The following is a 70,665-nucleotide window of genomic DNA, read 5'->3' on the forward strand; positions in this document are numbered from 1 at the left end:
GAAATATCTTTGCATGGCTGGCTCACAGATGGATCGCCGCTCCCTTGGTTTCATTATAGAACGTAGGATACCAGAAGTGTTCAGACACATAGATCCTGACATTTCACCCTGCATTTCTGATTCACGAGAGAAGCGGTAAAAGGAAGGCAGTGGTTAGGAGGTAGCTGTCATCTACACTTGTATGCAGTCCTAACAAATGACCTGGTGGAAATCGCATCCCTTAAATTCACCTTGCCCCTGCCCTCCCTGGCCACCCTGCTTCACCCTGCCCCAGCCTGCTCCCTCTCAGAACAGGGTCTCTGGGTCTCACTATTTGTCCAGACTGGCTTTGAATTCAAGATCTTCCTGCTGTAGCCTCCTAAGTGCTGGGATTCATAGATAAGGTTGTTTCACTACACCTAGTTTAAGCGTTTTTTTTTTTTTTCTCTTCAAAGTTCTTTGTATATAAACTATTTCCATGCTGATTGTGGTGGCATGCATTTTTAAACCTAGAACTTGGCAGACAGAAAAGGCAGATTTCTGTGAGTTTGAGACTAGCTGGTCTACATAGTATGTTCCAGGCCTGCTAGGGGTACATGGAAAGACCCTTCCAATGTAGGAGGATGTTTTTAAGATAGAGGCATATGAATTGGAATTTATCTCAGAACAGCACTTCTGGCCTGGGACTCTGGTGTGCGAACACACACACACACACACACACATTAGCTCATGACCATTTCCCAGCTCCAGGAGTTCTCACGCTATCTTCTGACCTCCACTGGCAAAGCACGCACACAATGCACATACATACACATAGGCAAAACACCCACACACATAAAATTAAAACAAATATAAATTCATTTTAAAAACAGGTCAAAAAAAAAAAAGGAAAAAAAACGTTTTAAGCCGGGCAGGGGTGGCGCACACCTTTAATCCCAGCACTCCGGAGGCAGAGGCAGGCGAATTTCTGAGTTTGAGGCCAGCCTGGCCTACAGAGTGAGTTCCAGGTCAGCCAGGGCTACACAGAGAAACCCTGTCTCGAAAAACAAAAAAAAAAAAAAAAAGGAAAACAAGTATCTTAACCACCCCGGAGTAAAAAGCATTCTAAGCCCCAGCTAATTCATGCAGCTGAGACTTCATAAGCTCGAAGCCATTACTTATATCAGAAGTTGTCTGTAAGCTCGGGTCTAGCGGAAGGGATGCTTCCATTTCTTCAGACAAAATGAATTGCCCGAGGATGGTCCTTAGCCCACTACCAGCCTCTACCTCAACTTCATTGCTTCCTGCCAGCCTTCATCTGTGCTCCACAACTACACATCCAGTTTGCTTCCCAGGCCTTATTGCCCAAACCTACTTCAAGATATCTTTCACCTGCTTCAGAACTGGTGCTTTGCTCTCAAAGAGCATGTGCCAATGGACAGTCCAAGGGCTCAAGAGTCACCACAAAGAGGAGGGGGCAGAGGATAGCACGTTGGGTGTGGGTCCCCCTTCCACTATGTAGATCCTAACTCACAGGCTTTGCCCTAGGTGTCCTTACCAGATGAGCCATCTTACTGGCCCTGGTTTTGGTTTTTTGAAACAAGGTCTCATGTTGTCCATGCTGACTTTGAACACACTGCGTAGCCGATGGTGGCCTCGAACTTCTGACTCTTCTGCTACCTCCTCCCAAGGATTGAAATTATAGGCATCTGTCATTAGTTACGCTCGTTTTATTTGGTGGCACTAGGAATAGAACTCAAGAGCCTTGGACATGCTAGCCAGTGCCGTAATACTAAGCTATATTTGTATCCTCTAAATACATTTTGACTGTCTTTTTGGCTTGGTTTATGTGTGTGTGGTACTTACATGAGTGTACTGGTGTGTACCCATGCCCACAGCCCACCCACACACAGACGGTGGTGAACAGTCATGTGAGTACTGACTGCGACTTGAGCCTGGGGCTTCTGAAGAGCAACTGTGCTCTTCCCTGATGAGCCATCTCTTCAGCACCAACTACCTCAAGCTTTTTTATTTTTATTTTTATATTTTTGAGGCAGGGTGTCTTTTAAACCTGGAGCTTGCTATTTCAGTTAGACTAGCTGATTAGCAAGCCCTGGGACCAGTCCATTTTTGCCCCCCTCCCCTGCTCAGTAATGGGGTTACAGATCCATGTCCTCATGCCCAGCTTTGTGTGCCTGTGCCTGTGCATATATCCTCAGGCCAGAGGACGGTTTTCTGTATTGATTTTTGTCACTCTCTGCCTTATTTCTTGGAGACAGGGTTTCTCATTGAACCTGCAGCTAGGTTGGTGGCCAACTAGCCCCAATGATCTAATCTTCCAAATTTACACAGCTCCAATGATCCAATCTTCCTATCTCCAGGCCTACACAGAACTTCAGCTACAAGAAACAAACAGAGGGAGCTGGAGAGATGACTCAGTGGTTAAGAGCACGGACTGCTCTTCCAGAGGTCCTGAGTTCAATTCCCAGCAACCACATGGTGGCTCACAACCATCTGTAATAGGACCTGATGCCCTCTTCTGGTGTGTCTGAAGACAGCTACAGTGTACTCCAAAATAAATAAATGTTAAAAAAAGAAAAAAAGAAACAAACAAACAAATAGAGATGCAGAGCACACACACTTCACACCCAGGAATCTCATAAAAAAAAAAACCCACAAAACCAGAATCCGTAATACACATGCAAAGGATACGTAAGATTGAAAGAAAAAGCGCCCTGACTTAACGTTATGAGACAAAGGACTTTGAGCAATGCTGTTGAGTTCATTTTGGGTTGGCTATTTACTGCTTGATACAGGGCCTACCCTTAAGAGTGGCTTGTTTTCCCAGTGAAACTTCCTTGAAGAAAATTTTAAGTTTTCATTTGGGAGTGGCTATCTGTGTTAGGGATGGGGACACGTATACACTCTTTCTCAGCTCGAGGTACCCCATCTGGTACACACCCTATGCATGCTGCTGCTGTCTTGGAAAGTTTATATGTGTGCCAGCCCTGTTGTATTTAGAAGGCCTTGATTCTTTGGAGTCCTCCACCCAGCCCCTCTGTGTCCTAACACTTTTTTTTTTTTTTTTTTTTTTTTTTTGCTTTTTGAGACAGGGTTTCTCTGTGTAGCCCTGGGTGTCCTGGAGCTCACTTTGTAGTCCAGGCTGGCCTCGAACTCAGAAATCCGCCTGCCTCTGCCTCCCGAGTGCTGGGATTAAAGGCGTGCGCTACCACGCCCCGGCGTCCTAACACTTTTTTTCTCCTATTCTTTTGCTGAGTTCCCTGAGCCCTGAGGGGAGGCACTTAGGGAAGATATTCCTTTTAAGGCTGAGTGTTCAAAGGTCTTTCATGATGCACATTGCCTGGCTGTGGCTATGATTCCCATCTGCTTCAGGAGACTTCTCTGAGGATGGTTGAGCAAGGGAGGGAATCTATGTAACTCCCAAGTTTTAATAAAATCGTTCGTGTTAGGAAGCCACAAGAGGTGGTTTCAGATTAAAATTTGGACTGTACTGAAGTTAGAAACTAGCTATCTAGGAGGTAAATGGTCCTAGATAATTTGGGATGACGAACCAAATAGTTCAACGGGTTACAGCACAGCGTTGGAATTGGAAGGCCAGAGGTGAGTGTCTAGGCGGGGAAGAGGGGCGGGGCGGACGCAGAGGGGTGGAGCTGTCCCTTATAGCTCCTCAGTGACATCACACAGGCTCCGCCCCACGCTGCCCACTCCCGATACTTCTGCAGCTCGCCTGCGCCCCGGAAGCTGCCCCTGCTCGGGGGTCACGATGGGCAGCAAGATGGCTTCCGCCACCAGGGTCGTGCAGGTAAAACCCGGGCCGCTCCCGCGCTTGGAAGGGAGGGAGGGTTGGTGCAGACACAGCGGCAGCGCCGGGAGGAAAGGCGGTGCCAGAGAATGCATCGTGAGCGCGGCCCTGAGGAGGGCCAGCGGGTGTATGTGTCTGATAATGGAACCTACGGGCTCCAGGGTGGCCCGGAGTAAATCGGGTCTGGCGCCAAGGGTTCGAGGCCCGCGGCGGGTGGTGGCCTCTGGTCGTGTCCGCTCGTGCTCGTCGGAGGTCGGAGGATTCCCCAGCACCTCCTTAGCCCTCGTAGTCTGCGGACTACGCTGCCCTCCAGCACTTCGGCCAATCGCTGTTTAATATTGTCCGTGATGTTCTCCAGCCAGCCAATCCGGAAGAAGGCCGTAGCGGGGCGGGGAAGGAAGCAAATTCTGGATCTGACCTGGTGTCCCTTCAAGGACTTGGGAATGGCCGGATAACCGGCCCCTTTGCCTGCTTCCTCCCTTGGAGCTGGTTAGATGTGATCTCTTCAGGCTCTTGGCTTGAGATGCGGGAATGAGTAAAACCCATGCTATTTAAGTTTATTATACTTACTAGTATGTGTGTTTCAGGGTTGGTTTGCCAAGCCTTTCTCCACTGTGCTTAGATAGGCAGCTATGGTACCATTGCTAATCCACCCATCAATTACTAACTGCTGACAGCTTTTTTTTTTTTTTTTTTTTTTTTGGTTTTTTTTGGTTTTTTCGAGACAGGGTTTCTCTGTGTAGCCCTGGCTGTCCTGGCACTCACTTTGTAGACCAGGCTGGCCTCGAACTCAGAAATCCGCCTGCCTCTGCCTCCCGAGTGCTGGGACTAAAGGCGTGCGCCACCGCGCCCGGCTGCTGACAGCTTTTTTATCTACTTCTCCAGCTGTGGTCTCTAAGAGGGAGACGTAACAATTCATGAGTAAGTGGACACAGCCTTTTGTAATTGGAGAGTTTTTAAATTCTGAACGTGGAGTATTTTCAGATTAATCTTCACTTATGATATGTGCTTTTTTTTTTTTTTTTTTTTTTTTTTTTTGCACAAACAAATTTTCTCTTGAAGTTGTCAGAATGATGACCCTAGACCTTTGGAACCATTGCAATGAATAATCCTCAGTTAGTCATTGCGTCAGTAGGCACGGAGCATGGAGTACGACTTTGCAAGCACAGAGTAGCTGACAAAGTCTGTTATCTGTCCTATATAACCTCATACGTCAATAGTGCATATATAACTCAGTCTGGAGTGCGGAAAGGAGCAGACATGGTGGCACGCTCAATTAATCCCAGCACTCAGGAGGCAGAGGTAGGCAGATCTCTTGTGAGGTAGAGGCCAGCCTGGTCTACAGAGTGAGGTACAGCCAGAGCTCTGTAGTAAAACTAAGTCTAAAAAAAAAAAAAGGTGGTGTGTATGTAGGAATTGATATAGCAAAAGAATATAGTCAGTGGAGTGATAAGCATATGAAGGCATGCTTGGAAATTCTTACTTGTCGAGAAAATACAAATTAAAACCAAGAGGATACCACACATTCACCAGAATAACTAAACTGTACTTTTTATTGCTGCGGTTTGGACCCAGGGCCTCACACATCAGCCCACCTCTGAGCTACACTCAGCCCTTGTTATGAAAAGATGGACAATACCAAGTGGTGACAGCAGCAGAAAGCCTTGAAACTCAGAACTCCTTTATTGCTGATTTATTATCTGAGAGTGTCTGTCTGTCTGTCTCTACCTACAAAGCCACTTGTCTAAAAAATGTTCCAAGAGGACTGAAGAGATAGCTCAGTGGGTAATGTGCTTTCTGCATTGGCATGGGGTCCGATCCCAGCCCCCACACTGGTTGTAGCCGCAGCCTAGAGAGTGAGAGGTGAAGGCTAGCAGGGCTCTAGAACTCTCTAGCTAGATAGACCGATGAGTTGTGGGTTCGGGGCGACTGATAGAGGAGATCCTGTGTTGACTTTTGAGCTCCACATGCATGTACATACCACATATGCATACATTTCGCAAAGACACAAATGCACACACAAGCAGAGGCAGGTGAATCTGAGTTTGAAGCCAACCTGGTCTACATAATGAGTTCCAGGACAGCCAGGGCCACATATAGAGTCCCTTCTTTAAGACAAGGAAAGATAAGAAAAGAAAGGAGAAAAAAAAAAAAGGAAAGAAAAAGAAAACTCTTAGGGGACTTGATTCTGATGGCCTCTTACTCCCATTCTGATGGCTCAGAAGGGAGGGGACTTGATTCTGATGGCTCAGAAGGGAGGGGACTTGATTCTGATGGCTCAGAAGGGAGGGGACTTGATTCTGATGGCTCAGAAGGGAGGGGACTTGATTCTGATGACCTTAGTTTGTCACAGGGTACAAGGAGGGAACCAACTCCTGAAAGCTTATCCTCTGACTTCCACATGCACACACACAAATTACAAAGCAAAAATATTTTTAAAATGTTTTTCTAAAATATACATTTCTGTAGATAAAGGAAAAAGCTGAAACAAAGATTTCGATCATTTTAATGGATTTATAGGCTTAGGAATTACAGATGTTCTCAGCTAATTTGTATTTTTCTACTTTTTTTTTTTCCTGTTTTTACACAGATTGTGTAGTCAGAATGAGTGTCTTGTTGCTATTTTGTCTTTTAATTCTTATTGACCTTAACTGTAGTCAGAGTTTGCTTTCTCAGCAGTAACCGGGAACAGTTGGTATTTAGGTTGGGTTAAAATCTTGTTTAGTAGAAAGAGCCATCTATGCTTCTGAATAGAGGGATGGCTACTTAATGGCAGTTGTTTTCCTTTCCTTCATGGAGATGAGTGTGAGCTATAATTTAGAATAGTGTGTCACTTGTTGTTCTTGCCTTTACTCAAATAAAGATTTTGAAATATTTTTTTTAAAAATTAGAAAAAGTTAAAAATAAAAAATAGGCAGCAAATAGAACAGTTTTGTGTTTTTGATTTAGTTGTTTTTTGTTGTTGTTTTTGTTTGTTTGTTTGTTTGTTTTGGTGGCTCTGTGTAATTCTGGCTGCCCTTGAAGTTGCTATGTTGTTCAGGCTGGCTTTGAACTCACAGAGATCCGCCTGCCTCTGCCTTCCTGTGTACTGGGATTAAAGGTGTCTCTGAGTAGGTGTTCTTAACGGTCCAGTGCTTGTCATGAAACTGTCGAGTAGTAACAGAACATGGGGAGACTTGATACAAATCAGGAAATTTCCACATACTTCCTTACCACCCTGTAAGTCAAGCAGCACAAGGTCACATGGTCGTCACTGGTTCTGCTTGCTTAGTTTTTACTTTTATTTCTATGTCTGCCTGTCTGTCTGTCTGTCTGTCTGTCTGTCTGTCTGTGTGTGTGTATGATCTGGAACTGGAGTTACAGGTACTTGTGAATGCCTGCTGTGGGTGCTGGGAACCAAACTTGGGTTCTCTGCAAAAGCAGAAAGTGGTCTTTGAGTGTCTGTCCAGTCAGTTCACTGTGGATTTTGTTTTGTTTTTGTTTTTAACATTTTATTTATTATTGTGATGTGTGTGGAGGTCAGAGGACAACCATTGATAGTTGGTTCCACTGTGGTTTCCAACTTGTCAAGCTTGCTTGGCAAGTGCTTTTATTTTTAATTACGTATATGTGAGTGTGAGATCCGTGTGAGTGCAGGTACTCCAGGAGGCCAGAGGTGTCACATCCCCCTGGAGGCGCAGGCAGTTGTAAGCCTTCCTGATGTAGGTGCTGGGAATTGAACGTGGGTCCTCTGCTGGAGGAGTACAGTACATGCTCTGAGCAGAATGGTCATCTCCCGACCGCGGAGTGGTAGTTTACTTTACGGAAGATGTTTAGTTTTGAGGACTAGTGTGGTTTTGCTTTTGTAGCTAATGAGGTCACCTTTCCCCACGTCTTATTTTCCTTCAGGTAGTGAAGCCACACGCTCCATTAATAAAGTTCCCTAACAGAAGAGACAAACCTAAACTCAGTGGTAAGTTGTATTTCATTTAGACATTTTTTTTTAAAAAATGTGCTCATCATATTTAGAATGAATATTAGAGACAGTATTTCTCACCCTTATAATCAGGTAGGTTGTTGTGGTCTAGTTCAAAATATTACCCAAGTAGGACACACAAGTTTATTACCTTTCGGTGGGCGGGCTGGGGTACAGAGTCTTACTATGTAGCCCTGGCTGAGCTGGAAATGGTTGTAGACCAGGCTGGCCTTAAACTTTCAGAGTTCCCATGCCTCTAAGTACTGACATCAAACGTGTATACCACCACATCGAGCTAGTCATTAACTTTTTATTATCCCTGTTACATTTATTTGTTTTATCTTACTGTATTTTAGTAAATGAAAATTATGAGTATGACTGTTTTTCCTGCATGTATGTTATCTGTACAACATGCATGCCTGGTGCCCACAGAGGTCCTAGGAGGGCATCAGATCCCAGGAACTGGACTTACGGACGGTTTTGAGTCACTGTGTGGGACCTGGGAATCAAACACAGGTCTTGGCAGCCAGTGCCTGTAATCCCTGAGCCACCTCACAGTCCCTCAAGGGAAACTGGGGAGACAGGCTTGGATGATGCTGATGCAGGGAATCGGACTTGTGTCCTTCAGAAAATGAGCATGACCTTCAATGGCTGAGCTGTCTCTCTGGTAGTTATTTACTTCTTGGTTTTTGTTTGTTTGTTTTGTTTTGTTTTGTTTTTTCATCTCTATTAACAGCATTTTTAAAAAAGTTTTATTTATTCACTATGTATATATTGTTCTGCTTACATGTATACCTACACACCAGAGGAGGGCATCAGATCTCATCATAGATGGTTGTGAGCCACCATGAGGTTGCTGGGATTTGAACTCAGGAACCTTTGGAAGAGTAGTCGGTGCTCTTACCCACTGAGCCATCTCTCCAGCCCCATATTTTCTGCATTTACTTCTTTTTTTTTTTTAATATTTTTTTATTACGTATTTTCCTCAATTACATTTCCAATGCTATCCCAAAAGTCCCCCATACTCCCCCCCCCCCCCCAATTCCCTACCCACCCATTCCCATTCTTTTGGCCCTGGCTGCATTTACTTCTTATTTCAAACTTTTTTCACTTTATTTGTTCTGTGTGTGTATGTGTGTGTGTTATTATGTTAGATCTTGAGTGTGTACTTGTTACAGTGCATGTATGGCGGTCAGGACAGCTTGGAGGAGGAGCTCTCCTCCTACCACAGGAATGCCAGGGATGAAGCTCAGGTTGTCAGGCTTGGTGGCAAGTACCTTTATCTTCTGAGCCATCTCTTCAGTCCTAATTTACTTTCTTTACATGCTGCCGGGCGTGGACGGAGGCACCATCTATAGTCTTAGTTACCCAGGAAGCTGAGGCAGAAGGACCAGTTGAACCCAAGAATTCAATGCCAAGTTGGCCAACATCATGAGACTTCATCAGACAATAAATAAAAATGAATGAATGAGGGGGCTGGTGAGATGGCTCAGTGGGTAAGAGCACCCGACTGCTCTTCTGAAGGTCCAGAGTTCAAATCCCAGCAACCACATGGTGGCTCACAACCATCTGCAACGAGATCTGGCGCCCTCTTCTGGTGTGTCTGAAGACAGCTACAGTGTACTTACATATAATAAATAAATAAATCTTTAAAAAAAAATGAATGAATGAATAAATAAATAGCTGTAGCTGTGGCTCAGTGATTGTTTGCCTAGCTTGTACAAGGATCTGGGTCCAACCCCATCACTGTCTGATCCAAAACAAAAAAGAGCCGGGCGTGGTGGCGCACGCCTTTAATCCCAGCACTCGGGAGGCAGAGGCAGGCGGATTTCTGAGTTCGAGGCCAGCCTGGTCTACAAAGTGAGTTCCAGGACAGCCAAGGCTACACAGAGAAACCCTGTCTCGAAAAACCAAAAAAAAAAAAAAAAAAAAAAAAAAAGATAACTTTCTTTCAAAAAGAATGTTTCGTGTGTGTGTGTATGTGTGTGCGCACACGCGCGTGTGTGTACATGTGCATGTATATACATACATATGCATGTGTTTATGTGTATAAATATTATGTAGTAGTTCATGAACTATTTGAAGCCGTGTATAGTGGCACATACCTATAATATTAGCACTCAGAAGGCTGAGGAGGAGGATTGTTAAAGCAAATTGAGGAATGGCGTGATTTATTTATTTAAATAAAGTTTTGTTTATCTAATGTGGCATTTTGTCTGTGATTCACATACATGCCTGGTACAGAAGAGAGTGTCCGATCCTCTGGAACTGGGGTCACAGACAGCTTGGACTCCCCTGTGGGCGCTGGGAATTAAGCCTCTGTCCTCTAGAAAAGCCAAGTGCTCTTAACTTCTGAGCCATCTCACAGCCCCAGTGACCTGTTAATAAAAGATGACTTGATTATTCAGTAGTAGATAAATCAAAAACTAACATTTAAAGATACCTGTAATTCTCTAACTAGTATTTTTGTTTTTCATTTGAGCCTCAGAAGCTTTGGGATCTGCTGTGCTCCCCTCCCACTCCTCTGTCATTTCACAGCATTCTAAAGGAAGTACGTCCCCCGGTTTACTGATGCACCAGGGGCCACCAGACACTGCAGAAATTATAAAATCATTACCTCAGAAATACAGAAGGAAACCTATGTCTCAAGAGGAAATGGAATTTATCCAGGTACGCTGTTGTTCTCAGTCACAGGATTGTGCAGAGTGCTGGTGACTTTTGGGTTTGCAATTTCCTTCCTTTGTTTTGTCAAATGGGATCATAGCTGGGGGAGATGAAGAGATAGGCCAGGGCTGTCAGGCACAAATCACGGATGTCTTAGTTAGGTTTTACTGCCGTGAGCAGACACCATGACCTATCAAGTCTTATAAAGGACAACATTTAATTGGGGCTGGCTTACAGGTTCAGAGGTTCAGTCCATCATCTTCAAGGCAGGAACATGGCAGCATCCAGGCAGGCATGCTTCAGGAGGAGCTGAGAGTTCTACATCTGCATCTGAAGGTTGCCAGCAGAATACTGACTTCCAGGCAGCTAGGATGAGGGTCTTATAGCCAACACCCATAGTGACACACCCACTCCAACAGGGACACACCCTCTAATAGTGCCACTCCCTGGCCCAAGCATATACAAACTATGACAGAGGACATATGAAGAAATAAAACCATACAGAGGGTTTGAGATGTAGCTCATTAGTAGAACTCCTCCCTAACATGTGCCAAACCCTGGATTCACTCCCTAAAAAACATAAAACTGTATTAAAAAAAAAAAAAAAAAACCCTTTGGGTGAGGGATTAATAACTTTTCAAAGTATAAAGGGCTTCTGAGACCATGGATAAATTTGAGAGTAACTGATGTCATCAATTATCCTTTTCTTCTTTCTTTTTTCTTTTTTTCTTTTTCTTTTTCTTTTTTTTTCTTTTTTTTTGAGACAGGGTCTCTCTATACAGTTCTGATATCCTGGAATTTGCTAAGACCAGGCTGGCCTCAGGCAGACTCCCCCTGCCACATGCTAGGATTAAAAAGTACAACACTACACCTAGTTTTGCCATCAATATTGAGTCCTTTCTAAATCTGAATTTACAACAGTTACCATAAGTGCCTCCACAGTTTGCTAAATCTAGATTTCCCCCCTCTGAGGGTATTTCTATGTAGCCTTGGCTATCCTGGAACTTGCTCTGTAGACCAGGCTAGCCTCAAACTCACCTGCCTCTGCCTCCCTTGTGCTGGAAGTGGGATTAAAGGTGTGTGCCACCACCACCTGGCTGCTGCTGCTGCTGCTGCTGCTTCTTCTTCTGCTGCTGCTTCTTCTTCTGCTGCTGCTTCTTCTTCTTCTTCTTCTTCTTCTTCTTCTTCTTCTTCTTCTTCTTCTTCTTCTTCTTCTTCTTCTTCTTCTTCTTTTTTTTAAATCAGGGGCTGGGGCTGGTGAATTGGCACAGAGGTTCAGAGCACTGACTGTTCTTCCAGAGGTCCTGAGTTCAATTCCCAGCAACCACATGGTGGCTCACAACCATCTGTAATGGTATTCTATGCCTTCTTCTAGTGTATCTGAACATAACGACAGTGTACTCACATATATAAAATAAATAAATCGTAAAATCAATCAACCAATCAATCAGGGGCTGAAGAGATAGATGACTCAGTGCTTAAGAGCACTAGTTTTTCTTCCAGAGGACCTGGGTTTGATTCCCAGCCCCCACATGGGAGCTCACAACTGTCTGTAACTCCAGGGCATCTGATGCTTTCTCATCTGATATTGTATGTACATAAAAATTAAATTATTGAGCCAGGCATGGTGGCACACGCCTTTAATCCCAACACTCGGGAGGCAGAGGCAGGTGGATTTCTGAGTTCGAGGTCTGCAGAGTGAGTTTCAGGACAGCCAGGGCTACATAGAGAAACCCTGACTTGAAAAAACCAAAAAAAAAAAAAAAAAAAAAAAAAATTAAATTATAAAAAAATCATAAAAAAAACCATAAAAAAAAAAAAAAAAAAAAGCTGGTCGTGGTGGCGCACGCCTTTAATCCCAGCACTCGGGAGGCAGAGGCAGGCGGATTTCTGAGTTCGAGGCCAGCCTGGTCTACAAGGTGAGTGCCAGGACAGCCAGGGCTACACAGAGAAACCCTGTCTCGAAAAACCAAAAAAAAAAAAAAAAAAAAAATCATAATCAGTTTTAAAAAATCAAAAGCTGTCTGGGATTGGTGTATCACAAATGTAATCTTAACTCAGAAGGCTGAGGCAGGAGAATTGTCATGATTTCTCAGAGGCCAGTCTGGGCTATATATACTGAATTCTAGGTCAGCCTGGGTTACAGAGTGAGACCTTGTTTCAAACAGCCTGAGCTGGAAGGTTGATTTTTTATTGTGCCATTAATGCCAGTTTTGTACTGACATCATTGCTTTCTGCTTCTCTTTTCAGCGTGGGGGTCCAGAGTGACCATCGTGGCTGCTGCTTGTCACCAGACAGAAGGATAGCTTTACAATAAAGGACTTCCACAACGTCAAATGAAAAGTCATACATTAAACAACCTTAATGAATATTCTGTAAGCAGAATGAAGTATAGAAACCCCAAGTGGTCACTTGTATCTCCTACGTTATGTATCTTGGTCAGCTGCCCCACAAGCTGACCTCTACACTTATTAAAGTCTACATTTTTAAATGCTAGCCTATTAACTTGCTCTTGATTATGAAATGTTCCCAGCGATGAGCTATTAAAAGCACATAGTATCTAATAAATGTCCCTTTTCTGTTTGTTTAGATGTAAAGATAATTTATGAAGGATAACTACTGCTATGTGGAAGTTATTTTCCCCTGAATTTAGATGAGAATCAGTGAGATATTTCCATTGTTAGTTCTCTGATTTTTTTCATTTACAAGGTTATCTGCATATAACTGATGTAACCATGTGTTGGCACACGCCTTTAATCCCAGCACTCGGGAGGCAGAGGCAGGCGGATTTCTGAGTTCGAGGCCAGCCTGGTCTACAGAGCGAGTTCCAGGACAGCCAGGGCTACACAGAGAAACCCTGTCTCAAAAAAAAAAAAAAAAAAAAAATGCAATTTAAATGAAAGCTGGCAGTGGTATTAAGGCTATGAAGATTAGTTATAGTTTATAACCTTAAAAGGTTATTTGTACCTATATTCAGCATGTACTGTAGAGAGCAGGCAGCCTTATGTGAGCAAAGCCCACGGGACTGTGAAGCCTTACCCAGGTAAGCTCAGAGGGACAGAGTATTAGTGTTTAGCAGTGATTGATCCGGGCCCACAGACACGAGCCACTGCAGATTCTTCCACCCTCATGTTTGTCCAGCCTGAGATTGCTGTCCTACAGAGACCTATGAAGACTAGCTAATGCCTGCCTCCCTGTGTGCCTGCAGGGCTAAGGTTCTGGGGGCAGCAGGAGAACCTTACCTGATCCCAGTGTCACTGTATGTGTGTCATTTCTTCATTGTCTTATTGCTACTTGGGTTCCAGAACCCTGTGGGTCACGGCAATTATAAAGTAGAAAACAATAAGAAGATGAGTATAGCTTAGGCACAAGTATTTCACTAGAAATGGCTACTTAGTCTCTTCTGGAAGGTTCTCATTTATCTTACGGTTGGGTTGTGATCGTGTTTGCAAATCCTGATAATTAACTCCCAAGTCTAACTTACTGGGCAGCCAATGACACTACAATGGGTTCTCCTTACAGTCATCTTCAAAAGCTGACGAAGTCCATACTTGTAATGACATAGATTATACCTTTTAAAGAAGTCTTCCTTAATGATGAGAAGCCTATGAGCAGTACACACTAGAATTGTTTATTTTTGTCCAATTGCCCATGAGCTAATCTTGTTTTTTTTTTTTTTTTTTTTTTATCATCCAAGAGTTTATTTTTCTTATAAATTCTGTGCTATGAATAGGTTTACATTTGATTTTAGTAGTAAGCTATTCTGGTAACTAATGAAAAATACATAATTCATCATTTTGTTTTGTTTGTGCCAGGATCTTACTATATAGATTGGTTGGCCTAGAACAGAACTTGCTGCATAGAACAGGGTGACTTAAAACCCACAGAGATCAGCCGGGCTTGGTGGCACATGCCTTTAATCCCAGCACTTGGGAGGCAGAGACAGGCGGATTTCTGAGTTTGAGGCCAGCCTGGTCTACAAAGTGAGTTCCAGGACAGCCAGGGCTACACAGATAAACTCTGACTCGAAAAACCAAAAAAAAAAAAAAAAAAAAAAAAAAAAAAAAGAAGTTTAAGTCATTCATCTAGTGACTGAATATTGGTTGGCTAGCATTCAAAAGCGGGTCACTACTAGATTATACTAGCACCTGTTTTTCTTTTACAATTTATTTATTTTATGCATATCAGTATTCTATCTGTAAGTATACCTGTGTGCCAGAAGAGGGCATCAGATCCCGTTATTGATGGTTGTGAGCCACCATGTGGTTGCTGAGAATTGAACTGAGGACCTCTGGGAGAACCAGGCAATGCTTTTTTTTTTTTTTTTTTTTTTTTTTGGCTTTTCAAGACAGGGTTTCTCTGTATAGCCCTGGCTGTCCTGGAACTCACTTTGTAGACCAGGCTGGCCTCGAACTCAGAAATCCGCCTGCCTCTGCCTCCCGAGTGCTGGGACTAAAGGCGTGCGCAACCACGCCCGGCTTTTTTTTTTTTTTTTTTTTTGGGGGGGGGGATGTTTTGTTAAAAGGTATTTTTAGATCTACAATAATGTTTGACATATAGGAATCAATACCTATTTGTTAAAAAATTTTTAGTTATTTTGAGACGAGTTCTTTCTTTGTATCCCTGACTGGCCTGGAGTTTACTGAATAGATCAGGCTGGCCTCGAGCTCACAGAGATCTGCTGCCTGTGCCTCACTAAGTGCTGGGACTAAAGGCATGTTTGCATCTTAAATGAGGTTTTTGTTTTGTTTTGTTTTGTTTTTTAAAGATTTATATGTAAGTACACTGCAGCTGTCTTCAGATGCAGCAGAAGAGAGTGCCAGATCTCATTATGGTGGTTGTGAACTACCATGTGGTTGCTGGGATTTGAACTCGGGACCTTCTAAAGAGCTGTCAGTGCTCTTACCTGCTGAGCCATTTCACCAGCCTAGCACTGTGGGTTCTAACTACAGGGTATTGTAGCATGTAGGATTCTAATTATAACCTGGTTAGTTATGTAGTTGCAGAATTTTGTGATTTATGAATTGAGTATTAATCAACCCAGGATTATAGAAAAAACTCCCAATGACCAATAACAGATTGTGTGTGTGTGTGTGTGTGTTTGTGTGTGTGTGAGACTGTAGGCCAGGCTTTCCTAGAAATTGCAGAAATTGCCTGTGTTTCCAGTGCTGAAGTGCACTGCTATGCGGGGCAGGACAGGGATGTGTAGGGATGGAACAAGAACAGGAAACAGTAGAGGGAGAATCCGATTGGTTAATTAAGCTTACTTTACTTTTTCATATGGGTTAAAGTACTTCTTTATGTTACCTAAAACTGGCCAGCTTGGGAGAACTGGTGGCTAGTTCCTTGGAAAGTCAGATTAGTTTCTGTCTAATGCAAAACTTCATTATGCCCCCAATTTTGGTTTGATATGGTGAACCTTGCGAGGATCTCTTAAGTTTTATTAACAAAGGTATTAAGGGGCTTGGAGATGGCTCATGTTTTTGTTGTTGTTTTGTTTTGAACATTTTTTGTTTATAGGAGTCCTCTTTTGGCATGTATGCCTGCATGACAGGACACTAAATCTTACAAGCCACCACATGGTTGCTGGGAATTAAACTCAGGACCTTTGGAATCTGCAGTCAGTGCTCTTATATGCATTTCTCTAGCCCTTGGATCAACTCTTTTTTTTTTTTTTTTTTTTTTTGGTTTTTCGAGACAGGGTTTCTCTGTGTAACCCTGGCTGTCCTGGAACTCACTCTGTAGACCAGGCTGGCCTTGAACTCAGAAATCCGCCTGCCTATGCCTCCCAATCCACTGCCGGGCGAAGATCAATTCTTAAATCCACCAGGGAATTGAGGCCTCAACAAAACCACCCTCTACCCTACAAACTGGAAACAAAGATATGACTCAAAAGGAAACCATTGCTGAAGCCAGTAATTGACAGCTAGGCTTAAAGCATAATCACTAATTATATAGCAAACACTTACTATGTGTAAAGGCTCTGTATGTTTCTTTTTTCTTTTTTAAGATTTATTTTTTATTATAACTAGTTACACTGTAGCTGTCTTCAGATGCACCAGAAGAGGGCGTCAGATCTCATTCCGGGTGGTTGTGAGCCACCGTGTGGTTGCCGGGATTTGAACTCAGGACCTTCCGAAGAGCAGTCAGTGCTTTTACCTGCTGAGCCATCTCACCAGCCCCTGTATGTTTTTCTTAATTCATTAGTTTCTAATTTTTATAAGACCAAAGACTCATTCTATAGCATTCAGTAGGGCTTGGTTTTTATTTCCTGGGCCTGTTTCTTCATAAATCAGCCTTTAAAAACTTGAGGGTGGGACGGGGAGGGGTACCCGATTGGAGGGAGTGGGGCAGAGATCGGGATGTAAAGAGAATAAGTCAATAAATTAGGGGGGGAAACATGCACAAAAACAAAAACAAAACAAAACAAAACAAATGGAGGGGTTTGGTGTCCATAGAGACTCAGACGACACAGTAACGCAAAACAAGACAGCTGCAAGGACAAGCCCTTACACTTCTGCTACATTCCGAACTTAGAAATACCATGTCAGAACCCTGGCCTATCATCTTTGGAAGCAAAAAAAAAAAAAAAAAAAAAAAAAAAATCCACGTTAAAGACAAAATCCAGTAACATGAACACTGACTGCAGTCTAGGACAGCACAGCTTCCAGGTACTGTGTGCACGTGGCAGCGGGGAAGGGCAGGGTTCGCGGCCCAACTCAGCTTCCGTAGGAGTGGCCCCGCCCACAGCGGAAGTATGGGCGGGACCCGTAGGTCGTGTGCGTCCAGCGACCGGAAGTAGCTGTTGGACGCTTTAAATTCCTGCGGGGTGGAGGGCTTAGCTTGGGTTCCCAGGTCTGGTTTCTCACTCGCATGGCTGTGGACGTGAAGTCTCGAGCGAAGCGCTATGAGAAACTGGACTTCCTCGGAGAGGGACAGGTGAGGCCTTGGGCTGAGTTCTCGCGCAGGCAGGCACAGCCTGGCTACCGCCGGCTGGTCGGTCCCCTTGTCACCATCCCTGAGCTGCTGCTTCCCTGCTGGAGAAGAGGCCTCCAGACCACGTAGCGGGCCGTGGCCAGTCCCCTCCAGAATCAGGGTTTCTTTGTTCTTAAAGGGGGAGGTGGGGAAGGGCCAAAAACCAACCAGCAGGTAAAGAAAGACCTCTTACGACTTTGTTACTGTTCCCCTTTCTAGTTTGCGACGGTCTATAAGGCCAGGGACAAGAACACCAACCAAATCGTCGCCATTAAGAAAGTGAGTTGCCTTTTTATGTTGTTTCCTCTCTAGTCTTTGCGTCTTGCTTGCCACATAGCCCTTGCTGGCACGGACCTCGCGATTTAGAACTTGCTGCGAGCCTTAACCCTTTTGCTTTGTGTAGTTTGGGGGTTTGCAGGTTTGCAGGCGTACTCCACCACGCCAGGCAACTCTAAGAGAGAAAATGCCCGTACATTAACAGTTGATGGATGGCTATCTGTCTGTGAGACAGTCTTGCTATGGAGTCCAGATTGGTCTCCCAACTCGTGGAAATCCTTCTGCCTCTGCCTCCGAGTGCCGGGGATTACAGACATGGGTTACCTTTGGCTTCATATTACTGCCCACAGTCACACTGATTGAAGGAGTTACAAGAACTCTATAGACAGTAGTATTTATGCCGGGTGTGGTGGCGCACGCCTTTAATCCCAGCACTCGGGAGGTAGAGGCAGGTGGATTTCTGAGTTCGAGGCCAGCCTGGTCTACAGAGTGAGTTCCAGGACAGCCAGGGCTACACAGAAAAACCCTGTCTCGAAAACCACCCCCACCCCCCCCAAAAAAAAATAAAAACAAAAACCAGACAGTAGTATTTATTAGTGTCCTGTGTTTCAAGATGGAACTCGGGCTGAAACGGTTTTTGTTCAAGTTAAAACGTTTCATTCCCTAAAAGTTGGTTGTTGGCTATGGAGGCAAGGACAGTGTCTCTTCAGTCCCTTTGGATGGCATGGTCTTTCCATGCCGAAGGTTGTTAAAGGTGTGTTATCTATACACAAAGGTTTTCATTGGCATCAGCAATACTGATAATAGTGTAATTTCTAGAAAGATTTAAGTATTTTTAAAACTTAAATTCATTAACAACACCCTGATATAATTTCCTGTGTGCCAAACACTTTTGACTTTTTTTTTTTCTTCCCCCACTTAACCTCCAAATAGCCCGTGAAATAGGTAAAGTGTCTTTGCCTTCCCTTTGAGGTACCTGAGGCTAGTTAGATGGCTTGAAGATCGCACAGCTAGGAATGCGGAGGCATTAGAACAGAGCAGTTGGTTGTGCTTCGTTCTTCTGCTGACATCTATAGCCAGCTCATGGTGACTCTGCATAGAACTCAGGGCCTGTTATAGTTGAGCTCTGTATTCCTGTGCTACTTTGAATCTGTTGTTTCCTTTGTAATCTCATAACTCCATTGAAGTATGGAGAATCACACTTGCATCTGGCAGCCTCCCCTTTTCATTCATTTGGTATTTGGCTTGCTGTCTTTTCAGTGATTCTGTTATTATCATTGTTTTATTTTAAGACATTATTTTTGTATCAATATTTTCAGGTGGGGGCGCTTGTGTGCCACAGGACATGTGCAGGATCCAGGACAACTGCAGAGAGAGCCTGTTTTCTCTCTCTGCCTTGTAGGTTCCAGGGACTGAGACCTGGCTTGGTAGCAAGTGCCTTGGCTGGGCGTGGTGGCCTATTTCTGTAAGCCCAGCTACTCCAAAGGCTGAAGCAAGAGAATCAAATGGTAGCATTTTCCAGAACTGGGTAGGTAGAGATAGGCATATCCCAGAGGCTGCCTCCGTGTAGCATTTCCTACGTGGTAGATGCCCGTGAGAGACACTTTCTCACAGAAACAAGGTAGACAGTGTCTGAGGAAGAACATCTGAGTTGGCCTCTAGCCAGTACTGAGTTGCCTCTAGCCTGTACACATGCCTGCATATGCACACACACAAACATACATACTTACACCTACATTTGTGCACCCTTAAAGACATATATACATAAAGTTCAGGACCTTCTTGAGCTAAAGAGTAAATTTCAAGGCTAGCACAGGCAATTTAGTAAGACCCTGTCTCAAAATAGAAAGTAAAAGGCTGGAGAGATGGCTCAGCTGCTTGTTCTTCCAGAGGTTCGTTGTTCAATTCCCAGCAACCACATGGTGGCTCACAACCATCTGTAATGAGATCCAATGCCCTCTCCTAGTGTCTGAAGACAGCGACAGAAAAAAAAAAAATTTACATGCCCGGCACTGGTGGTGCATGCTTTTAATCCCAGCACTTGGGAGGCAGAGGCAGGCAGATTTCTGAGTTCGAGGCCAGCCTGGTCTACAGAGTGAGTTCCAGGACAGTTAGGGCTGCACAGAGAAACCCTGTCTCAAAAAAAAACAAAAACAAAAAAAAATAAAAATAAACAAAACAAGACAAACAAACAAATAAGGCCTAGGCTTAGTAGGTGGAACCTTTGCCTAGTACATGTGAAGCCTGCTGTTGTGGAAAACAAGCACCAGAACCATATCCAAACACCAGAAGAAACAACAAAACACTAGAACGTTTCCTTTTTCTTGAGACAGGAACTCTGTAGCCCAGGCACACTCCTATTAGTCTTCCTGTTCCAGCCTCTCAATGATGGTATTCCTGGTGTGAGCCGCTCCCATCCTCCCCTCTTCTCTCTGCTGCTGTCTTTGTTATTACCAGGTCTACTTATGGCTCACCATCCCAGCCACGCTCACCTTTCTATTCCTTGAACGTGTTAGATTTGTTCTAGTCCCAGGATTGTTGTATTTTCTCTTTCTTCCTGTTGCCCTGTTTTGTCTCGAGAACTTGGTGTAGTTGAATTCTATTTCACTCAGATGTCTCTCCACCTAGAGGTGCCTTTTAAATACACCAAAACAAGTGTTTCCCATTGCTTCCCTGTTCTTTGCAGCTCTTTACTCTATATCATCTTCATGCCACTGCCAGACTCTGACATCCTTCCGTCTGAGTGCATTGCCCACGAGAATCTACTAACATTATTCCTGGGGCTGTGATGGCCACATCTGTAGGCATGTGTTTGTTTATTATGTGTGTGGGTGTTTGCCAGCATGTCTGTCTGTACAGCTATGTATAGAAACCAAAAGAATGTTTTATTCCCTGGGACAGGTCTTACAGATGGTTGTGAGCTCTTATATGGTCACTGAGAATCAAACCTAGATCCTCTGGAAGAGCAGTCAGTGTGCTCTTCACCATTGAGTCAGGACAGATGGATACAGTTGAGCATGTTCTCAGAGACACTTAGGAGGGTCATCCGAGTCTAGAAGTTGAGAAAAAACATAGTACACTCTGGTATCTGAATCAAAGAAAACCTTGAGTTGACTAATAAAATCTTTTCATATGGTTGACATATTGGGTTTTGTAATTGTAGATACAAGTGGGTTTTCTTGCTTCTTTTAACATTCATTAGCATTAAGAATTTGCCGGGCAATGGTGGAGCACACCTTTAATCCCAGCACTTGGGAGGCAGAGGCAGGTGGATTTCTGAGTTCAAGACCAGCATGGGCTACACAGTGAGTTCCAGGACAGTCAGAGCTACACAGAGAAACCCTGTCTCGGAAAAAAAAAAAAAGTACTTATTAAGCAAAGGCTTTTAATATGCTATATTTTCTTTTGTTTGGCTTTTCAGTTTCTTTAACTGAACTTTATGTCCAGGACATTTGGAGTGGCTGGTTTGTGGGACATCACTTAGCTCTGTGAACATTTGAGGATTTGGTGCTGTGAAGCTTCAGTTTCCAGCACTCATAATTTCTACTGATACTCACTTGTTAACACCCTCTTTAATTTGATAAAGAAAAAGAGCAATTAAACTGCTTTTGGATTTACTATAACTTGGGCTTCTTGAAGTATGGCTTATGTAACTTAGCAGTTCAGAGCAGTAACTGCTTTTATAGAAACCCAAGTTTGGTTTCTAGAACTCATGTTACCGGTAGCTAACAAGTGTTGGTTCCAGGTGATCTGACATCCTCTGCCCTCCACAGGCACAAGGTGTAGATGTGATCCACACAAATATTTATGCAGGCATAACACCCCAACATATAAAATAAATACTGTTTTTTTATTTGTTTGTTTGTTTGGTTTTTTGGTTTTTTTTGTTTGTTTGTTTTGTTTTTCGGTTTTTCGAGACAGGGTTTCTCTGTGTAGCCCTGGCTGTCCTGGAACTCACTCTGTAGACCAGGCTGGCCTTGAACTCAGAGATCCGCCTGCCTCTGCCTCCCAAGTGCTGGGATTAAAGACGTGCGCCACCACACCCGGCAATAAATACTGTTTTAAAAAAATTATATAAAACCCTGTCTCAAAAAAACAAAAAACAATATGTGTGTGTATGTGTGTGTGTAGTCTGTCTTGGATCAGTGTGTTGGTGTGTGTGTGTGTGTGTGTGTGTGTGTGTTGGGGGGTGTGGTGCATACACATGAATGCTCAGGTCTGCCCACGCACTAGCTAGAGTAAGACATTCCATGGCTTTTTGCCTTTGAGACAAGGTCTCAATAAAACCAGACCCTTGCTATCCTGGATCTTTCTGTCCCAGTCCTCCAGTGATGGGACTTCAGGCCCATACGGCCATGACTGGCCTTTTCCATGGGTACTGGGGATTTGATTAAGGTTCTTATGTTTGCAGAACCAGTGTTACTACTGTGCCATTCTCCCAGGACCCCTATCTCCCTTAATATTTTATTTATATATATGCACGTGTGTCTGCATGAGTATATCTGTAGATTGAACCCAGGGCTTTAAGCATTTTAGGCAAGTGTTTTATCATTGAGCAATATCCCTATTCTATATCATTGTGTTTTGTTTTGAAATTTTTTAAGTATTTAAAGTATTTGTGTCTAGTGGGTGGGAATACATGGCCACTGTCTACTTGTGGATGTTAGGGACAGCTTACATGTATAAAGGGAATGGAATGAAGTCTTGGTGGTGTTTTTAAAAATGTTTTATCTGATGTAAGCATGGCAAAATAGTAGTCACTTAAATCTGTACGATAGAGGGCTTCAGGGGTTACTCTGCTCTTACTGTCTGTCTGTTTGAAGTTCTTTCCCATGTAAATTTCATAATCAGTTTGTCACTGTCTTATGTTTTGTACTGTAATACATGGCCCACTTGTAAATAGAAAGTTCTTTTTTTAGTGTACTGTGGGCCTGAGTACCATAGGCTTTCCATGGAAATCTCTGACCAGGCCTGGTGTGAAGGTTCCAGTGAAAGGAAGCAACTTCCCCTCCCTGCCTGCACTTGCTTCCCTTCCCCAGAACCCTTGTGCCAGGCTTGGCCAGAGATTTCCATGGAAAGCCCATACGGCCCACATTTGGCGCCCAACGTGGGGGCTCTCAAACAGACATGACTGCACCTATCGGATACTGCAGAAAGGTGAGCCCACCCACACCTCTGGAAACAATCAGTCTGTCTTTTCCTACTGTGCTTTCAGTCAGCGCCATGGCGTAGATTTAGACACTAAAGGGGCAACTGAAGCCTCCTGGCCAGAGCTACTATCTGGTGTTGGCCGAAGGTCCCTCTGGCCTCTGTCTAAATGCTGATAGCCTGCAACAGGTGTTGTCAAAGACTCTTTATCTAACTTCTCCTTAAAACAAAAAGAAAACCTGTTAATGTAGCAGCCATGTAAAAGCCACAGGGCGGCTGCCAGTTCTTAAATCTGTGGGAAGGCTTAGCGTTTTGGACCTCTGTGGAATCCCAAGACAAATAGGCCAAGGGAACATTCCCATTGGATAAGCGCTTCTCTTTTTTATCATGGGCAACTCACCATCACATAAAACATCACCCCAGGCCAGAGAAATCCATGCCTTACTAAACAAGCCTCCTTGTTTTGGGAGGAAGTCCTTCAGATAGTGCCATGCATGACCAATGATAATATTTATAGCCCAGACTCATAGATCCAAGTAGCTTCTCTCATCAAAAACAGAGATACCCAAATAAGAAAAATACCGTCCTGTGATTTTTTTCCCCCCAAACTTAGCTGCCATTCAGCAATCCATAGGGCCATCTAAAATAAGACAAACTGATAGCAACACAGTCCTGAGCCCCCTCAGTCAGTTAAACCCAAAGATCCTAAAAACCACTCTATTTCAGATCTCACAGCCGTTACCCAATTAATAAGAGAAGTAAAATCCATCTACCAACCTCTGCCTCCTTATGTCTAGGAGGAAAAACTAAATAAATTATCCCCTCCTCCTACCCCTCCCTCTCCCTCTCAAGGGCAAGACTCCATTAAAAAAACAAAGGAGCTACTGCCTGCCTCTCCCCTTACTTTCCCTCCCTCCATTCAACCAGAGAGAGGTATCTCTTCTCCAACTCATAGACAAAGCCTCACCTAACTCCATAGCTCCTTGCCCCCAATCATCCATCACCCAACAACTTTTTAATATTGGAGACTCTTGCAAAACCAACACCGCCTCCCATTCTACTCAGGAGCCTGATACAGAACTAAAAACCCAAACCGCTCAAGCATTCCCAGTTAACATCAACCCCAGTGCCCCCTCTCTCCCTGCCCTCTCCTCCATTCGGCCCCCGGGGCTTCCATTTTGTTCTCAACTCCTCCTCAGTGTCCAGCTGCTTCTGGGATGCCTGAGACTAAAAACCTGTTCTCTCTGGCCAAAACACTGAAACTCTGGCAGGACTCCGGGTTTTGTCCCACTCCCTTTATTCCCCCTCAGCAATTGCCCCGCAGTATACAGTTAGGAGAATTTTCCAGCCCTTGTATAAAGTATAAGGAACAAACTGTTCTTTGGGATGGCCATTGCTTTGTAGAGTTTGTGGTGTTCATTCAGTGTTACTGGCTTTGTTTGTTTGTTTGTTTTTAATCTATCACATGTTGTAAGTTTGCTTTGTGAAAAATGCAGGATTATTAACATGAAGGTCTTAAAGCCCACAGTCACAGGGACACACCTCCAACAAGGCTACACCTACTCCAACAAGGCCACACCTATTCCAACAAGGCCACATCTACTCCAACCAGGGTAGACCTAAATGCCACTTCCTGGGCAGAGGAAACCATCATATTCCACTCCTCTGTCTCAAAAACCAAAAGTGGAGGTCGGGGAACGGGGGATATAAAGGAGACAATTATTTTGTGTGTATTCATGTACCACAGCCTGCTCTGAAGGTCAGAGAGTTAACTTGTGGGAGTTAAATTGTAGGTCCAGGGGCTTAACCTGGATTGTAGAGTTTGGCCTCAATTGAGCCAGCTTTCAGGTCCAAGATATTTATTGTTGGTAAATTTAGTTGTTTGCACAGTTAGTGCAGAACCTTAGAGTAGAAACTTGATTCTTCTTTGGTTTTATGTGTTGGAGCTCACACTCTGCTGTTAACCATGCTATGACTCCTTTGGATTTCTGGCTGTCCTCCTGAGTTACATTTTACTGTGGCTAATTTGTTTTTTTTTTGTTGTTGTTGTTGTTGTTATATTTTTTTAAGACAGGATCTAGAACTCAATATGTAAACCCTGGGTAACTTCAAACTCAGAGACCTGCTTTCCTGCTTTATAAGAGTTGAGATAAGGGCTGGAGAGATGTCTCAGCAGTTAAGAGCACCGACTGCTCTTCCAAAGGTCCTGAGTTCAAATCCCAGCAACCACATGGTGGCTCACAACCATCCGTAACAAAAATCTGCTGCCCTCTTCTGGAGTGTCTGAGGAGAGCTACAGTGAACTAACGTATAATAAATAAATCTTTAAAAAAAAAAAAAAAAAAGAAAGAAAGAAGAGTTGAGATGGAGGAAGGCAATGCACCGCCTGTCCCCGCTGTTTGCGTTTGCCTGATGCAGAGCCTTGCTATGTCCCAGGAGCTAAGACTACAGGTGCTAGCTAAGTCTTTGTGCATTCTGATTATTCATTAATCTCACACACTCTGAGGTTTCCGTTGGTTTTATTTAAAACTTGTATTATTTTATGTATCAGTAGTCTGTGCACCACTTGTATGCTTGATACCATCCACGGTCAGAAGTTGTCATTGGATCCCACTAGAACTGCGAGCTGCTGTGTGAATGCTGAGAAACAACATAGATCCTTTGGAAACAGTCAGTGTTTTCAACCCCTGCTCCATCTCCATCCTCTCTACACATTATTAATATATGTATCTTGGCTTTTTTTTCTTCCCTCTTTCTCTCCCAGATCAAACTTGGACACAGGTCAGAAGCTAAGGATGGTAAGTGTTACCTGTAATTTGATCAAATAGGAGATGTTCTGAGGAAAATGCCAATGAGGGTTAATAATAGTTCAGTAGAGTTACTGTAGTGTCTCTAGAGCAACAGTTCTCAACCTGAGATCAGGACCCCATTGCGATGTAAACAGATGTTTGTTGCAAGAAATATTAAAAAAATGAACCAGTGTGTTCCTGTGCTTGTGCCTCTTCCTTGGTTCTTATCTCATGGAAACTGTCTGGCCCAGAGCTCCTGAAATGTCTCCACCCAGCTCACTAACTTCCCACTGGTGGGTCGCTACCAAGCCAGCCCCATGCTTCTAATTCCCCATGACCTTTGTGGTGCACATCAGGCAAACCCATGCTTTGCTCCCTTGCCTTTCTCTCTTGAACCCAGATGAGCTGCTGCAAGAAGGAAAACACCACACAAACTTAGTTTGAAACCACAGTAACTCAAATCACTGGGTGCAGGAACTAAAATCCTAATTTTGTAAACCTTATTAAATATAAATCCTCGCCGGCCATGGTGGCGCACGCCTTTAATCCCAGGACTTGGGAGGCAGAGGCAGGCGGATTTCTGAGTTCTAGGCCAGCCTGATCTACAGAGTGAGTTCCAGGACAGCCAGGGCTACACAGATAAATCCTGTCTAAAAAAAAAAAAAATCTAACTCCTCTAGTGGTAAATTCTGACAGATCTGCCATCGAGACCAGGAGACACTCATAGTTACATCTTGTCTCACTGTCTCTGTCCAAAGAGGCCTAGCTCTCCTGCTCTTCCTCTGTCCAACCCCAAAGTCCCGCCTACTCACCCACGATTGGCACCTTTATTCATTAGGGGATGGTTTGCAAGAAGTCACCTGAGTATGTGACTCATTCCTTGATTGCAGCCCCTCCCTGGAGAGCTAATTAGCATCAAAATACAAACAACCCAGGACTATCCACAACAGATATTTACATTAGGATTCATAACAGTAGCAAATAACAGTTGTGAAGTAGCAATGAAAATAATGTTATGGTTGGGAGTCATCACTGCATGAGAAACAGTGTTAAAGGGTCTCAGCATTAGGAAGGCTGAGAACTAGTACACTAGAGAATAAAGTGAGTCCAGTTAGAAACCACATGTTTTGAGAGATGGCTCAGCGGTTAAGAGTACTGACTGCTCTTCCAAAGGTCTTGAGTTCAAATCCCAGCAACGACATGATGGCTCACAACCATGTGTAATGAGATCTGATGTCCTCTTCTGGTGTGTCTGAAGACAGCTACAGTGTACTTACATATAACAAGTAAATCTTTGGGCCAGAGTGAGCAGAAGTCCTGAGTTCAATTCCCAGCAACCACATGATGGCTCACATCTATCTATACAGCTACAGTGTACTCATTAAATAAATAAATAAGTAAAAATATAAATCTTTTAAAAGAAAGAGAGAAAGAGGAAGAAAGAAAGAGTGAGCATGTAAGCATCGCAAGGAGCTGTCACGTTCTGTGAGTGGCAGGCAGTGAGGGCTTTGGTGCCTGGTCTGGGTGCCCTCACTGCTGCTTTGGGTGTTGTAGATCGCTGCTGTTTTGCATTTCTGCTGTGCTCCTTGCTTTGAAAAAGTTACATCTTCCTAGAGGATCACAAAGTTCCTGTAGAATGGACACACTGGGGATAGGTTTATTTCTTATTTTCAAGCCTCTTAGAATGTTAGGTCCTATTTAGCCACCAACTAATAGTTACTATGAAAAAGCCATCTGGGAAAGTGCTGGCACTGCTGTAATGTTGATTTCTATCTTTCGTATTGAAAAAGGATAACGTTAGTGCTAATTTGCTATTAGCACACAGTCTTCCTCTAATGTTTATAGGACAAGAGAAAAGGCCCTATTACCACATATTTGTTACATGTCTGTTTATGCTATTGTAATAACTTCAGAATGATATACTAGAGAGAAGTACTTGCCATTTTTCATATACTGTGTTAAGCTACCTTAAAACAATGTGAAAAAAAATTCTCATAAAAATAGTTAAAGTTACTCTCTTTGTGTATGTAAAATGTCTATTTTTCTGAATGGCCTTTTCAAAAAGTACATTTGTAAAAGGTTTGATATTTCAGAATTTTTGTTCATTTTTTACATTCTTTTTCTATAGGTATAAATAGAACAGCTTTAAGGGAGATAAAGCTCTTACAGGAACTCAGTCATCCAAATATAATTGGTGTGAGTATGATCTAAGCTGTTTGCCCTTTGGGATCCTCTGTATTCTGAATATGATGGGTACTGATCAGAGGCTCAGTATGGTGCACTGATGTAGGTAACCTTGCAGACCACTGAAGGCTGATTAGCTTGAAGTATACTTTCTAGTCCACCTTTGCTGTGAGCAGTGTCGTTATATTATACATATGACTGAGGAAAGGAATTAGATGTCTCCATACAGGCTAATTTTGTCAGAAATGATTTTGTATCCAATGGTTAAAAGCAGCAGCTTACATTTAAACTGAGAACCTTTTAGCCCGTGTGTGGGCTGCAGTGGGTTTCAGTTCAGTTACTGTAGTTTGTGCACTGGAAATGCAAGTATGTATCCTGTACCTAGCAAGACGTTTCTTACGAATTTTGCTTAGGAATTTTTGTTTGATTTTTGTTTTGTTCAAGACAGGGTTTCTCTGTGTAGCCCTGACTGGCCTTGAATTCAAGGATTTGTTTGCTTCTGCCTCCCAAGTGATGGGACCAAAAGCATGTGTCACCATGCATGACGAGATTTTTTTTTTTTTTTTTGAGACAGGGTTTCTCTGTGTAGCCCTGGCTGTCTTGGAACTCACTTTGTAGACCAGACTGGCCTCGAACTCAGAAATCTGCCTGCCTCTGCCTCCTGAGTGCTGGGATTAAAGGCATGAGTCATCATTGCCAGAGCTGTGAACTTTTTATTAATTAATTTATTCTAATTCTCGGATTTTAGAGAAAGCAGTTCTTAAGTTTTTAGTGAGTTTGTTAAATGGGTTAATATTTTTGTACCCAAGAATACTAATTCCTGTTAAAAAATAGGGCAAATGTTAAATTTAATAAAGGAGTCTCAGATTCACAGGAAATTGCCAGCATAAGTTTAAAAATTTAAGCCAGGCAATGCATATTTATATTACTTATTTATAACCACATGAGAGGTGGAGGCAGAGCAGGAGGAGTAAGTTAAAGGCCAGCCTGGACTTCATAGCAAGTTTTAGGTCGACGTGACATATAATGATCTCAAAAATCCAAGCACTGGTTGATGTATCTTAGTGGTAGAACACTTGCCTAGCATGCTGAAGGCCCTGGGTTTACCAGTAGCATGTGTGGGAAAAGCAAACATAATTTAAAAAAAATTACTCACCAACAATAAATTCCAATATTATTAAATAAAAAATAACAATTTAACTTGATTTTTTTTTTTCCCTTTGCAGCTCCTTGATGCATTTGGACATAAGTCTAACATTAGCCTGGTCTTTGATTTTATGGAAACTGACCTCGAGGTAAGATAGGATTCCTGGAGACTTATTCCTCTCCTTAGTGAAAGAGAAACCTGCATGTTTATTCTGCTTTAAGAAAATACTGATGCAAAAAAAAAAAAAAAAAAAAAGGCTTAATTTTGCAGAAGTCAAAAGATCTCTAATTTCTTTATATTTAATTGTACTTCTAGTATTATGTACAGAGATTAAGATTTTATTGGCATTTTACCAAGTTCCCTTTAACTTACTAACATTTTTTTTAACACATTAGACTTGACAATTTTACATTTATCTCCATATTATTAAAGGTTAATGTCTTCTTTTAGAAAATCAAGTTTCTTTATAAAAGTTGCAGGCTTTTTATTAATTAAATCTCCAAAACACTAATCGTCCAAGGAATTAAAACTAAAATTCTTATACATTGCTGGTTTGAGTCCAAATTATACAGTCCCTTTGGAAAGCAGTACAGTTTGTTAAAAATTAAAGACATGTTTACTATCAGATCAAAGGTAAAGGGAATTTTATGACAGCATCAAGCAAAGGAATGCACTAGATATAGACCAGTGTCCCCGCATCAGTAGCTCTAATTCACCAGTACTATATATAGTGTGTGTAATAATACCAGTAATACTACAGTCATTATTAACAGTTATGTGCTCTAGCAACCACTGTATGTTACATATCCAAGAGAAAACACTTGGTGTGTGGGTGTTCACTAAAACTAGAAACAGCTAAAATGTGTTTTATTATCTAGAGGATGTATACACAGTCACTTATACAAGAAAGTGCTGCCCGGGAATAAAAAGGAACCAATAAGTCTAATAACAAGCTGACTGGCAGAGCTTCCAGGCCATCTCATTGGATTCAGTCCTCTTTCCCTCTGTTGCCTTCCGTCATGGGCATACATTTTCACTCTTTCCCAGGCCATTTCAAGACATAAAGTCTTAGTTTAATTACCGCTGTAAGGAAATGCTTGGTCTCCTTTAATTCTACCACAATTGCTTAGAACTCACTCTGTAGACCAGACTGGCCTTGAACTCAGAAATCTGCCTGTCTCTGCCTTCCAAGTGCTGGGATTAAAGGCATGGGCCACCACGCCCCGATATGTGTCTGTTCTTAAGCAGCCTTTCTCCTGCCAAGAGGTTATACTGTGGAGTTCAGGTAGAGCTCAGGCCAGTCTTCCTTTACCATGTGAGCTGAGCTGGGATGAAGTGGTTTCCCAAAGCATGCACTTGCTAGAAGGGGCAAGGAAACCCACAGATACTTGACACTTCCAAGCCAGAGCTGTAGGATACACAGCATTGCTTACCACCCAAACTAATGATATTCTCTTTTAACCGCTTAATTCTGGAAAGTCTTACAACACCTTTTTTTTTTTTTTCGTTTTTAGAGACTGGGTTTCTCTGTGTAGCCTTGGCTGACCTGGAACTCACTTTGTAGACCAGACCGGCCTTGAACTCAGAAATCCGCCTGCCTCTGCCTCCCAAGTGCTGGGATTAAAGGCATGCGCCACCATGCCCAGCTCATACAACACCTTTTAAAGGAGAGTTGGATAATATACCATAGAAATTCTTGATATGAATATATTAATTTTAAATCAGTAAGTTATTTGCTAGAGCTCATTTGGAATAATGAAACATAGCTGTATATTGCCTGTCTATTTTATAGGTTATAATAAAGGATAACAGTCTTGTGTTGACACCATCCCACATTAAAGCCTACATGTTGATGACTCTTCAGGGCTTAGAATATTTACATCAGCATTGGATTCTACACAGGGTAAGATTCTAAGGAATGATCCATCTATCTGTGAGAGGTCTTGCTTTGTATTCCAGGAAGGCCAGGAATTTGCCTTGCAGCCCAGTTGGCTTCAAATTCATGGTTTTCTGCATTAACTCCTGAAGGCCAGAAAGTTGTGAGCATGTCTACCACATCTGACTTTTAATGTTGCTGCTTAAGTTTGATTAAACTTTTTGTCAGTGGTCAGTTGGAGTTTTGTTTTACGTATTTCAAGTGCATGTGTCTGTGTGTGAGAGTCCAGGTGCATGACTGTAGTTGGGTATGTGCCACAGTACATTGTGGAAGTCAGATGAAAACTCCCAGGAGTCAGTTCTCTTCTGCCACTTTGAGGGGTTTATGAATCAAATTAGGTCATTACATTTACTGCAAATGGCTCTAACTGATGAGCCACCTTGCCAGTCCGTTGGTTGTTTTTGTTTTGACTATAGCACCTTCCCCTGTAACCTAGGCTGGCTCTGTGCTTATGATGACTACTGGTGCATGCCGTCATATCCATTTTGATCTCTCGTTGTCTAAGGTCCTCTACTACCCTTTGGTTTTTAAGACAGAACTCAATCTGTAAACCAGGCTGGCTCTGCCTCCCAAGTGCTGGGATTAAAGGCATGCATTACACCCAGCTTTGTTCTCTGAGTTTTAAAGTTAACTGGTGTTGGGCCATAGTTCAGTTGGTAAAGTGGATGCCAAACATATATGAAGCCCTGGGGTTCAGTCCTCAACCCCACATTCGGTAAACCCTTAGTCCCAGCACTCTAGCGTAGAGGCAGAAGCATCAGAAGTTCAAGGTCATCTTTTTGATGATAGTGAATTCAAAGCCAGACTGGGCTACGCTGTCTTGATTACCTAAGTAAGTAAAGCAGTCTAACTAAATGTATCCCTGTGTTGTTTTCCTCTAATCCTGCTTCATTTTGTTTGTATTGATAACTGCTTGATACAGGATCTGAAACCAAACAACTTGTTGTTAGATGAGAATGGAGTTCTGAAACTGGCAGATTTTGGCCTGGCCAAATCATTTGGGAGCCCCAATAGGGCTTACACACATCAAGTTGTGACCAGGTAAGAACACAGAATTGAACAGGCTTCTCTGAAATACCTTTTCAGAACTTAGGAGTGAGTCACTCTTGATAGGTTCTCAGAATACAGTCCTTTTTATATTATGTCTACTTTACCACAGTAAAAGCACATAGCTCTTTCCGACAGAATCTAACTCAGTCCTTCAACTGGATATTTTTGATAAACTAAGTATTGAGTGTCCCAGTAACTTTTTTTTTTTTTTAATTCAGAAAATTATTGTAAACTGGGCATGGTTTTGAGCTCATTTATTCCCAGCACTTGGGAGGCAGAGACAAGGTGGATCTCTTTTTTTTTTTTTTTTTTTAAAGATTTATTTATTTATTATATGTAAGTACACTGTAGCTGTCTTCAGACACTCCAGAAGAGGGCGCCAGATCTCGTTGCGGATGGTTGTGAGCCACCATGTGGTTGCTGGGATTTGAACTCTGGACCTTCAGAAGAGCAGTCGGGTGCTCTTACCCACTGAGCCATCTCACCAGCCCCGGTGGATCTCTTTTGATGTCAGTCTGGTCCACAGCATGAGTTCCAGGACAGCCAAGGCTGTTATGCAGTAAAACACTTGTCTCGAAAAACCAATACATACAGGTAGCCTGGATTTCTAACCTCAGGGTATAACATGGTGTCTTGGACTTGCTAGGCAAATGTTTTATTTCTTTTGTGTATATGGGAGTGAGGGCACTTGTGTGTATGGAGGCCAAAGGACAGCTTTAAGTGTGGTTTGGTTCCTTGAGAGCTGTCTACACTCTGTGTGTTTGTGCGCACGCACGTGTGCATGGATGTGTGGGGGTGGTGGTCAAGTATATGGGTGCTTATGTTTGGTGACTGAAGTTGAAATCAAGTCTGTTCAGTCTCCCTCCATTTTATATAGATTCAATCAGTTTAAACACCTAGCTTGTTGTGGGCAGCCCTATCTATCTCCCCGAGCACAGGTGAACTACCAAGATAGCCCGGCATCGATGTGAGTGCTGGGAATCCAGAATCCTGTTCCGACGCTTATACAGCAAGCACTTTACCCACTGAGCCCGGCCCTCCACCGTGGTTTTTGAGATAGTATCTCATTGGGATCTGGAGCTAGGTGATAGGCACGGCTTGCTGACCAGTGAATCCGGATCCTCCTCCTCTACTTCTCCAGCCTTGGGAGCTGGGATTAACCTCAGGCCTGCATGCTTGATGGGGATGTGTGGTGGAATCTAACTGAGCCATCTGTTCCACTCTCAAAAATACTCACACACAGTTTAGCTTCATACACAGTAAGTTTTGAGAATAAGTAATTTATTTTGCTTTTACATTTTAGTTAAGATAAGCTACAACTTCTATTTCAACTTTATTTATTGGCCTTGTTTATTACATTTATCAATACTGATCTTATAGCAGGTATGGATGTAAATTCTCTATTCAAAGCATTAATATTTGTATTTTATATTATAAAATGTTGTGGGTGTTGTTCATAGTTTTGATGTGTCAAAACAGGAAATAAAAAAACAATCCCATACTAAAAACCCCCACAGATTTTTATAATTGTCATAGTGGCTTTGTTTTCTTTTCTTCCTTTTGAAATGGGGTCTCATATAACCTAGGCTGGCCTCAGACTCTGTGTATCAAAGGACGAGTTTGAACTCCCCATTCACGTCTGCTCCATATTGGATTGACAGATGTCAATTCGCTGGTTTTGTTTGCTTGTTTTTTTGAGACAGGGTTTCCCTGTGTAGCTCTGGCTGTCCTGGAACTCACTCTGTAGACCAGGCTGGCCTCTGCCTCCCAGGTACTGGAACTAAAGTTGTGCACCACCACACCTGACCTGCATTTGTTAATTCCTAAGATTTTTCAAGGATCTGAAAAAAATTACAGATCCTCCTATACATTATTTTGCCATCTTCTTCCAAATAAATTTTATGAGTATCAGTTGCCTGAACCTTGGGTAAAAAGAGAGGACGTGAGCTCTGGGAAGATATTGACAGTGGGTTACCAGAGTGGACATCATGGATGAAGCTGACAAAAATAGAGTGGTGGGAATAAAATCCCAGATTTTAAAGGTCATGGGGCTCTTTTTGGTCGTATCTCCTTGGCAATTGACTGTGTCAAGATGAAGCCAAACACCTTTCCTAACCGCTTGTCGTTAGAGACTTGTTGAAGTGGATGATGGAGAACCTCATACTTGCTGTGAGATGCACATGGCCACAGATGTAACTGTTGATGTTCTGAGTGAAGAGTGGAAGGAAGGGTCATGAGGTCCGAATCAGTGGTGGCAACAACAGACAAGGTTCTTCCATGAAGCAAGGTGTCTTGACACCCATGGCAGAGTGTTTCTGCTGTTGAATAAGGGGTGTTTTTTCTTTTAATTTTTTATTAGATATTCTCTTTATTTACATTTCAAATGCTATCCTGAAAGTCCCCATACCCCCCCCCCCGCCCCCGCCCTGCTCCCCTACCCACTCACTCCTACTTCTTGGCCCTGGCTTTCCCCTGTACTGGGGCATATAAAGTTTGCAAGACCAAGGGGCCTTTCTTCCCAATGATGGCCGACTAGGCCATCTTCTGCTACATATGCAGCTAGAGTCAAGAGCTCTGGGGGGTACTGGTTAGTTCATATTGTTGTTCCACCCATAAGGTTGCAGACCCCTTCAGCTCCTTGGGTACTTTCTCTAGCTCCTCCATTGGGGGCCCTGTGTTCCATCCAATAGATGACTGTGAACATCCACTTCCTTATTTGCCAGGCACTGGCCTAGCCTCACAAGAGACAGCTATATCAGGGTTTAAGGGGTGTTGTTACAGACCAAGGAGAACTGGAGAAAGGAAGGGCAAGTCTTTTCATGGTTGCATTGTGGATACCAATCTGAATGTTCTCAACTTAGTTATTGTATTAAAAAAAGTGGGGGTGGAGTGAGCAGGATATTCCTGGACTTGAGAGATTCTCCTGGGCCTCTGAGCTTGCAGCCCACAAGAGAATCTAAAAACTTTCAGTCTCCAAAGAAGATGTCTGCCAGTATATGGCTTGAAAGCTCTTAAACAAAGAAGGTAAAATGCTCAGGACCAACCGAGGTACCTGAGATGCAGTGCCTTGATACTCCATGTGTCCTACAGCACACACACCAGTGTGTTGCTCTGGACCAGCAGTACAAGAGGAGCAGGAGGAAGCTAAACTTCTGGTCAAGAGAATGAAGGAAGTCAAAGATGCTGGGAACAGATTGCCAAGAGACATAGACTCTCCTCCCGGAGAGTGCCTGCTTCTAAGTCTCAGCTCACCCAACATTCTTTAATTCTAACAGATAAATGATCAGACCCTGAAAAACAAAAGTAGATGAGAAGAGTTTTGGGGCCAGATGCAGTGTCACACCTGAAATACTCAGCACTGGGAATGCAGAGGCAGGAGGATCAAGAATTCAAGACAGGGGGCTGGAGAGATGGCTCAGTGGTTAAGAGCACCAACTCCTCTTCCGAAGTTCACGAGTTCAAATCCCAGCAACTACATGGTGGCTCACGACCATCTATAATGAGATCTGATGACCTCTTCTGGAGTGTCTGAAGACAGCTACAGTGTACTTGCATATAATAAATAAAATCTTTAACAACAACAACAACAAAAGAATTCAAGACAGGCCTTAATTATAGTGATCTCCGGACCAACTATGCAAGACCCTGTTTCAAAAAAATATAAAAATAAATGTTGCCAGGCGTGGTGGTGCACGCCTTTAATCCCAGCACTCGGGAGGCAGAGGCAGGCGGATTTCTGAGTTCGAGGCCAGCCTGTTCTACAGAGTGATTGCCAGGACAGCCAGGGCTACACAGAAAAACCCTGTCTTGAAAAATCAATCAATAAATAAATAAATAAATGTAGGCTAATAAAAAATTGAAAACAAAAAAAATGTAGGGAAGAATAAGAGAGAAAGAATTGGACATAGGTGGCTTTTATAGTAAGAAATAGCATGTTAATGGGAAGTCAAGTAGAGAGCAAAGAGTTTATGACAGAAAAGTGGAGAGAATTTCAGCAATCATGTTCTTGAGGACTGGAAAGGCAGGCGCTGTGGGACTCATGGTGAGTAGTGGGATCTAAGAAATGCAAGGATACTTCATCTTTCAAAAATTAGCCTTCCTGGGCATGTTGGCCCACATCTTTAATTCCAGCACTGGGGAGGCAGAAGCAAGCAGATCTTTATGCGTTCTGAGGCCACCCTGGTCTACAGAGTGAGTTCCTGGAAAGCCAGGACTACACAGAGAAACCCTGTAAAAGTACCTTTTATTCACCTGATGTAATTGCCATCTCTGGAGGCTTACTGCCTCCATCTGCTAGCCTAGTCCTGGAAGCTTCTAGCTGCATACAATCTTATCTAGGTCTAGAATATTTTCAGCCTCTAAGACTTGCTGCCAAAAAAGCTCTCCCCTCTCATCCCCTTTTCTAGTTCTTTTCTTATCTCTGACTGGCTGATTCAGTACAGCTGTTCTGGTTCAAACTCCTCTTCAAGCTGACTGATCCAATCTGGCTTCTGTCTTGGTCTCTGACTGGATTGCTCTGCTTGGCCTCGTACTAACTCTGGCAATATAGTCTAATCTTCTTTTTTTTTTTTCTCTTTTTTTTCTCGAGACAGGGTTTCTCTGTGTAGCCCTGGCTGTCCTGGCACTCACTTTGTAGACCAGGCTGGCCTCGAACTCAGAAATCCGCCTGCCTCTGCCTCCCGAGTGCTGGGATTAAAGGCGTGCGCCACCACGCCCGGCTAGTCTAATCTTCTGTCTCCTTCTTCTCTGGCTTGTTCTGTCTTCACCTGTGTCTAGCTTGTTCTCTCTGCAACTTGTCTCTACCACTGTCCCACTAAAAACTGCCTCCTCTCCTATCTTCCTCCCCCTGCCCTCTCCACTGTGCGCTCTCTCTCTCTCTCTCTCTCTCTCTCTCTCTCTCTCTTTCCGAGACTGTTTCTCTGTATAGCCCTGGCTGTCCTAGAACTCTGTAGACCAGGCTGGCCTCGAACTCAGAAATCTGCCCTGCCTCTGCCTCCTGAGTGCTGGGATTAAAGCCGTGCACCACCACGCCCAATTCTCCACTACTCTCTTAAGTAACATCCTTTTCCTCCCTTCTTGTAAGAGTTGGGCATATCCTATTCTGTCAAATCTTTCTCTGATTCATTTCTTTGTCTGCCTTTCAATTAGTACCTTCCAAATATGGGTGCTTCCGTTTACCAAATGACTTTACCTTTGTTGTTTGGGACTAAAGGTGTGTACTAAGGCTTAACCACAGCACAGCTAGTAACAGTTTTCCTAGTAAACAGCATCATCTTGGAGTTTACAGTGTGATCCCTTGTCATAGCCCTGATCAACAGAAACAAATCTATGACATTTCTTTTTGTTCTCAGATGGTACCGGGCTCCTGAGTTATTATTTGGAGCCAGGATGTATGGTGTGGGAGTGGACATGTGGGCTGTTGGTTGTATATTAGCAGAATTACTTCTAAGGGTAAGTTCTAAATCATTCACCTTTTAAGTATTGTTAACATAGTTCTGAAAATTGTCTAGGACTCACCTTTTTATCATAATCCCTATAGGAAAAAAAAATTGACAAGCAAAGTCAGTTTGTTAAATAAAAGTTTCAGCAGGTGTGATGATATACAATCCTGGCATGCAGGATGCCGAGGAAGGAGCATCACTGAGTTAAAGACTACATCGTAAAACTCTCCTGTCTAGTCCAGGGTCTCAGCCCCTGTAATGGTTCTACCATATTAAGTTATGCTTAGAGGTTTGTTTCCATGGTGATTGACTCTAAATTACATCAGGGTGACAAGATTAAGCATCACAGAGGTTGGAAAGATAACTAATCCAGTTGATAAAATACTTCTGCACAAGCATGAGACATTTCTGAATTCTTCCTGTTAGAGCTTGTACCAACTCTAGGTTCAGTTAGAAAACAAACCACACATAATTTGGTCAGGAACATTTAAGAATAATGCAAGGTGTGGTGGCTTACACGTGGGAGGCTGAGGCGGAGAGAATCACCTAGAAGTTCGCCTGTGTTTCAGAGTGAGACTGTTCCACCTAATCCCACACTCACAGCTGCAGTGGGATGGGAATCAGGAAGGACTGGCTAATAAGTGAACTAATGTCTAAAGATAAGCAGCAGTCACCATTGCCACCACTTGAGATTCCAGGGCTGAGATCTAGATCTGTTGAAAGAGACATCTGAGGGTTGGATGTCTCTTCTGATAACTTGCCAAAAATCTGCTTTTGAGGGGCTAGACTGCTGTCTAGTACTTAAAAGAGGACCCAGGTTCAATTCCTAACACCTGGTACTAGGAATTTGATACCCTCTTCTAGTTTCCAAGCTAGAAGATGGCACAGACATGGAGCACAGACATACATGTAAACAAATGCTCATACATATGAAATAATAAAATATTAAAATTAATTTTTAAAAATCTGTTGTTTGGAATATATTGGAAATCTCCTTTAGGGTACTAAGGGAAACTCTTCAAGAAGTGTATGCTTGGACACACCTTGTAAAAACTGCCCAGGTCTGCATTGTACAGAGGGGGCCGAAGGTGAATTTGGAATGGAAGAGCAGTAAGTTGATAGTGGACATCAGCGCTTTAACAGCTGTTAAAGTTGTTAGTGTGTGTACGCTCTCTCTAGCTCTGCTAGACTAAGTTTTCATTGTGCCAGAGTTTAGGGTTTTGTTTTTTATTACAAAGTTTATAGCATTTTTGTGTGTGTAACCACTCTAATTAACAATATTGAAATGACTGTTTATTTTCAGGTTCCGTTTTTGCCTGGAGATTCAGATCTTGATCAGCTAACAAGAATATTTGAAACTCTGGGTACACCAACTGAAGAACAGTGGCCTGTAAGCCTTTATGCATTTTCTTTGAAATGTACTTATGTTATTTTGTTATATGTGAGTGCAGCCATATGTGCACTGAAGAAGTTTAACTATTTAATTTTGCAGTGATAGAGATTGAGCCAAGCCCTTTCCCATGCTGGACAAGTGCTCTGCCACTGAACTAACTTAAAAACTATGGTGGCACATGCTTTTTAATTGGGAGGCAGAAAATCTGGGAATTTGAGGCTAGCCTGCTTAGCATATTGAGTTCCAGGCCAGCCTGAGGTATGTACTGATGTCCTATCTCAAAAAGGGTAGATAAATAAAAATAAGTTATTCTCATTACTGCAGATGATAGAAGGGGGAAATATACAAAGGAAAACATTAAAATTGTGGCCTTCATCCGTCAGCTTATGAATGTGTAGTCCTTCTCCAGCTCCAGTGTCCCAGATGCTGTCTGTCAGTGAGCACTCACAGACATAAGTTACATTTCCTTTCATTCAGTCTTTAGTAAAGAGGGCTGGGATGTAGCTCAGAGGAAGAATGGGTGTTCACAGTTAAAATGCTCAATGCCTTGGTTCTCTTTTTTTTTTTTTTTTTTTTTAAAGATTTATTTATTTATTATATGTAAGTACACTGTAGCTGTCTTCAGACACTCCAGAAGAAGAGGGCGCCAGATCTCGTTACGGATGGTTGTGAGCCACCATGTGGTTGCTGGGATTTGAACTCTGGACCTTCGGAAGAGCAGTCGGGTGCTCTTACCCACTGAGCCATCTCACCAGCCCGCCTTGGTTCTCTTAAGGCACTGAAAGAAACAATAGCATAGCAGGATCGAATTGTTCTTTAATCTTTTGTTTCCACCAACTTCAAGTTTTTGTTTTTTCTCCAAGACACCATCGCCTGACATTTATTATTATTATCATTTTTTAATTGAGTCATGTTTTGCTACATATATAGCACTGGTTAGCATGGGACTTAATAAAGATACTTTGAATTACTACAGAGCTCCATCTACCTCTGGTTCTCTAGTGCTGGAATTAAAATTGTGTGCCAGGGCTGGTGAGATGGCTCAGTGGGTAAGAGCACCCGACTGCTCTTCCGAAGGTCCAGAGTTCAAATCCCAGCAACCACATGGTGGCTCACAACCATCCGCAACGAGATCTGGCGCCCTCTTCTGGAATGTCTGAAGACAGCTACAGTGTACTTACATATAATAAATAAATAAATCTTTAAAAAAAAAAAAATAAAATTGTGTGCCACTGTGCTGTGCTAGTCAGTTTGTTTGTTTGTTTTTAATATGACTGAAAAATACATTCATATTCTCATTCTCTCTCTCTCTCTCTCTCTCTGTTATTTGTTTGAGACAGGGTTTTTCTCATATCCTGGCTGTCCTGAACTCTTTGTAGACTAGGTTGGCCTTGAACTCAGAGACCTGCTTGCCTCTGCCTTCAGTGCTGGGATTAAAAGTGTCTGCCAGTACCACCAACTGAGTAAAGTTCTCATTTATGGACATTTATATTAATTAACTAATACCTAATCTGTTACCAGTATGTGTGAAGGCACAAGCCTTTTGATCCTAGCAGTCAGAGGAAGAGGTAGGAGGATCTCTGTGAGTTTGAGGCCAGCCTGGTGTACATAGCAAGGTACAGGACAACCCGGACTACATAAAGAGACTGTGTGGAGGGTGGGGGGGTAACAACAAAAAAAAGACTTAAGTCAGTGGTGTTATTCTTCAGTGACAAGTTCTTGAGAGGACCAGGGGATAAGAAATAAAGAAGATAGCCAAGTGGAAAATGGGACAGAGTCAGCAGAAAGCCATACAGAGTGGGACAAAGTTAGCAGGAAAGTAATGGAGAAGTGATGCACAAATAGAACGCAGGCATCTCAACTGTATCCCAGACCAGATGCTCAGGAGCCAGGTTCTTCAGGTGGTCATAGTCAGGTTCCTAGGAACCTAAACTCCTTCAAGGCCCGGGCTCCAGCCCCAGAATTGATGTCTGCCTCTGGACAAGCATGCAGAACTCTTTTCATCTGGGCCTCTTGAGAAAGCCTTGGGTTGGCTTGGCTTTTAAGATTTATTTTATGGAAAAAAAAAAAAAAAGAACTGCTTAGCTGGGCGGTGGTGGCGCACGCCTTTAATCCCAGCATCTGGGAGGCAGAGTGGATTTCTGAGTTCGGGGCCAGCCTGGTCTACAGAGTGAGTTCCAGGACAGTCAGGGATACACAGAGAAACCCTGTCTCAAAAAAAAAAAAAAAAGATTTTATGTATGTGAGTACACTGTTGCTCTCTTTAGACACACCAGAAGAGGGCCTCGGTTCCCATATAGTTGTGAGCCACCATGTTGTTGCTGGAAATAGAACTCAAGAAGGCCTGTCGGTGCTCTTAACTGCTGAGCCATCTCTCCATCCCCCTTTTCAGATTCCTAAAGTTGAAAAGCTTTTGACTTTTTATTCCCATTGTAGCCCCAAGTTCTGAGGAGCAAATAAATGTGAAGAAAATTAATCCTGGGGGCTGTAGACATGGCTTACTGGGTAGGAGTACTGACTGCCCGAGCATGAGGACCTTAATTTGAATATTCAGCAACCATTTAAAAAAAATAAAAAAAATAAAGGGCAACATGCCTTACTCACTGCTGTGCACAGCCCAGGAGTTCAGTCAGATGCATAGGCACACACACCACATGTTCTTGCATCCCTCTCCTACCAAAAAAGTAAGGGGGAAAGTGGACATTTTAAGCAGGAGTTTTATCTTCTTGTTAAAACTATAACAAAGGGGCTGGAGAGATGGCTCAGCAGGTAAGAGCACTGACTGATCTTCCAAAGGTCCTGAGTTCAAATCCCAGCAACCACATGGTGGCTCACAACCATCCCTAATGAGTCTGACACCCTCTTCTGGTGTGTCTGAAGACAGCTACAGTGTACTTATATATAATAATAAATAAACCTTTTGAAAAAAAAAAACTATAACAAAAATATCTGAAGCTCAAGTTACTATCTAAGGAATTTCTTTTGTGTAATTTCTCAATTTCCTAAATGAAAGTTTTGGTTTATTTAGGGTTTGGTTTTCTTGTTTGTTTGTTGTTTGACTGATGGATTAGGGCCTACAACTTCCTGCCCAGTCTCTGGAGTGGTGGATTATAGGGATGCCTAGCCTGAGCTGTGCTTCTGTGTTTGGGTGGCCACAAGCTATAGCACTGTACTGTTGCAAAGACTTGACCGAAAACTGTGCTTGGCAGATACACGTGTGGCTCTTGGGTTCTCTGTCTCTCCATCCCAATCACACAGGATGAATTAAAGTTGCGCTGTTAGGTCTTAGTGTGTACCTTGTAGGAATTAACACTTTTTTCTTTTCAAAAGACTTTCAGCTAACTAGACCTCGACCTTTCTGTATAAGATTCAGAATAATTTATTTGCCTGTGTAATATGTCAAGATTTTAACCCTGTTTCTTGGAGAATCAATTCTTTCTTGTGTTGACTATTTCAGACCATGAGCCTCATTCTCCTATTTTATATAGATGTTTATTTCATCAGCATCTTGCAGCTTTCAGCCCCTGAGCTTCTCTACACATTGTTTTAGACTTCTCAACTATAGATTTTTCCTCTAAGATTATTAAGTATTATCTTTTCTGTCCTTGTATTCGCATGTTCATTGTGGCTATGTAGAACTATGATTTTTTTTTTTTTTTAATGATCTATTTTTCTTTTTTTTTTTTTTTTTTTTTAAAGATTTATTTATTTATTATAAGTAAGTACACTGTAGCTGTCTTCAGACACTCCAGAAGAGGGCCCCAGATCTTGTTACGGATGGTTGTGAGCCACCATGTGGTTGCTGGGATTTGAACTCTGGACCTTCGGAAGAGCAGTCGGGTGCTCTTACCCGCTGAGCCATCTCACCAGCCCGAACTATGATTTTTAAGCATTTGTGTTACATTTTATACCCTTTACATATTACCAGTTCTAATTTGCTTTTCTCTATAAGTAGTTTTCTTGGGATTTTTTTTACACAGACTATCTTAACAGGCAACATTTTGTTTCTTTATCCCATTTCTGTGTCTTTGGATACTGTACTTAAATTTGAATGATAATTTCTTTTCAGGACATGTGTAGTCTTCCAGATTATGTGACATTTAAGAGTTTCCCTGGGGTCCCACTGCAGCACATCTTCATCGCAGCCGGGGACGACTTGCTGGATCTCATCCAAGGCTTGTTCTTATTTAACCCGTGTACTCGGATTACAGCCTCACAGGTACTTCTATTAGAAAACCTACTTAGTAGCATTAATAAAACAAAATTCAAGTTGCTAAAATTTTTAATATCTTTTAAATACCAGGAAGATAGGTATATCTTTTGTATGTATATTTGTGTCCTTTCCTGAAGCTATAAACACTGTCTTGGCTGGCATTAAATTTTGTTATGCATACACATCACCTGAGAGTTTACACTTTTGGGGGCTGGAGAGATGGCTCAGCGATTAAGAGCACTGACTGCTTGCTCTTCCAGAGGTCCTGAGTTCAATTCCCAGCAACCACATGGTGGCTTACAACCATCTGTAATGGGGATCCGATGCCCTCTTCTGGTGTGTCTGAAGACAGCGACAGTGTACCCACATACATGAAATAAATAAATCTTAAAAAAAAAAGTTTACACTTGCTTAGGGGTATGTGTGTTTTCACTCCACTGATATATTTCAGATGAACATTTTAAAAATTTAATTTATGCTATGGATGTCTAGGCTGAATGTATGTTTCTATATCATGCATGTGCAGTGTTCATAGAGGCCAGAAGAACGCATCAGATCCCCTGGACTTGGAGTTACAGAAAGTTGAAGGGTGGGTGCTGGGAACCAACCTGGGTCCTGTGGAGGAGCAGCCATTGCTCCTAACTGCTGAGCCATCTCTCCAGCCTGCTTCTCCCCACCTCTTTATTTTTCAGTCAGGACATTTTGTAGCTCAAGCTGGCCTTGACTTCAGTATGTAGTTGAAAATGATACCTACCTTTCTTTCAGGGTGGGGGGTGAGGCAAGGTTTCTCTGTGTCGTCCTGGCTGTCCTTGAAGTCACTCTACAGACCAGGGTGGCTTCGAACTCAGAGATCTGCCTGCTTCTGCCTCCCAAGTGCTTAACGTTAAAGTGTGAGCCACCACCACCCTACACTCCTTTTCCCAGTTTGTCAGGTTTGGGTTCCTAAAATTTTTCATTTTGTTTTGCCATTTGGGTTTATTTGGTTGGTTGGTTGGTTGGTTGGTTGGTTGTTTTTTTTTTTTAAAGATTTATTTATTTATTATATGTAAGTACACTGTAGCTGTCTTCAGACACTCCAGAAGAGGACGCCAGATCTCGTTACGGATGGTTGTGAGCCACCATGTGATTGCTGGGATTTGAACTCTGGACCTTCAGAAGAGCAGTCGGGTGCTCTTACCCACTGAGCCATCTCACCAGCCCGGTTGGTTGGTTTTGGAGATAGTGTTTGTTTCTCCAGTTAGCCCTAACTGTCCTGGAACTCACTTTGTAGAACAGGCTAGACTGAAACTCACAGATCTACCTGCTTCTGCCTTATGAATACTAAGATTAAGGTGTGCCCGCTCCTCCTACTCCCCCCCATAACAGCATCAGCCAGTTGTAGGATACTGGATGTTTATTTGTGTATTATATCCAAATACTTGAGACTAATTTTTTGTTTGGGTCTATAAGGGTATTTACGTACTATTTTTAATGCTGTCAACCATTTGGGGTTAGATTTTCTTTCCTACATACAGTACAGACATGTAAAGCATTCCTTTTGAGCTGAGCATGGTGGTACATGGCTGTAACCCCAGCACTCAGAAACAAGTAGGATTGCTACAAGTACTTGCCAAGTTAGAAACCAACCAGGGCCACACAGTTAGACCTGTCTCAAAATAAAACAAAAGAATAAAACCTTACTTTGGGTTCCTTGTCTTTGAAAAGGCATTGAAGACCAAGTACTTCAGTAATCGCCCTGGGCCAACACCTGGATGCCAGCTTCCTCGACCAAACTGTCCAGGGGAAGCATTAAAGGAACCGGCGAATCCAACCATGGCAACAAAGCGGAAAAGAACAGAGGCCTTAGAACAAGGTAAAGATATCCATTGATTAAAAACAAACAGAAATGAAATGACTTCAGAAAGCTCTAAATAGCTCATACATAGCTAGCAACTGGAAGCCAGTTAAGAAAGTGGAGCTGTTTAAACCCTATGAACTAGAATGCTCCTGTCTCCCTTAGCTGAGGACACTTGAGGCTCTTTTGAGTATGCCTGAGAGCTAAGAGCTGTCCATGTGTGCCTTCTACCCTGCACCCCCAACAAGTTGTTTACTTTTCTCCAAATAAACTTTTGTGTGGCTGTGTATGAATATATATCATATAGAAGCCAGAAGAGGGCTTCAGATCCCTGGTGCTGGCACTGCAGGTGGCTGTCAGGGACATTTGTCTAGGGACCAAACTTGTCTTCTTGGAAGAGAAGTCCTCTTCATCACTGAGCCAACTTTTCCCCCCTTGGATATAGGGTCTCACTGTGTATCCCTGACTGGCCTGGAACTCAGTAGTTAGATGAATCTGGCCTTTTTGAACTTTGCCTCTTGAATGCTAGAATTAAGTACATGTTCAGCACACCCAGATGGCTTTGGTTTTAACTGTATTATTTTGAGATTGTTATTTTTATGTGTATGAATATTTTATTTACATGTATGTCTGTACCACATGTGTGCAGTCTCTGTGAAGGCCAGAAGAGGGCATCAGATTCCTGGGACTGGAGTTACAGATGCTTCATGCTGCTGTGTGGCTGTTGGCAGTTGAGCCCAGGTCCTCTGGGAGAGCAGTGAGTGCTCTTAACTGCCAAGCCAGCTCTCCTGCCCTCTGCCCAGCGGTTCTTACTCTGTGTTAATGGTTAGCAATGCCTGTAAGTTAGATAATGCTCTGGAGTACAGTGAGTGAACAACCTTTCTGTTTTACTTTCAGGAATATTGCCCAAGAAGCTCATTTTTTAGTTGCAGCGAACAATGGACAGTTTCACGACTGAAATAAATGATCCAAAGGCAAATAATGGAAAAAATAGGGAATATTAAATGCTATAAGAGAGAACTTGTAAATACTCTACAGATGTAAAATATGTAAAACTATGGGTTATTTTTATTAAATGTATTTTACAATAAATATTTGTGATTTATGATTAGAGTACAAGGATAACTGCAGTCTCTAAAACGTAATTCACAGTGCATTAGGGGAGGCTTGACATGCAGTTACTGGTTACTCTGCAGCTCTGGATGATATGCCACTTATGATCACTAGGGATAGTATTGAAAACAGAAAACAATACTGTTAGCAGTTTTGCAAGAACTTTAACCTACTTATTACCCAGAGTAAATAGCCCTGAAAAGATGGCCTTGACGCCTCCCTGATGTCCTGTCAATTCGAACTCACTATGCTCTTCCTGCACGCACAGCCAGGACCTTGGCACTGCTCATCCCACTCCTTTGACCAAGGAAGAGGCCTCGGGGAGATTTGTGTTTGTCTTCCATGGTTTTGCACTGCCATCTTCAAAGAGTTCCATCTCACCTTATGGCAGCCTATGCCTGTGATCCTAGCGTGTATGGAAGTGGATCTCTAAGTTAGAGGACAGCCTGGTCTACATAGTGAGCTCCAGCCCGGCCAGAGCTACGCAGTAAGGTCCTCTCTCAAAAAGCATAAATAAACAACAAAAAAAAATCCTACCATAGCTCATACTATTGCTTTCTGTTTTTTACTTAGAAACTTTCTTTCCATATTAATAGATACGAATTGAGTTGATTTAATTACCATATGATAATATAGTACATAAATAATGTAATTTACCTGTGCTTTGTTTATGGACTATTTTTTTTTTTTTTTGTTGGGCATCTGCATTCCTGTTTTTTTGTTTTGTTTTGTTTTGTTTTTTTTTTGTTTTGTGGACTTTTTTTTTTTTTTTTTTTAATTGCTGTAGAAATTTTATCATGAACATGGCACGAATCGCTAGGCATAGTGGTGGTTTGTCCCTGTCCAAATTTGGGAGGTAGAGGCAGTTGGATCTCTATGAATTCAAAGCCAGCCTAGATTCAGAGTGAGTTCCAGGGCTCTACATAGTAAGGACCAGTTTGGGTGTAGGTGGTGGTAGAGTATGTCCTACCATCTATGAACACCTGGCACTGTAACACATTAGTAACTAAGTAGCAAGGCTCAACTCCTTTACAAGTGTCAAGCAAGCCTGAAACAAGGTGACAAGGTGTTGGTCATATGAGCATTCCTGGTGCCCAGGGAGGCCAGAAAATGGCATTGGATCCCCTGAAACTGGAATTATGGATGTCTGTAACCACCATGAGGGTGCTGGAAATTGAACCCAGGTCCTCTGAAAGAGCAGCCAGTCATCTCTCCCACCGCACATGAACTTTCTGAATGGAACCTTTGGGTGAGCAAAACCTCACTCCTATTCTGCATTCTCCTTGAGTCTTATGGGGATTCAAAAATTATAATTGATACAAAACTCATAGAAGAAAAACTTAACAAAATTATGTTATACCCGTTTGCATGGTGCCAGGTTTGCCTGCTCGTGCCTATAATCTCATCCTTGTCAGGATGAGTAATGACTGCTTCAGATTTAAGGCCAGCCTGGTTACAAACAGCTCTATGCCAGTCCTCAAAGCAAGCCCCACCCATCTCAAAAAGCAAAACAAAAATAGTTTTTGGCATGGGAGCCTCACAAAGGCATAGAGAACCTGTTAAGAATCAACTACTCAGCTGGGTGAGCTAGGCAGGGGCAGATAGGTATCTATGAGTTTGAGGATATCCTGGTCTAAAAAGTGAATTCTCAGGCAGCCAGGGATATACCATAAAACCCTGTCTCATATATAAAGACAACTACTTGCTACATTAGGAATGACTAGTAAGTAAAGAAAAGGTGCTAAGGCAGAATGGCTTGGTCCAGAAAGTTAGCTCTAAAGGGAAAAACAGCTGGGGAAGTAAGGATCAACAGGACTGGTTATGCAAACTTCATCAGAGTGCTCGTCCTTGAGGCTGAATATGCATCTTTTTCCCCACAGGGAAAAAATTTTTTTTTGGTTTTTGTTTGTTTGTTGAGACAGGGTTTTTCTGTGTAGCCCTGGCTGTCCTGGAACTCACTCTGTAGACCAGGCTGGCCTTGAACTCAGAAATCCGCCTGCCTCTGCCTCCCAAGTGCTGGGATTAAAGGTGTGCGCCACCATGCCTGGCCCCCACAGGAATATTTTAATCTCTCTTTTTTAAATTTTTACGTGGATGAGTGCTTTGCCTGCTTGTATATCTGGGTCACGTGTGTGCTGGTACTTCGAGTCCAGAAGGTGGCAGTCTCCTAAAACTACAGTTATGTGATTGTGTTCTAGGTAAACCTTAGTCCTAATAGAGTGCCCTGTTGCCCAGGCTTTTGGTGCTGTTATCTCTAGGCTTAATTTTTTTTCCTTTCTTTCTTACATGCCTAAGCAGGTTATCTCAGGCTAGCCTTGAACTTATCCTCCTAAGGACCCCATTTAGAATGACAGGCATGCTCCATCACGCTAATGCTTGTTCTTCGTTGTTGTTTGTTTTAGTCTTTAGTCTTAGGGTTTCTCTGTGTAGCTTTGGCTATCCTAGAACTTACTCTGTAGATGAGGCTGGCCTCAAACTCAGAGATCTGAGTGCTGGGATTAAAGGCGTATGCCACCACTGGCTGGCTTAACTCTTGGGTTTTTAACATAGCTCACATTTCTTTTACTGTGCGCTCACTTTCCACAAATTAGCAATAAGTATGATTTTCAAGTCTGATTTTTCTCATGGGCCACTGTTTTAAAATGCCTTTGGTTGGGGGGATAGAAACAATGTCTACCCACCTATAGTTCAAAGGACAAACGAGAGTGAGATTCCAGAGTTCACACTGGGAAGCCCAGTGAGCCTATTAATAAGGCTTCTTTACAAAGCACTGGGTGAGAGTTTACACGCAGGAGCATGGGTAACCTTCAAGTAGCCACAGCAGAAAGTCTGCACCCCACGTGGATGTGATGCCCTCGGAGCTGTGTAGATGGAGTTCCCTTCTAGTACCCTACTTAAAAATAATCCGCGGGGCTGGTGAGATGGCTCAGTGGGTAAGAGCACCCGACTGCTCTTCCGAAGGTCCAGAGTTCAAATCCCAGCAACCACATGGTGGCTCACAACCATCCGTAACGAGATCTGGTGCCCTCTTCTGGAGTGTCTGAAGACAGCTACAGTGTACTTAAATATAATAAATAAATAAATCTTTAAAAAAAAAATAATAATCCGCCCCTCCCACAAGCCCTAAGGCCACGAGCAATTAGGGTTAAAATTGGGCCCATCTACACAGCTATGGGGGAATCATGTCCATGTTGGGTTCCTATGGTTAAATTTCACATTGGACTTTCTTGAATGTATTGATTGCATCAAGGAAACCCTATCTATCTCAAAAAAAAAAAAAAAAAAGGGAAACATCTATCCCTTTTATAGACATTCAGACACCAAGTTGCCCAACTCATAGTATATATTTTATCAAAGACTGAAAATAGCAAAAACTGGAGTTGGTCTAGGCTGGCTGTAAAACAGCTGAGCTGGCTGAGAGCAGCAACAAAGATGTAAATATCCCCTTAGTGGTGAGTGAGCAGTTGATGGCATTCCAAACTGCTACAAGCCGAGATGACGACAGGTGCCAAAAGAACCCGTGACACTTAAATGTGGCTAACGGGTTTCCCCTTGTTTGTGTGATTTTAGGCATGGTTGCCCTATGTTGCCTAGGCTGCCCTAGAATTTACAATCCCCCAGGTGCGTACCACCATGCCTCGCTTCTTCCTAGCTGTTTTTGGGATTACAATATACAGTATACAATATACAGCCTGTTGTGTGGTTATATTAAACCGCTATTTTTAATTTTGTATTTGTACACACATGTATGCATACGTGTGCACACATACTATAGAATGTGAGGGTCAGAGGACAGATTGTAGACATTGGTTCTCGTTCATTATGTGGAGTAGGACCAAACTCAGGTAGTCAGTCCTGCTTGACAGCAAGCACCTTCACCAGCTGAGCCGTCCCGCTGCACACGTAGTTCTTAATACATTCTGGTGTGGAAACAGGATCTCTACAATATATAACCCACAGTGGCCTCAAACTCTGCCTCCCCAGTGGGATTACAGGCATGCGCTACCACGCCAGGCCACTATCGGGGTTTTATATTGCTCAGAGCCTTGAGAACACTTAAGATACCTGTACTAGCCTTAACACATTGGTATGCAGTTCCTGCCTGTGTGCAGGGTAAGAAGATCCTAGCTGGATCAGACTCGAGCTTTGCAGATTTTTTTAACCATTTTTTAAAAAAACAAAACAACAAAAAAAACCCTAAACTATAAAACACATATACCCTTTTGTGTTTATAATTGCTTTTCTTTAATCTGTAGCGTTTTTCAATAGAGAAATGTTGATGTTTGACAGTGACTCTCACCCTTCATGCCGTATCTGTGTTCAGTCCCCTACCCCAGAAGGTGGGTGGGTTGTCTTAGTGTTGTACATGTGTGTGCTTGATATGTTAACACGTCAATGTCTTCCCTGAATAAACATGGCGTTTCTCACGCGTGAACCCCATCCTTGGAGGATGGTCCAGTATGTTTCACTATTTCCCACTGCTTCATAGACTTCATGGATGTGCCTTACTGTGTTATCCTCCTGTGTCAGGCAAGGATATTGACTTCTTATGTTTTAACTTGTGCAAACTGTAGTCTGGCCTTTGTGTGATTATTTTTTATTTAATATCCGAAATAGAATGAGGATCAGATAACTGCTTTTTTTGTTTTATTTGTTTGTTTGTTTTGTAAAAATAGATCACATTATTTTTACCAAATAATCGCATACCACCACAGCCAGCTTTATGTAAGAGCAAGCAGCCACGGTGAAGTGTGGGGTCAGAGAGTTGGCTTCCCCTTGTACCTTGTAGATGCTGAGGATGAAACTCAGGTCACCACTGAAGCATGCCAGCAGCTCTAGGTTTGTTATGTGACACAGGTTTCTAGGTAGCTCCAGGCTGTTTGCAACCCTGAAGTACCCCGAGTGTTGGGTTTACAGGGACGTGACACCACATGCAAGATTACTCCACAAATGTATGTTTGTGTGTGTGTACACCCACGTATACCAGAAGACAGCCTAGGTGTTCTCTACCATATATATATTTTTTTTGAGTCAAGGTCATCAGGGTCTGTCTGTCTGTCTCTCACTGGGGTCTCGGCTGGCTGTCCTGGAAGCCTCAGGCATCCGCCCACCTCTGCATCTCCAGCATCAGGTTACAATCATGCTTCAGCTGTACCTGGCTCTTCATGTGGCTGCTGAGGGCCAAACTCTGCCTCGTGCTGGCATGGCCGACACTTTACCATGAGCTATCTACCCAGCTCCATAGATTCTTTAAAATTTTTCTCAAGGTTGAATATTTGTTTAAAAGATAGAGACATTGAAACTGTCATAAAATATGGAAATTAGTTTATAAAAAATGTCAACACAAATATTAAGACATTTCTTGGATTACATGTGTTAAGGGTTTGCTTGCTTAAGCTGCATCCTAAAATTAAAAGGGAGGAATGTCATCAAAACACATATATTATTGCGTGTATTAAGATATCATAATGAAACTTACAACCTTGTAAATTACTATGCTAATAAATTTTTAAAACACCTTGAAAGCATACAGCTTCTTAATATTGACATTTACATAGTTGTTCTTCTGTTTTGGCAACAGTTTTGTTTTGTTTTTTTTTTAATTTTATTTTATTTTTTCGAGACAGGGTTTCTCTGTGTAGCCCTGGCTGTCCTGGAACTCACTCTGTAGACCAGGCTGGCCTCGAACTCAGAAATCAGCCTGCCTCTGCCTCCCGAGCGTGTGTGCGCTACCACGCCCAGCTTTAGCAACAGTCTTAATGTAATCTAGTTACCCCTCAAACTTACAGTTGCTGTCCTGCCTCAGCCTCCCACGTGCTGGGATTTACAGGCATGACAAAGTCTTTGCAGTGCTGAACATCAGTCCCAAGGCGATTTTGTTTTATTCTTCCACGACAGGATTTCCTTATGAAGCATCTGTGCTGGAACTCTCTCTGTAGACCAGACTGGCCTCAAAGTCAGAGATTGCCTGCCTCTGCTTCCTGAGTGCCAGGGTTAAAGGCGTGCACCACCATGCGCTGACCCCAGGCCTCAGGCACGCTAACCAAATGTCTACCTCTGAGCTCCGCTTCCAGCTCCAACATCTGACTTTTAAGAATCTCTTAATTCTAACTTCAAGTGGTTTACTTGTAAAATAAAGTTGATGGCAAAGAACAGGATCTTTTAAGAGTTCTTGGGCAGTCTGAAACTTTTGGAGGATGCTGTATTGAACAGATGCAACCCACGGGTTCAGAAATGTGGTTTGACTGTACTGGATCACGCAGACCACAGAGCTCCGAAGCATCCTGCCAGGCCGTTTTGAATGGGAAGGTCTGGCTCATGGGGGTTTTTTCTTTATTCCTTTCTGAGGCAGCGTCTTTGTCTTCCAGCGCCCGAGCAAGCATATAACTAACCTTTCTCTGGTGTGCAAGGGCTTCCTCTTTATCATTCAGCTGTAAACACAGACGTTAGGAAGACATGGACCAGTTAGTCCTGGGATGGATGCAGAACACGGAGTATTGCATCTTACCAAATACTGCATCCTAAATGTTAGATTAATAGTCTTTTAGAATAATCTTGAACCCAGTGCTGGAGGATTTAAGTTAAATTCTAATATTGATTCTGTATTCATGTTTATATGTGAGTGGCGTGGACCACATGTTAGGGTTAGAGAACAACTTGCTGAAGTCAGTTCTTCTACCGGGTGGGGCCTGGGATCAAATTCAAGGTCTCCCTGGCTGCAATTGTGTTTTCTCTCCCCACAAGTTAGGGTTTCTCTGTGTAACAGCCCAGCTGTTAGACTAGGCTGGCCTCGGTCTGCTTCATTAAAAGCTTGTCCCACCACTGCCTAGCTTGTGATTTTTTTTTTTTTTTTTTTTGGTTTTTCGAGACAGGGTTTCTCTGTATAGCCCTGGCTGTCCTGGAACTCACTTTGTAGACCAGGCTGGCCTCGAACTCAGAAATCCGCCTGCCTCTGCCTCCCGAGTGCTGGGATTAAAGGCGTGCGCCACCACGCCCGGCTGTGATGTTTTTTATATTAAACTTTTACGTGTGTGTGTGCGCGCGCGTGCGAGCGCGCGAACGCACGCACCATGCATGTGCAGGTATCCAAGAAGGCCAGAAGAAGAGGGCATCAGATCTCCCAAACTATTTACAGGTGGCTCTGAGGCACACAGAGCCGATGCTGGCAACCCAGGCTTTGCAGAGGAGACGCAAGTGCTCTTAACTAAGGAGCCACACTGAGCCTCTCCTGGCCTCAGGACTTGTCTTGCGGGGGTGGGGTGTGTGTGTGTGTCCAGGAACGAGGAATTTCATCAAGTACTCGCCAGGCAAGCTAGGTGCAGAGTCCTATCATTGCAACCCACAGGAAAGGGGAAGGAAAGACCTGATCCACAGAGCTGTCCTCTGATTTCATACATACAAAAATAATCAATGTTTCTCTAAGTTACTTCTGGTTAGTCCTGTAAGTCACCTAGAGACGGACGGGGAAGTCTGTGTATGTAATCCCAGCATGTACTTATTTCTGAAGGAATATTTAAAGCTGTATTTTGAATTGTTTTTATGCATTTATATACAAATAAATATGCCATCAGAGTTAAAGGTGTCTTTTCTTGAAGTACTTGAGTGGGTGTCTTAGTCAGCAGCTAGCTGTGGGATGGCTGATTCTGGGCCTTGTTAATGATTTAAGGATATTTTGACAAAGTGCCTGGAACACTTCAATGCCCAGAGCTATACATGAATCCAGGCATCTGAGATGGTTTGAATGAGTCACTGACCCTTCCTCAGATGGGGAACTTTAAATCTGCACAAAAGGGGTCTGCATGGAAAGAGGATGGCCTAGTCCGCCATCAATGAGAGGAGAGGCCCTTGGTCTTGCGAAGATTCTATGCCCCAGTACAGGGGAATGCCAGGGCCAGGAAGCAGGAGTGGGTGGGTTGGGAAGCAGTGGGAGGGGGGAGAGGATAGGAGATTTTCGGAGGGAAAACTAGGAAAGGGGATAACATCTGAAATGTAAATAAAGAGAATATCTAATAAAAAGAAGGGGGGTTCTGCATGGAAGTGGACACAGTTGACAGGGAGATGATGGAGAGTGGTACCTGGGGGAGAAGAGGCCTTCAGAGGCAAGCATGGCTGAGGATAGGAGGTACGCGGATTAGCAACTGCAGCTGCTAACAGAAAGCAAGCAGAGGAGCAGTACTAACCAACTCTATCAGCATCTTCAGGACCTCTTGCGTATTGTCTTGGTCTTCAGCGCCCTTGGAACTGTTTTCCGAAGGGAGTATCCCCAGTAGTCTTTGCCCTAAGGTCTTCTTTCTCCTTTGTGCCGGATATCCTAAGGGTCAATGAGAGAATCCAACTGAGAAAAATACACTCACTGATCGAAGTAATCGAAGTGTCTGTGAGCCAAGGCTAATTAACAGCTAAGTCAGCCCAGAGGCAATTCTCCCAAAACCACAAGGACCAATATTGCAGGTGGTACATTATGATGGAGCAAGTGTGGAGGTGAGGGCGGGGCCTGCGGGGCCTGCTTCTGGAAACTCAGTGCTCAGGCCCCAGCTCATCACAGTCTTCAGTGCAGCAGAAATTCAGGTCTACATGTGAGATTTCCCAGTTTTAAATGTCAGTCACAGCCGGGCATGGTGGCACACACCTTTAATCCCAGCACTCGGGAAGCAGAGGCAGGTAGATTTCTGAGTTTGAGGCCAGCCTGGTCTACAGAGTGAGTTCCAGGACAGCCAGGACTACACAGAGAAATCCTGTCTCCAAAAACCAAAAAAAAAAAAAAGTCACTACCCATCTACCCAGCACCACACACCTACCGAGCTATGTTCAGCCCCCAGCACTTGCTAAATTTAAAATGAGTTAACAACTACATGCTCCACTGAACTTTGTCATATCCCAAAGCAGCCAAAAGCCCCTATTCTTGCCACGTGCGCCCCAGGTACCATAGTCTGCCTGGTGTTGTCTGTTGATCCACGTTGCCGCTCTTCTACACAGGTCCCCTCCAGCCAGTCTCAGCGCCTGCTCATTTTTCCTCATTAACTGTTGCTCAAAAGCAATCCTGAATGCATCTGCCGTTATGTGCGCCTCTTCCTTGCTCTTCTGCAGAGTTTCCAACTGAAAGAGCACCGGGGAGCCATCAGCGGTGAAGCTGGACTCAGTTTTGCGTACTAATCTCTGTATCCTGCACCTCTGTCCCATCTAGATTTGTCTGCTTAAACCAGCACCTGCCCAGCTGGGCGTGGTGGCGCACGCCTTTAATCCCAGCACTCGGGAGGCAGAGGCAGGCGGATTTCTGAGTTCGAGGCCAGCCTGGTCTACAAAGTGAGTTCCAGGACAGCCAGGGCTACACAGAGAAACCCTGTCTCGAAAAACCAAAAAAAAAAAAAAAAAAAAAAAACAGCACCTGCCCATCCTGCCAGCACTCGGGCCTGTGACTCTACTCTCTGACAATCCAGCTCTTGAAACTCATTACCCAGGCTTGGCCCTGTGTCTGTCTGCCCTGCCCAAATCCTGGAGGAAGGACACTTTCTAATACCTCCCCTAGCTGAACCTCAAAGAGTCATTTAATCTATGTGATGATGTGCTGTGCTTAAGGGGTACCTAATGTTTGGCAGTTAGCCTTCCTATGTGGTCTAAAGGCTTTAAATTCCATATATTCAAAAAGCCAAAACTGGACAAGCGTAGTGGTGCATGACTTTAACCCCAGCACTGGGGAGGCAGAAGGAGAGAGATCTCTGAGTTCGAGGCCAGCCTTATCTATAGACTAGACAAGAGCTACACAGAGAAACTATCTCAGAAAGCTAAAAAGAAAAGAAGTAAAACTCTTTAGAATTATGCTAAATCACACATTCGGTTTATAAACATTCATAATTAAAGTCCAATTATGAGGGCAACTATCAGTTGATTAAATGCCTGGCCTATTGACACTAAACGTATCTTTCCTCTACGGTGGTTATCATCCTGCTAACCTATGAGGGAACTGAGGCTGATTCAACCCAAAGCCACACAGACAGCAACCCATGGCTGGCCCTAATGCACTACTGTGTGCAACCAGTCCAGTGCACAAAGGCTCCTTGTTCAGTTCCTTGTTCATCTTCCCGCACCCCAGTGTTCACTCTACCGATTTTAAGTGTAAACACACCTTTTACTCTCTACTAATTCTATTAACTGTGCTCTGGGGCCCAGGAATAAATGAAAGAATGACTTGAAGCACTGTTAACTACAACTTTAGATGGCTTCAGATTTCATGCGACATGCCGCGCACAAGTTACTGCCGTCGCATAAAACCAAGCCTACGCTGCACATCCGGTGACTCCTAAGATGACGTTCATGACCTCAAATACAGCCATATTCTACTGCTAATTAAGAAACTGAGCCAAAGTCTCTGCTGTCCTGAATACGTACCTCATGTCTGAGCTGAAGAACCAGTTTCCGAGTGGATGCTGCCATTTTGGCACAAGAACAGGGGCTCCCTCCAGGACCATGACACAGACAGGCTCCAAGGACTGCAAGCTTAAAGCCAGAAGGATCATCTATTACCAAGAGCTACCAAGGGTCATGTTGTCTTAACCACATAGAAATAGCCCTCCACGTGCTACTCAGGTCTCGGGCCCCAAAAAAGTGGAAAGTGTATGTGTGTGTAAAATATATTTAATTATAGTAAATACATATTATAAATGATATATATAATATATATTTTCAAGGAAAGCTGAGATGAGGAGAGTTCATGGTCTGAGTGGAAATGACCACAACGAGACACCATGACTTGCTACAAAGACTTCCAGGAGTTCTACCTTCCTCCCTTCTCAATCTCAAAACCTTTAATCCTGCGTCCATCTCCAGTAGTTCTGAATGTGCAGCAAGAATTTAGCCTAGGGGCTGGAGAGCTGGCTCAGCAGTTAAGAGCGCTGACTGCTCTTCCGAACTGAAGTCCTGAGTTCAAATCCCAGCAACCACGTGGTGGCTCACAACCATCTGTAATGAGATCTGATGCCCTCTTCTGGAGTGTCTGAAGATGACTACAGTGTACTTAACATATAATAAATAAATAAATCTTTAAAAAAAAAAGAAAGAATTTAGCCTAACCAAGCAGTTAACAGTAGCACCCACCGTGTCTGCTTCCTGTGACACATGGCCCTTAGAGCCAGCATTCAGTGTCCCCTGCCCTTCAACAAGACTGCTCAGAATGAACAGGAAACGTTAGTTTGCCTCTGGGGAAATCAACCATCCTTCCATTCTTAATAAAAAAAAAAATGGCTCTGCAGTCATGCTCTATATTTCAAAATATTTCGTGGGTAATGACTGCGATGAAGTTACCTGTAGCCCTGCCCCCTCAAAACTTGACTAAGGCTCACAATGAAGAAACGGGGTCATTCCTGATTGACCATTGTAATTCAAAGAAAACCCAGAACCTTGTATTTTTTTTGTTTTGTTTGTTTGTTTTAAAGTTTATTTTATATATGTGAGTACACCATAGCATAGCTATCTTCAGACACACCAGAAGAGGGCGTCAGATCTCATTACAGATGGTTGTGAGCCACCATGTGGTTGCTGGGAATTGAACTCAGGACCTTTGGAAGGAAGAGCGGTCAGTGCTCTTAACCACTGAGCCATCTCTCCAGCCCAAACGTTGTATTTTTCAAACATTTTAGCAGCTAGGCTAAATTTACTAGTTGTATAGGGATTGTCCTTGTATTTTAAAGTTTCATAAGGAACTTACTAGAAGATTATCTAAATCCAGTCTGCCTAGGTGTAAACTCCTAGAACAGAAGATGACGCCCTCATTTCTCTCTCACCTCATGTGTGATGTTGAGCTTGAGCCAATGTCAGGGCTAAATGTGTCATTCTTAGACACTAAGGACACTGCAATGCTTGTTCTTGTTAATGGCTGCTTTTTTTCCCTGGGCTTTCCAGTGAGTGGGAGGTGTGCTGCTTCTAAATCCCACGGCCCTTTGCCCCTCACTGGCTAAACACACACACTGTACACGTGTGCATGTTCAGCAGATCTATGCTCTGAACTTGGGTAAGCCACAGGCTCCCCTGTCACCATGGGAAGGTAACTGAACCTGCCCAGCCTTAGTTGAATGACACCCCTTTGTGGCCCTTCAGTGAGGGGAAAGTGTGTAAGTCCTCAGAAGGAGCCAGCTCCACCCAGCAGTGAGACATGGCTCATGCTGTGTGTGCTGCTGACAGCCAGCCCATTCCCGGGAGTCCAACAACTGTGTCCCTCAGGCATGGTCAAAAGAGTTGGCAAGAAGCCACCCGGGGGGCAGTGCTGTTGGGCTCATGCTCCCTCATCTGAGAAGCTAAGTTGCTGTCCTAGAACAGGCAGCAGAGAAAGCAAACAAGCGATGCCCCTCGCCCATCCACCTCTCCTAGGTGCACACGTACCTCGAGACCTGATACCTCTGTAAAGCCACTCTCCTCCTGACCCATCTTCTGCTCCTTGATATCAAGCATGGCGAGGGCCTCCAAGTACCGCTGATTCAAAACTAGGAAGGGCCACGGGCGACAGTGTTAGATGTGAGGCCAGGACTTTAGACAAGAGTTACACCAGTGCCTTACACTCATTCCTTCTAAGCAACACACACATTAGACATTACCCAAAGATTGGTCTCCATCCAGAAAAACCTACCTGATGAAACAGCAGGTATCATGGGAGAAAGGACATTTTTATTTTTATGTATGAGGGGGCTTCTGATCTCCTGGAACTGGGGTTATAGACCGTTGTGAGCTGCCAGGTGGTTGCTGAGAATTGAACCAGGTTCTCTGGAAGAGCCAGCCCTACATATTCACTTTTTAAAAAGTTCATGGGGCTGGAGAGATATGGCTCAGTGGTTAAGAGCACCAACTGCTCTTTCAAAGGTCCTGAGTTCAAATCCCAGCAACCACATGGTGGCTCACAAACACCCGTGATGCGATCTGACGCCCTCTTCTGGTGCATCTGAAGACAGCTACAGTGTACTTACAGATAATAAATAAGTCTTTGGGCCACAGTGAGCAGGGACTGACCAAGGGGAGTGAGCAGAGGTCCTAAAAATTCAATTCCAGCCACATGAAGGCTCACAACCATCTTTTCAGCTACAGTGTACCCATATACATAAAATAAATCTTTTTTTTTTTTTTTTTTTTTTTTGGTTTTTCAAGACAGGGTTTCTCTTTATAGCCCTGGATGTCCTTGAACTCACTCTGTAGACCAGGCTGGCCTCGAACTCAGAAATCTGCCTGCCTCTGCCACCCAAGTGCTGGAATCAAAGGCATGCGCCGCCACGCCCAGCTTTCTTTTGCTCTTTTGCCTTCCGAGTGCTAGGATTAAAGACGTGCCCCACCACGCACGACCAATCTTTTTTTAAAAAGTGAATATGTGGGCTGTTGAGATGGCTCAGTGGTTAAGAGCACTGACTGCTCTTCTGAAGGTTCTGAGTTCAAATCCCAGCAACCACACGGTGGCTCACAACCATCTGGATTAAGATCTGACGCCCTCTTCTGGTGTGTCTGAAGACAGCTACCATGTACTTAATTATAATAATAAATAAAATCTTTTAAAAAAATAAAGTGAATATGTAAGGTAAATTATTCTGAGTCTCTGAAGACTGCTCTTGGGAATCTTTTCTGAATAAGCATTCCAATACCAATGGAACTAGAGTGGACAAGACATCACCTGTAGACCAAAGCCAGGACAGTTCCTGAAAGGCATCGATGCTGGGTCTAGTTTGTAGTCTCATTTGATACTCTAAAACCACAAGGTGGGGTGGAGAGCAAGCAGGCAAGAGTGAGATTTGACAGAAGCCCATGTGGCCTCCAGTTGTCAAGGGCAACAGTCCATTATTTCAGCTCTTCCTCCAGACCATTGTGTTAGGCAGCAAATGAAGTTATGTCTGCCAAACAGGCATCACAAGCCATGATTTAAATCAGTAGAAAAATCAATAAAGCACTATGGTAATAACTGGTCTTTTCCTATTTCAGACAATGAGGGGACTAGATAATGAGATCTCCTATAACTGTACTCATATCAAATGTGCAAGTTACCCAAATTCCATCAGAGTCTTTCTTTTAAGAACTCTCAAGTCAGGTATAGTGGCACACAGTTTTAATCCCAGCATTCATTCGGGAGGCAGAGGCAGATCTCTGAGTTCAAGCCCAGCCTGGTCTGCAGACTGACTTTCAGGGCAGCCAGAGCTACACAGAGAAACCCTGTCTCGAACTAAAAAACAAAAACAAAAAAAACTAAACAAGTTTTCCTAGGAGGCCCTCAGACCACAACAGAAAGAAGAGACTTGGCTATGTAATAGAGAAGAGAATGTGCTATCTGTCCCTCTCAATCCGGAGTGAGTGTCAAAGGAGAGGGAGAGGCGGCTTCTGCCCTAAGCTACTGTAACACAGGGGACTGCTGCAGGCTCAGGCACATCTGCATCCAGACCTCACCCGGGGACTGCATGAGCTCAAAGAGCCACAAGGTCTGACTCAGGGTTGGCTTTGTCCCCTTCAAACCACCACTTAGTCCCAGCGGAGCAGAGGAGATTAGCATGCTTTCTTAAAAATCTGTAAGAAAATCAATGCCACCATGGATCTTCTCAGCGCTCATAACGTGGTTCATTATACAAGGGATTTGTAACATGCAGAACATACATGTGTGGATACACACACATGCATACTCGTACACAAACACACATACTCAGTCCCCTTAGCATTGTGTTCTGCCATTTTATTTTGCTTTTCAGAGAGAGTTTCTGACTCTGTAATCCTGATTGGCCTAAAATTCACTGTGGCGCCCAGACATTCTCAAACTCATGGCAATCCTCTTGCCTCAGCCTCTCAAATGATGGGCTCACAGGCTGCACCACTGTCCTAGCCCTTTATATTGAGACTGGGCCAAAACGGATCCTAGAAAGAAACTGACTCATGAACCCAGCCTTTCCTTTGGAATATCAGAAAAGTGTGGACATAGCTGAGGCTGTAGCTGCACAGTATGTCAGCACTACTGGGTTAAGCACTTTTACTTATTGAAACTTTTGTTTTCTTGTAGACCCAGCTGGCCTCGAATTCACAGAGATCCATCCACCTGCCTCTGCCTCTCAAGTGCTGGGATTAAAGGTGTGGGCCACCACCACCCAGCCTAAAGGTCTTTTTACATTTTTTGAACACTTCAGACATGTCCAGGATGTACTGAGTCACATCCACCCCCTGCTCCCTCCAGCAGCCTCTCCCAACGGTTGCTGGTTGTTGCCTTCTTTTCTTGAGACAAGGTCTTCTACGTATCCTTTGGCTGATATCAAACTCACTCTGTAGCCCAAGATGGCCTCAGACGCATAGAGAACCACCTGCCTCTGTCCCACGAATGCTGGAATTAAGGGTAAGCCCCGCCATGGCTGGTCCACCTGTTTATTTTCAAATACTTACGCTGTTTGGATTTTACCTCCATATTCTTCTTTAGGAAATAAAAAAGAAAACCTTAAAGCAAATAAAAATTCTCAATGATGCGTTTCTTTTTTCCTTTCGTCCTCTGTCTTTCTTTCTTTCTTTCTTTCTTTCTTTCTTTCTTTCTTTCTTTCTTTCTTTCTTTCTTTCTTTCTTTCTTTCTTTCTTTCTTCCTTTCTTCCTTTCTTCCTTCCTTCCTTTCTTTCTTTCTTTCTTTCTTTCTTTCTTTCTTTCTTTCTTTCTTTCTTTCTTTCTTCCTTCCTTCCTTCCTTCCTTCCTTCCTTCCTCCCTTCCTTCCTTTCTTTCTCTTTTTCCTTAAGTGATATTACTTTATTTTGTCTGGATTGACAAGAGTGTTTTTGGTACAGTCGACTTTATATATGCTGACCCCAAGAATCATTACGATACAGTACTCACCAGCATTCTCAGACTTTAGCATCTTCATCTCCTCTGTTCTCAACTTCAGATTCTCTCTGAGGACTGCATTGTCACAGTTTAGCCTGGGGAGGGGGGGAAGCCTAACTAAATAATTAAAACAGTAACACCTCCTCGCCGAGCAAAAATATTCTGATTTCTACACTTTATTACGTTTTGTTTTTGTTTTTGTGGGAGGCACATAAGTGCACATGGAATCAAAGGACAACTTGTGGGGTGGGTTCTCTCTGCCACGTGGGTCTTCGGATCAAACTCAGGGTGCTGGGCTTGGTGGTATAAGTGTGTTTATTGACTCGGTGATTTTACCTTCAACTCATACCCTTAAAGCCTTTATCGACTTAGTTGAGAAAGAAGCAGAAGCAGAATTCATATTCATTCACATTCTCATTCACATTAAGACAGTTTTAATTCAACTTAATAACCATTTGTAGGTCCAGGATTAGAACCAGTGGACTAAGCTGGTGGGGATGCGGATGACGGGAGAGACGGGGATGACGGGAGGGATGGGGATGATGGGAGGGATGCTGATGATGGGAGGGATGCTGATGATGGGTGGGATGCTGATGATGGGAGGGATGGGGATGATGGGAGGGATGCTGATGATGGGAGGGATGCTGATGATGGGAGGGATTCTGATGATGGGTGGGATGCTGATGATAGGAAGCTATATGTGGGGGAGGGCATAGGAGACATTGGTATACCTCCTGCTCAGTGTTGCTTTAATTTGTTTTTTAAGATTTATTTATTTATTTTATATATGTGAGTACACTGTTGCTCTCTTCAGATACACCAGAAGAGGGCATCAGATCCCATTACAGATGCTTGTGAACTCAGGACCTCAGTCAGTGCTCTTAACCACTGAGCCATCTTTCCAGCCCACTTTAATTCTTTAAAAAAAAAAAAAAAAGGCAACTCAAAAGTCCTTCACTGGGTGAAGGGGCAAGAGAATACCCATCCATGTTCCTAGTGCCATTATTCAAAATAGTTGTAAGGCAGAAACAAGCCCAAGTTGACATTAGGATTGAAAGTGTAAACACACACACACACACACTCACACACACACCCCAATATCAGAATCTTCTTGGAAGAAACTAGAAATCTTGGAAAGAAATTCTGAAACATTTTACAGCATGGAGGAAAAGGACTGAAAAGGACGAATACTGCCTGTCTATACTCATGAAGCACTCGGAGTTGTCAGATTCACAGAGACAAGAGACTAAATGTAGGTTGTCCGTAGTCTCGGGAGGCGCTAATGAAGAGCTACTGTTTGATGGGGCTCTCTAGATGCGTGCTAGTGATGCTTGTAAAATGGACTTCTTTCTGTGGGTTTGTTTGTTTGTCCCATGTAGCTTGAGCGGAGCTTGAACTCTCTATGTGGCTGAGTATGAGCTTAAACTTGTGATCCCTCAGTCAAGCATGGAGATTACATGTGTGTACCACTGTTCCGTGCTTGTATGCTTTGGACCAGATTCTTGCTGTATAGCCTAAGCTGACCTAATCCCTCTGCTTCAACCTTCTTAGTGGCATTACAGGCGTGTGCCACCATACCTAGTTTAATGTCATTATGTTATTTGGTTTTGGAGATTGGATCTTGCAGAGCAGCCCTGGCTGGACCGATACACTACTGCCATCCACGTTGACCTCAAACTCATAGCTGTCCTTCTGCCTTAGACTCTTGAGTATTGGTGTTACAAGCATGTAATCCTATGTGGGACTTAATATCACTGAACTATATACTTTAAAAAAAAAGACATTTATTTATTTCATGTATGTGGGTACACTGTAGCTATCTTCAAACACACCAGAAGAGAGCATTGGATCCCCATTACAGATAGTTGTGAGCCACCATGTGGTTGGTGGGAATTGAACTCGAGACCTCTGGAAGAGAAATCAGTGCACTTAACCACTGAGCCATCTCTCCAGCTCCCACTTTTTTTTTTTTTTTTTTTTTTTTAATGATACAGGGTTTCTCTGTGTAGCCCAGATGGCATGGGCATGGAACTCACAGAGATGCACCTGCCTCTGTCTCCATAGTACTGGGATTGAAGGAACGCATTACCACTGTCTGGCCAACTATATATTTTAAAATGGTAAATCCTATATTAGAGCTCACATAATTTTAAAAAAATACAAAGGAGGAGCCACTGGTAATGCAGCTCGGTGAGGGAGCGTTCATTTGTGTAACCTGAGCCCTGGGTTTGACCTGCAGCACCACAAACAAACAAACAAACAAACAAAACAGAAAGCAACGGGTCGCTGTGTCTATTGGATAAAAATGAAATTAGTTACAAAATGTCCTTAATTATCTAGCATCAGAAGCTTCACAAGAGAAATAAATCTAGTTAAAACCAGAAACCCAAGGGCCAGAGCTATGGCTCAGGGGTCAGAAGCACACACTGCACACGCAAAGGGCTGAAGTTCAGGTCCCAGGACTGACTCATGTCAGGCAGAGAGAGTTATGCTATGTGACTCTAGCACCAGGGGATCCAGTGCCCTCTTCTAGCCTCTGTGGGTCTCTGCACTCATGTACACATGCATATCCACACTTAGACATGTATAATTAAAAATAATAACAGTAAATCTTTAAATAAATGCCCCTCAGATGCAGTGCAACTCTTATTACATGCACAAGGCCCTACATTTAACTCTCAGTGCCACAAACATACAAACCTGTCATATTTCTGGATCCAAGATTCTTCTATATTTTTAAATCTATCCTGATCAAATTCCATTTCCCACTGCAAGGCATTTATTTCCTATAGAAAGAGAAACATGACCTTCAAATTTTAAAAGGGGGGCATTTCATGAAAAGTTAGCGGTATTAATCATTTAGAGACACTGAAGAGCAAAGTAAGTCATTTAATCATGCAACAGCTAAAAGAGCAAAAGAAAGCCGGGCGTGGTGGCGCACACCTTTAAGCCCAGCACTCGGGAGGTGAGATCGAGGCCAGCCTGGTCTACAGGGTGAGTTCCAGGACAGCCAGGGCTATACAGAGAAACCCTGTCTCGAAAAACAAACAAACAAACAAACAAAAAGAGCAAAAGACTGCTCAGAAGAGTCTATGGCAATTGTACACTGAATGGACTTGAGCACTCAGAGACACTTTGCCAAAGCTCACTGAACACAGAAAAGAAATTTTAAACTGTTTGGGTTCAAAAGTGGCTGTGCTGGTGGGTGGTGGTAGTGCACACTTTTAATCCCTGCGCTCAGGACGCAGAGGCAGGTGGCTCTCTGAGTTCAAGGCCAGCCTGGTCTACAGAGCAAGTTCCAGTACAGCCAAAGCTATACAAAGAAACCTTTCCCAAAAACAAACCAACAAATAAAAACCAAAAAAAGGGGCTGGAGAGATGGCTCAGCAGTTAAGAGCAGTGACTGCTCTTCCAGAGGTCCTAAGTTCAATTCCCAGCACCCACATGGTGGCTCACAACCATCTATAATTGTAATTTCGGGAGATACAATGTGCTCTTCTGGTGTGCAGTTGTACATGTAGACAAAATATCCATATACATAAAATACATAAATAAAAAAATCTTAAAAAAAAAACAAAACAAAAATGCTGTATTGAGCCCAAACTTCTTAGTGTGCCACCTCTGCTCATATAGAGACCAAAAACTAAATTTACACTTGTGAGTCTTTGCCCAAAGGGCTCCATCAAAGAATGATAAAATTGACATAGAAAAGAGACATTGGAGCTGGAGAGATGGCTTAGAGGTTAAGAGTACTGGCTGCTCTTCCAGAGGTCCTGAGTTCAATTCCCCATAATCACATGGTGGCTCACAACCATCTGTAATGAGATCTGGCGTCCTCTTCTGGCCATGCAGGCAGAACACAGTATACATAATAAATAAAGCTTTAAAAAGAGAGAGAGACATTTACAATGCCTAATCTCATATACAGTGAGATGTTCAGAAACACGCTTACCCTGCCTGAGGCACAGGAAGAAAAAGAGAAGAAAAATGAGAAGTGCCAAGTTGGCTGACCTTCTGCTACCAGAAAAAGGAAATAAACCATAGTTGACCCATGTAGCAATCCGTTTTAGTAATCTGTAAGTGCCCGAGGGAAAGCTATCAAAGACTCAAGCACTCCTTCTGAGAGTACCAGGAACAACACACACATCATGGTCGTGAGCCTAGGGAAATTAGGTTTAAATAGTATCAGAATGACTGCATCAATGCTAGCAGTTGCAAATACCTTCTCCAGAGATCTCTTCTGTTCTATAGTTTTTTGAAGCATTGTCTGTGTGTGGCTTGTGGCTTTGCCAAGCATTGCCTATGAAAAAATAAAAATAGCATCAGTAAAACTAAGGGGGTTTATTTATTTATTTATTTGTTTGTTTGTTTTGTTTGTTTTGAGACAGAGTTTATCTGTGCCTCTGCCTCCCAAATGCTGAGACTAAAGGCCACCCCGCCCAGCTAAAATGAAGTTTTTTGTTTTTGTTGTTTGTTTGTGTGTGTGTGTGTGTTTTGTTGTTGGTGGTGGTGGTTTTTTTTTTTTTGTTTTTTTTGTTTTTTTGTTTTTTTTTTTGTTTTTTTTTTTTTTTCCGAGACAGGGTTTCTCTGTGTAGCCCTGGCTGTCCTGGAACTCACTTTGTAGACCAGGCTGGCTTCGAACTCAGAAATCCGCTTGCCTCTGCCTCCCGAGTGCTGGGCTTAAAGGCTTGTGCCACCACGCCCGGCTGCTGACTGCTTTTGGCAAGATCTTTGGCACTTTCCCTCCCAAATGTCATTAAATGAATGACCTTTCTTTTTTCTTTTTTTTTGGGGGAGGGGGTTGTTTGTTTGTTGGTTGGTTGGTTGGTTTTTCGAGACAGGGATTTTTCTGTGTGGCCCTGGCTGTCCTGGAACTCACTCTGTAGACCAGGCTGGCCTCGAACTCAGATATCCACCTGCCTCTGCCTCCGGAGTGCTGGGATTAAAGGCGTTCGCCACCACGCCTGGCTTGAATGACCTTTCTTAGCAGGCAAATACACATAGCAGCAGCAGGATTATTCATCCTAGTCAGAAGGAATAATTGAGATGTACACCAGCTGGTGGGTGAAGGATAAATAAAACACGTGGTTATGTAATAGACTAGTAGCAATAAAAAGAAGAAAGTATTGCTAGCTGTGGTGGTGGCTCATGCCTTTAATCCCAGGACTCAGGAGACAGAGGCCAGTGGATCTCTTGAGTTCGGGGTCAGCCTGGTCTACAGAGTGAGTTCCAGGGTTACACAGGAAAACCCTGTCTCTAAACAACAAGATATATAAAAGCATGAGAGTGCATGGACAGATACCATGAGTCGGGGACTGCAGTCAGAAGTAACTGCTAACATTTGCAATAATCATTTTGAAAGTATTAGAAATGCCCTAAAATTAGATTATAGTGATAGCTGCACAACTCAGATGTTAGTAAAAATTGACTGTATATTTAAAGATTAGGGCCAGTGGTGGTGGTGCACACCTTAAATCTCAGCTCAGGATGCAGAGGCAGGCAGATCTCTCTTTTTTTTTTTTTTTTTTTTTTTTTTTGGTTTTTCGAGACAGGGTTTCTCTGTGTAGTCGTGGCTGTCCTGGAACTCACTCTGTAGCCCAGGCTGGCCTCGAACTCAGAAATCCGCCTGCCTCTGCCTCCCGAGTGCTGGACTTAAAGGCGTGCGCCACCACGCCCGGCTTCAGGCAGATCTCTTGAAATTGAGGCCAGCCTGGTCTGCAGAGGAGTTCCAGGACAGCCAGGGCTACATATAGAAACCTTGTCTTGAAAAATAACAAAACAAAACAAGCAAACAAATAAATCTACCAAAAAAATTCAAGAAATTATGCTATTAAAATATCTGTAACTCAAAAACCCAGCAATATTAAGCACTGATATTTCCATTTTACAAGGCAAAAAAAATCACTAATTTAATTACTGTTGGTGGCTGGTTTTGGAGTGTGTTGGTGTGTGTGTGTGTGTGTGTGTGTGTGTGTGTGTGTGTGTGTGTGTGTCTTGTTTCCAAAACAGTGTCTCAGGGTGAAGCCTGGTCTTGAACTCTTGGTTCTCCTGCCACTGTCTCCCCAGTGCAGAGATTACAATGCCACTTATTATTAGAATATGCTAAGTGACGAATTTTCAAAAATAAATTCTTACCATGCTTTGGAGGATTTTCAATGCTTCCTCTTTACCTTCAAGTTGTCTTTGAGACGCTTCAAGTTCCGTTTTTAAAATCTCTACTTCCTGAGGACAGAGATATCGTAGGCCTCAGTGTTTGCAAGGCATATAACCCCAGGAACTGACCAAGCAGCTGGCTGGTCCATGTTCACCCTAAAGCAAGGCTGTGAGTTTCTCCAGATGCTGAAGTGAACCAGAACTCACTACCAAGCTCCAGTTGAAACAAAAGCCCACCTCTTGCTTTTACCCTGACCCCCCACCCCGCATAGCTGCAGCCATTTTGTTCCATGCCTGCCAGCTATTTCATATTGTTGCTGTAATATGCCTGCTGTCACTGACAAGAAAAATAACTTGACTCAGAGCAAGGTCATGCTGATCACATATCCTCTTATTTTCTGAGGTTTATCCAATCTTAAATTCCACAAAGCTTTATGTAGGACCCATCAAATTACAGGTCAATATGAGCTGTTATGTCTAAAATGGTGTGAGTCAGAGATGACCACCAGGCAGCACTTCCAGCACCTGCCTATACTCATTGGAGGTTTTGTGGGGTTTTTTTCCCCTTTATAAACTGACAGAGAAAGATATTTGTGGCCATGGCTCAGCCCCCAGAATTCTGAGCTACAGTTCTGATGGCTAAGTATCAGGTTGTGTGTTCAATAAACCATCCCTGTCTAAATTTGTGGGGTGACTCTTGGACCCCCAACAAGTATTATGAACATAAACTTATCTGAAAAGGGAAGCTTAGCTGATAATTAAAAAAAAAAAAAAAAACCAAACCAAATCAAACCAAAAATACTTCCACCTTTAGACAATAGATTAGCAGAGTCTATCTGACTCAAGACCACTTCTTAAAAGCCTTCCAAGGTAAAGCGGCTGAAAACCAACCACCACTTGCATTGTGGAAATGCAGCATTTACAGAAATACAGCCTAAGTGATGCTTTCCATGTGTTTGTCACTGTGATACACAGGTTAAGGGTATAATCCAGTTGCAATGATGTTGTATCAGATTAAGGTGGGCCCCAATCCAGTGGCCAGTGTGCCTGTGAAATAAGAGGCACCTTGGATGCAATCCGGGAAGGGGGTGTAGGGGGTGGGGCAGGGGTGGGGGTGTAGGGGGAAGGTTAAGAAAAGGGACAAGGTCATGCGAGGCTGAGGCAGAGACTAGACACTACAGTTTAGGAACGTCTTGGCCTGCAGCAGCCTTCAGATGCAACATGGCATTTTAAAACCTTGATTTCAGACTTCTTCCCTCCAAGGCTGAGATGGCAGGTTTCTGTTCATGTCTCCAGCTCTGGTATTTGCCTCAGTAGTCCCAGTTATCTAACCTTAGGAAGCAGGGTTCCTGCTTCTTAGAAAGGTGGCAGCTACTCAAAGCTGCTGCGCCCATAGGGGCGGGGCTCAGGCGGGGCTCCTCAGACCACCTGGGTCGTTCTTGTTAGGTTGTCAAGCTGTCAATCAGGCCCTGCAGTCTCTTCCCCCTCTATAAGGAGCCAGCCAGATGCTTTCCTGGAGACTAGCAGCCCCTCCCTCCCTCTCATATTAAGGATTAGTCTGGATCCTACTGAGTGCCCGTTTCAATGTCCCTTGGCATGAAGGCTAGCTAGCCCAGGTTAGGTCATGTGGTGTGGAGCATCCCCTGAAAACTTATGACTTGGAAATTTCCTTTGTTAATCTGGAATCGAAGGCTCTCTCCCTTCAAGGCACATCATACCATCAACGTGGCCTCTCTTTTGTAATTTCTAGTAATTCTCTGGTCTTCTGACCTCAAGGACATTACGTTAAGACAGATTTTTTTTCCCCAGCCTCACCTAGAGGAAAGGCATCTATAACGAAGCAATGCCAATTTTCCCAGTAGTTTAGATGGATTGATAGGACTAGAGAAGCTGGACAGAGAAGTGGTGGGCAAGCCTGAAGGGTCAGGCATGCTTACATCAGAGAGCTGTTTTAGAAACAAAGACTGGGGCCAGCAAGACGGCTCGGCCGAGTAAGGAGTTTGCCTCCAAGCCTGACCACCTAAATTCAATCCCTGAAATACACAGGATGGAACTCGAGAACTCCAGCAAGTTGTTCTCTGATATCCACAGTGTGCTGTGGCAATACACACACAAACAGAGAGAGACAGAGACAGAGAGAAACATACACAGAGTCAGAGAGAGAGAAACACACAAACATACACAGAGACAGAGAGAGTCAGAGAGAAAAACATACATAGAGAGTCAGACAGAGAGAAAAAGAGAGAGAGAGAGAGAGAGAGAGAGAGAGAGAGAGAGAGAGCACATAAGAAACAGAGGAGGCAATCCCAGCACTTGGGAGGGGGAGGCAGAGGTAGTTGAATTTCTGAGTTCGAGGCCAGCTTGGTCTAGAGTGAGTTCCGGGACAGCCAAGGCTATACAGAGAAACCCTGTCTCGGAAAACAAAAACAAAAACAGAGGAGGCCTGTTGTAAAGTATGAACTCAAGAGATGAAGGGACAGAGGGGTCTGTCAGAAGGGACAGGCACAGTGCTCACTCAGTACCACAAGGACATACCTCTAAAGCTTCATGAAGACGTCGCCTTAACCGTTCGTCCGACAATTCTGAGTTAGAATCTATTGGAGGAAAAGGGAATACTTTCTTTAGTTCAATACCATTTACTTAGCTGGGCCGAGCTCCTTAAATCCTGAGACTCTGGAGGCAGAGGCAGGTGGATCTCTGTGAGTTTGAGGCCAGGTTGGTCTACAGAGTGAATTCCAGGATAGCCAAAGCTATGTCGAGAGACCCTGTCTCAAATGTGCCCCACCCTAGCAAAATCCAGGACATTTGT

The 70,665-nt window shown here is 43.3% G+C and overlaps 3 protein-coding genes across 4 annotated transcripts in view; 2 read left to right on the forward strand and 1 right to left on the reverse strand.

Annotated features, from left to right (window-relative positions):
• Window positions 1-3,666: 3,666 nt before the first annotated feature.
• Kgd4 (alpha-ketoglutarate dehydrogenase subunit 4) lies at window positions 3,667-12,896 on the forward strand. 2 transcript variants are annotated; one of them, XM_085830880.1, is made up of 4 exons: window positions 3,667-3,781; window positions 7,670-7,733; window positions 10,219-10,406; window positions 12,651-12,896. In XM_085830880.1, the coding sequence occupies exons 1-4, from the start codon at window positions 3,743-3,745 to the stop codon at window positions 12,666-12,668; spliced, it is 309 nt and encodes a 102-aa protein (XP_085687006.1). In that variant the 5' UTR covers window positions 3,667-3,742; the 3' UTR covers window positions 12,669-12,896. The 2 variants fall into 2 exon arrangements, with proteins under 2 accessions (XP_085687006.1, XP_085687007.1); XM_085830881.1 differs by having other exon boundaries at window positions 10,225-10,406.
• Window positions 12,897-17,172: 4,276 nt separating this feature from the next.
• On the forward strand, window positions 17,173-46,560 carry Cdk7 (cyclin dependent kinase 7). The gene is made up of 12 exons (XM_021179873.3): window positions 17,173-17,339; window positions 17,595-17,654; window positions 25,564-25,597; window positions 27,717-27,784; window positions 28,999-29,067; window positions 30,712-30,822; window positions 31,778-31,896; window positions 37,257-37,356; window positions 38,650-38,736; window positions 42,809-42,958; window positions 44,657-44,804; window positions 45,684-46,560. Exons 1-12 carry the CDS (start codon window positions 17,274-17,276, stop codon window positions 45,710-45,712), a joined length of 1,041 nt encoding a protein of 346 aa, XP_021035532.1. The 5' UTR covers window positions 17,173-17,273; the 3' UTR covers window positions 45,713-46,560.
• A 4,653-nt stretch (window positions 46,561-51,213) lies between these two features.
• The window catches only part of Ccdc125 (coiled-coil domain containing 125), a 29,779-nt gene continuing 10,327 nt past the window's right edge, over window positions 51,214-70,665 (reverse strand). Inside the window, exons 4-13 of the mRNA XM_021179872.3 lie at window positions 70,392-70,450; window positions 67,839-67,925; window positions 65,926-66,003; window positions 64,404-64,489; window positions 61,716-61,798; window positions 58,272-58,372; window positions 56,286-56,393; window positions 54,824-54,995; window positions 54,080-54,210; window positions 51,214-52,330 (exon numbers count right to left, since the gene is read on the reverse strand). Of these exons, the coding sequence (XP_021035531.1) occupies window positions 52,022-52,330; window positions 54,080-54,210; window positions 54,824-54,995; window positions 56,286-56,393; window positions 58,272-58,372; window positions 61,716-61,798; window positions 64,404-64,489; window positions 65,926-66,003; window positions 67,839-67,925; window positions 70,392-70,450 (1,214 nt within the window). The 3' untranslated portion in view covers window positions 51,214-52,021. The remainder of the gene's footprint in view (window positions 52,331-54,079; window positions 54,211-54,823; window positions 54,996-56,285; window positions 56,394-58,271; window positions 58,373-61,715; window positions 61,799-64,403; window positions 64,490-65,925; window positions 66,004-67,838; window positions 67,926-70,391; window positions 70,451-70,665) is intronic.

This window comes from Mus caroli, unplaced genomic scaffold (genome assembly GCF_978045245.1).
Source record: "Mus caroli unplaced genomic scaffold, Mus_caroli_1 scaffold_15, whole genome shotgun sequence".
In the NCBI taxonomy this organism is placed as follows: Eukaryota; Metazoa; Chordata; class Mammalia; order Rodentia; family Muridae; genus Mus; species Mus caroli.

Bases quoted from the DNA above. Each gene is read 5' to 3' on its own strand.
- Cdk7 (XM_021179873.3), top strand. From the start codon at position 17,274: ATGGCTGTGGACGTGAAGTCTCGAGCGAAGCGCTATGAGAAACTGGAC. The intron at 27,785-28,998 runs GTGAGTATGATC...TTCCCTTTGCAG, and splicing joins GTCATCCAAATATAATTGGT to CTCCTTGATGCATTTGGACA. The intron at 37,357-38,649 runs GTAAGTTCTAAA...GTTTATTTTCAG, and splicing joins TAGCAGAATTACTTCTAAGG to GTTCCGTTTTTGCCTGGAGA.
- Kgd4 (XM_085830880.1), top strand. From the start codon at position 3,743: ATGGGCAGCAAGATGGCTTCCGCCACCAGGGTCGTGCAG. The intron at 3,782-7,669 runs GTAAAACCCGGG...ATTTTCCTTCAG, and splicing joins CCGCCACCAGGGTCGTGCAG to GTAGTGAAGCCACACGCTCC. The intron at 7,734-10,218 runs GTAAGTTGTATT...TTTTCATTTGAG, and splicing joins AGACAAACCTAAACTCAGTG to CCTCAGAAGCTTTGGGATCT.